Source organism: Canis lupus, unplaced genomic scaffold (genome assembly GCF_011100685.1).
Source record: "Canis lupus familiaris isolate Mischka breed German Shepherd unplaced genomic scaffold, alternate assembly UU_Cfam_GSD_1.0 chrUn_S1700H1894, whole genome shotgun sequence".
Lineage (NCBI taxonomy): Eukaryota > Metazoa > Chordata > Mammalia > Carnivora > Canidae > Canis > Canis lupus.
Window position 1 is genome coordinate 5,779 of NW_023330549.1, and position 72,089 is coordinate 77,867.

General features: G+C 39.6%; 1 protein-coding gene across 5 annotated transcripts; it reads left to right on the forward strand.

Moving 5' to 3' along the window:
- Positions 1-2,150: 2,150 nt before the first annotated feature.
- Positions 2,151-46,305, forward strand: LOC119878535 (ankyrin repeat domain-containing protein 26-like). Of its 5 annotated transcripts, XM_038589155.1 has the most exons (5): positions 2,151-2,308; positions 4,209-4,437; positions 20,185-20,230; positions 32,154-32,270; positions 45,698-46,305. In XM_038589155.1, exons 1-4 carry the CDS (start codon positions 2,277-2,279, stop codon positions 32,249-32,251), a joined length of 405 nt encoding a protein of 134 aa, XP_038445083.1. In that variant the 5' UTR covers positions 2,151-2,276; the 3' UTR covers positions 32,252-32,270; positions 45,698-46,305. The 5 variants fall into 5 exon arrangements, with proteins under 5 accessions (XP_038445083.1, XP_038445087.1, XP_038445085.1 ...); XM_038589159.1 differs by lacking the exons at positions 32,154-32,270; positions 45,698-46,305 and adding an exon at positions 21,409-21,659; XM_038589157.1 differs by lacking the exons at positions 20,185-20,230; positions 45,698-46,305.
- The last annotated feature ends 25,784 nt before the right edge of the window (positions 46,306-72,089 follow it).

A 72,089-nucleotide genomic window follows, 5' to 3' on the forward strand; every position in this document is an offset into this window, starting at 1 on the left:
ATTATGTGTGTTAGGATGGGGAAGGGGCCAGAGACTTTCTTTTCTTTTTTAAAATTTTATTTGAATTCAATTTGCCTATATAAGAGACTTTATACTAAGAGGTGACTTACAGTTATTTTATGGAGGAAAGATCTGAAGCAGTCATAGAAAAATACATAAAATGAAGTACAAATGTTGTGTGGCAAAGACAATGATAGCAGAGATCTTTTTTATAACTCCTAGTGGTTTTAACTGTTCTTAATTTTCTAAGTGCTTCAGGGTTCCACATTCTAAGACTCTACTACAATATAGATTATATTTTATTGCAAATGAATTTATTTTAAAATGGGAGCACCTGGCTGACTCAGTAGAGCATATGACTCTTGATCTTGACGTTATGAATTCGAGCCTACGGTTCAGTACAGAGACTTAAACATAAAATGTTTTTTAAAATGTTGGTTATAGTTTTGAGTTAACTAATTTCATTCCATTTCCGAACTGTATTGTTCTATTCATGCAGATTGGTGATCTTAGAGCAAGATTGGAAACTGAATCTTCAAATGTATAGACCTGGATGCAAAAAATCAAGTTCTTCAACAGGAGTTATTATCTATGAAAGCAACAGAGAGGGAATGTGAAAAACTAAAACAGATTAAAAAGAACTTGGAAGAAAAAGTAGTAAACCTCAGAAGTCATGCAGAAGTCAATGTGGTACAAGGCATTCAAGTAGAAAAGTATTATAAATGGGAGATTGACCAGAGAGCAAGATTGATTGTAAGAAAGATTAAAAGAAGTCAATCTATTTTACAGTTAGTTTATTGATCTGTGATATGCTTTCATTTATTTCATTACAAATTACACTTTGGTTATATGCATTGTGTAGGTTTCCTCTGCTTCCTTTACAGCAATCTGTTTGGTATATTTCTGGAGGCATTCGTTCCTCCCTGTAAAGATTTCAGTTTTCATCATTATTCTCACTAAATTGATCTTTCAGAATGATTTAGATCATTTATTTATGACCAGTATGTATGAAACAAGACTATTTTTTTGAGATTTTATTTATGTTCAGGAGATACATAGAGAGAGGAAGAGAGAAGCAGAGACACAGGCAGAGGAGAAGCAGGTTCCATGCCAGGATCACACCCTGGGCCGCAGGCAGGTGGTAAACCGCTGAGCCACCCAGGGATCCCCTGAAACAAGACTATTAAGAGGAAAAGAAAAAATTGTGATTTAAAACTTTTACCATGGGGAAAAAATAAAATAAAATAAAACTTTTACCATGGAGATTCCTGGGTGGCCCAGTGGTTTTAGCACCTGCATTTGACCCAGGGCGTGATCCTAGAGTCCCAGGATCCCGAGTCCCACATCAGGCTCCCAGCGTGGAGCCTCCTTCTCTGCCCGTGTTCCCTCTGCCTCTCTCTCTCTCTCTCTCTCTCTCTCTCTCTGGCTCTCATGAATAAATAAAGTAAAATCTTTAAAATTAAATAATTAAAAAAATAAAACTTTTACCATGGAGTATCTGGGTGGTCAGTTGGTTAAGCAAGCAGACTCTTGATCTCAGCTCAGGTCTTGTCTCATGTTTGTGAATCAAGCCCTGCATTGGGCTCCATGTTTCCATTCCTAGGTTATTCTTCTTCCTTTTAGAAGATTTCATTTATTTATTTATTTCCTTATTTTAGTTATTGAAGATGAGCAGGGGGGGATTGGCAGAGGGGGAGAGAACAGAGAGACAGAATGAATCCTGGGTAGACTCCATACTGGGTGTGACACAGGGCTTGGCCTCAGGACCTCTGACTGAGAACATACTCCTGAGCAGAAATCAAGAAACGGGTTATTCTCAAGTTGTATTATGCACTTTTTAAAATTTTTAATTGATTCTCTTGTTCTTTGAAGTATCAGATTGCATGAGTACTAATATAAGAATGATTAAACTTTATTTTATCATTCAGATTTAATTCAGGTGACATTGGTGATAAATATTTTACACTTCAGCTTTTTTTAACACATTTAAAATTGCTCTCTGAATCATTGACTTCCCAACTGAAGGAAAGAAATATACTATAATTATTCAAGTTTTAAGCTGTTTTAAAACTGTGCTTTTTAATTTGCTTTAGAGACAAGCAGCATCTCAAGAAAACTTAGAGCAGTTAAGAGCAAGTCATGATGCTTCAATAAGCAGTCAAGTGGCACTCAGAAATTAAAGAGCTGGAATCTGAACTTCAATCCAAATAAGAAATTCTCAGGAACTTAAAATAGAATTGGAAAAGTACAGGCAACTCTACCTAGAAGAATCAGAAATGCGAATGTCATTGACAAAAAAACTGAGCAAGTAAGTTAAAACAGAATCAAGTGAAAATAGATTTAGCTTATTGATTTGCCTCTAAGCATAATTTTTATGGAGATGGGTTCATGAGATTAGTAGGAAGTGAAAGCCAACCTGGATAGTATAATTTTGGAAAATAACGTTTGTAAAATAAACTTACCATTTTATGTTCATACCAGGATAGTTTGCCTCTCTCCTCTTTTTTTTTTTTTTTGTGTGTGGGGGGGGGGTTATATGATTTTACTTTTTCCCGTTAATATTTTTCAGTTTACTCTATCTTGTTGTCTTTACAAACTAATTGTTTAAAACTTTATAATTTAGACAGCATATTATTTTTTAAAGTTGATATATTTTATTTAACACAATACAATCAAAAAATATCCTTTCAACTTGTGATCAATATAAAATTATTACTGAGATATTTCATATTTTTTTCATTCGAAGTCTTAAAAATCTAGCATGTATTTTACAATTATGGTATATTCAATTAGAACACTAAATTTTCATTGGGAATACGTGTCTATATTTAAACTTCATAAAATTTATAGTGGAAAAAGCAGATTCACATACTGCATCTCTACAACCCTACTTAAAAGTTTTTTTAGTTTTTTTATTTTTTTTGGAGTTCAATTTGCCAACATGTTGCATAACAATTTGCCAACATATTGCATAACAACCAGTGCTCATCCCGCCCAAGTGTCCCCCTCAGTACCCATCACCCAGTCCCTACCCCATACCCCCTGCCCACCTCCCTTCCACCATCCCTTGTTTGTTTCCCAGAGTTAGGTGTGTCTCGTGTTTTGTCAATGTCACTGATATTTTCACTCAGTTTCCTCTCCTTTCCCTTTATTCCCTTTCACTAATTTTATATTCCCTAAATGAATGAGACCATATAATGTTTGTCCTTTTCCGATTGATTTATTTCACTCAGCATAATACCCTCCAGTTCCATCCACGTTGAAGCAAATAGTGGGTATTTAGAACCAGCATTACTATAAAATTTTTTGTCAGAATTACCCCTAAATAGAAATATTAATGAGTCATTTTTGGAAGATTAACACCTTTAACCCAAAGATCAAGTGCCAGTACTATACATCCTGGCAGGTTGGTAAATTAACTTTCTTGATTGTCTTTGGTATTATTACTAGAGAGCCTGAGGGTGGGGAAAACCTTTGTAGGTTTTCTGCTTTATATAAAAGTATACATGTGAAACAGAGAAAGATTCACACTGGGGTGAAAGGCAGTATAAATCCCAACGTGGCTAAAATAGCATCAGGTGGGCATGAGGGGGTGTGTGGAAGACAAAAAGGGCATATTCTACTTCCAGGGCCTTGGTAAGTGTGTTATCAGCTAATTGCCTCTGGAGCTGTTTCGGTCCTTCTGATCACTGCTCTGCCATCTACCTGGCCCCTAGAGGTTGTTGGTCTGAGGTATTCCTTGGTGCGAAACCCTCAATTTCTCTGAGGCAATGAGAAAAATGTACAAGAGTGGTGAAAGCACATCCTTGAAAATGTCTTTGAGGGATGGTTTATTTTTATGTTCTGAACTGGTTTACTAAATACAAATATGTGTAACGGCATTCTCCAGATCTTGTATTACAGCCATTCCAGAAGGTAGCAAGTATTACCTGTCAATCCATGTGCATCACTGTCAGCCATTTCTTTCCCTCCCCTAATTTGAATTTCTTGTTAGTTAGTTATCCCTGGAATCATATATACTCCTTTGGAATAATTTTAAACCTATAAATATATATAGTAGCTCTGCTCTGTCACATTTTCAGTGTTAAAAACACTGTTTACTGGCACATTCTGTTTGCTATTATGGAAACTTAAAAAAATGCAGGTCATGCAGGAATGATTTGGGTAGAAATAAAATACTAAGCACTTGTGTTGTGTAATCTTCACAGGACTAATGAGAGGCTGGCAGATATCAGTACCAAATATCTGGTGGAGAGACAGCAGAACAGACCTTTCCACAGCACTCTTACTATGGGACCAGTCTTGGAAGGGCCTTCTGTTGGAAATTTGACTAGTAGTTTACTGCTGGATAGAAATGTTACTCCAAGAGAAAATGTAATGATTCCTACCTCAAGGCCGCAGACTTCAGTTAGCAGCATTGAAACTCACTTGTTCAAGGTTAGTTATATTATCTTTCTTTTCTTGAGTTTCAGATTTCCAATAAAATTTTTGTTTTTAATTTGGTGAAATTCTGAGTTAACTGAATAATACTCATTAAAGTAAAAGTTATACTGGTTTGTGCTAATAAGGAAATGGGACAGAAATTTTATGGTATTTTTTTAAGCTCCTGGAGCTCTTATTGTCAAGAGATACCTATTATTAACTTTATTCAATAAATACCACTAAACTGACACATTTTATCTTCTTATGTATCTGAGAGAGAAGAGAGTGTGCCCATGAGTGGGGAGAGAGGTAGAGGGAGGGGGAGAATCTCAAGCAGGCTCCCCACTGAGTGTGGAGCCTGACTCAGGGCTTGATCCCATGACTCCGAGATGATGATCTGAGCTGGAATCAAGAGTTGGATGCTTAACCAACTGAGTTCCCAAGGCACCCCCAAACAGACCCATTTCCTTGAAAAGCTATGTTAAATTGGATTTTGGAAAGTAAATATTATTACCTACTAACCCAAGTACACTTAGATGCTTTGACTTATTCTCTGATTAGCAATAGTTTATAATATGTTTAAAGTTTGCTGTATCCCAATTTTCCACCCCTATGCATAAGTGAATGATTAGAATCCAAACGCTTAACCATGTAGGGATATTTATTATTTTAACGATTCCACGGTAAGTCCTTTTTATGAATTAAATAAACTTGTAACACTAAATTGATAGTTCTATGTTTTGGGGGCACCCGTATGACTGAGTGGTTTAGCATGTATCTGCCTTTGGCTCAGGTCATGATCCAGGGGTCCTGGGATTGAGTCACGCAACAGGATCCCCATAGGGAGCCTGCTTCTCCCTCTGCCTATGTCTGTGCTTCTCTCTCTGTACTTTTTATGAATAAATAAATAAAACAGTTTAAAAAATGTTGTAAGTTTTGGCATTTTCTTACATGAGAGCACATCCCTAATTGCTTTCTTATAACAACCTTTTTTTTAACTTATATTACTTCTATTTCAATTTTTATAAAATGGCTTGCTGAGCAACTGTAGAGATTTTCTAAATAAGTAGTCAAAGAAATATTTGATTCTTTCTTTTCTTTTTTTTTTTTTGAGAGAGAGAGAGAGAGAAAAAAATGAAGGAAAGCAAGCAGGTGGTAAAGGGCAATGGGAAAGAGAGAAGAGAGACTCTTAGGCAGGCTCCATGCTCAGAGTGGAGCCGGATCTCATGACCCTAAGATCATGACCTGGGCCAAAATCAAGATTCTGACACTTAACTGACTGTAGCCACCCAGGCACCCCACAAATAATTGGATATTTCAAATGAAATTCACATATATTTACCTTGATGCCATCACTTGAATGATTGATGACTAAGATGGCAGTGATAGGGAGCCTTTAATAACAACCCATTTCCATTGTGTATCATTGTTGTTAAAATACCCATTTCAATCAATGCACATAGGCTTATGATTTGATAGTATATTCATGGTTTATTAATGTAGAAAAATGTAGCATAGACTCATGTTAAATGAAGCCTTAGTCTTGTTCTTTCATTCGACTTCCTTGTTTTCTTGCTCTATTCTCTTCTGATTCGATGACTTTTAGTATTATGTTTGGATGCTTTTCTTCCATTTGTGTATCCGTTATAAATATTTGGTTTGTGATTACTATGAAGTTCATATATAACATCCTGTGTATGTATAGCAATCTCTTTTAAGTTGATGGTTACTTCAGTTCAAACAGATTTTAAAAACACTGCATTTTTACACCCTGCCTTGTTTTATAAATTTGATGTCATAGTTTACACCTTTGTATTTGTGTATCCCTTAACTAGTTACTGTAGATATAATTGATATTATTCCTTTTGTCTTGTAACCCTCATACTGGCTTTATAAAAATGATTGGTCTATTACCTTTACTGTATGTTTGTTTTTATGATAAAACTGTCTCGGGGATCCCTGGGTGGCGCAGCAGTTTGGCGCCTGCCTTTGGCCCAGGGCGCGATCCTGGAGACCCGGGATCAAATCCCACATAGGGCTCCCGGTGCATGGAGCCTGCTTCTCCCTCTGCCTGTGTCTCTACCTCTCTCTCTCTCTGTGACTATCATAAATAAATAAAAATTAAAAAAAAAACTTCTCATTTTCTTATTTCTAGTTATGGTCTTTCTTTCTTCTTTCTTTCTTTGAGAGCAAAGTGAGTGAGAACACAAGTGAAGGGGAGGGAGGGGCAGAGGGAGAGTGAGAAGCAGGCTCCTCTCTGAGCAGGGAACAGGGAGTCCCTTGCAGAGCTTGATCCCAGGGTCCTGGGAGACTCTTCACTGACAGCCGTCCAGGTACCCTGGGCTTTTCTGATTAAAGAAGTCCTTTTAACATCTCTTATAAGACCTATTTAGTGGTGATGAACTTCTTTAAGTTTTGTGTGGGAAACTCTTTATCTTTCTTTCAGTTCTGAATTATAAACCTGCCAAAAATATCCTAGGTTTTTTCCTCTTAGCACTTGGAAAATATCATGCGACAATTTCTTTCTTTTTAACTTTCTTTTTATATGATAAATTTATTTTTATTGGTGTTCAATTTGCCAACATACAGAATAACACCCAGTGCTCATCCCGTCAAGTGCCCCCCTCAGTGCCCATCACCCATTCACCCCCATCCCCTGCCCTCCTCCCCTTCCACCACCCCTAGTTCATTTCCCAGAGTTAGGAGTCTTCACGTTCTGTCTCCCTTTCTGATATTTCCTACCCATTTCTTCTCCCTTCCCTTCCATTCCCTTTCACTATTATTTATATTCCCTAAATGAATGAGACCATATAATGTTTGTCCTTCTCCGATTTTTATTGGAGTTCAATTTGCCAACATTTAGCATAACACCCAGTGCTCATCCCAAGTGCCCCGCTCAGTGCCTATCACCCAGTCACCCCAACCCCCCGCCCACCTCCCCTTACACTACACCTTGTTCATTTGCCAGAGTTAGGTGTCTCTCATGTTTTGTCACCCTCAGCGATATTTTCACTCATTTTCTCTCCCTTTATTCCCTTTCACTAAATTTTATATTCCCCAAATGAATGAGACCATTATAATGTCTGTCCTTCTCCGATGGACTTATTTCACTCAGCACAATACCCTTGAGGTCCCTCCACGTTGAAGCAAACGGTGGGTATTTGTCGTTTCTAATGGCTGAGTAATATTCCATTGTATACATAGACCACATCTTCTTTATCCATTCATCTTTCGATGGGCACCGAGGCTCCTTCCACAGTTTGGCTATTGGGGACATTGCCGCTAGAAACATCGGGGTGCAGGTGTCCTGCCGTTTCACTGCATCTGTATCTTTGAGGTAAATCCCCAGCAGTGCAATTGCTGGGTCGTAGGGCAGGTCTATTTTTAACTCTTTGAGGAACCTCCACAAAGTTTTCCAGAGTGCATGCCACAGTTTTGGCTGAAAAATCCACTGATATCCCTGTAGTGGTTCGCTTTGATATAACTAATTGCTTTTCCTTTCCTTTCTTTTCTTTTCTTTTCTTTTCTTTTTTTCTGCTTTTAAGATTCTCCTTTTCTCTTTCATTTTTGACTTGTTATTATGTGTCTTGGTGTGAAACTCTTTGGGTTCCTTTTATTTGGGACTGGCAATGCTTCCTGGGCCTGGAGGCCTGTTTTCTTCCCCAGGTTAGGGAAGTTTTTAGGTATTCTTTCTTCAAATAAGTTCTTCACCCTTTTCTCTCTTCTTTTTCTGGGACCTCTCTAATGTGAGTTTTATTATACTTGATGCTATTCCAGAGGTCCCTGTATCTTAATTTTTCAAATTATTTCTTCTTTTTGCTTTTCAGCTTGGATGATTTTTACTACCCTTTCTTGCAGATTGCTGATCTGTTCTTCACATCTTTTAATCTGCTGTCGATTGTGTCTGGTGTATTTTTCATTTCAGTTATTGTATTCTTCAGCCCTAATTGGTTCTTTTGTATATTTTCTCTTTGTTGAAGTTCTCACTGAATCCGTCCATTCTTCCAAGTTTGCTGAGCATCTCTGTGACCATTACTTTGAACTCTTTATCAGGCTGACTCCTTATCTCTGTTTCATTTCGTTGTTTTTCTGAGGTTCTATCTCGTGGCCTTGTTCTTTCATTTAGAACATACTCCTCTGTCTCCTCGTTTTGTCTGACTTTCTCTGCTTGTTTCTAAAATTGTTCTTTCCAACTTTTCCCTCTTCAAAATATGTTGCTTTGAACAATGAATGTTAGTTATAAAGTCAAGCAAGAAGGAACATTTTTCAAAGTATTGTCTGGTCATTTCTCTCATTGGAGCTGTGGTGGGGTAGGTGGCAGAGGACAGTGCTCTTCTTTTTCTGAGTTCAGAGCACAGGAGTCAGGCAGATGGAGTTAAACTTAGTAGCCTTTGTTACTAATACATGCTAACAGATTGGAGGATGTGGTTTGGGTGGGTATGTAGCCACAGTGGGCTTCCCAATTCTTTATCCCAAATTAGGCACTTCCCCACACAGTTGTAAATGGAGGAAACAAATGTTTGATGCCCATCCCACGAAGATGAGAGCAGACCTGAATTCATGTTACCATGGGTGAGCACATCTTTTCAAAAAAGAGATTTGGAATCTCCTAAGCACTGCCTAGTGCCTTCTCCCCAATTCACTCATTAGGCAAATCTCCCTTCCTGCTGTGAGGGAGGTAGAGATAAATCCACTTGTGGGTAATGATGGTTTACCTCTAATTTCTGACTGGATTTAAATTAAAGTTAGTCCTGTCTTTTGTACATACCAACTCTCATAATGATGAGAGGTTGGACAGAGCATACTAGGTGGTAAAGAGAAGTCTGTTTTGTGTTTAATAATCCACAACATAGATAACTCATTTGTTGATTGATTTTGGTAAACCAAGTTTTATCTGGAGGAAAAGAATAATTCTTTCCAGGAAGAGTTTCCTCCATTTCAGCCTCTTTGGTTCAACTAAAGATTTTCTCCTTCAAGTTCCGTGTCTTGTGGTTTAAAAAATTTGTGCTTATAAATGCAGTCTATTAACTGTTCCCAATAGGAGTAAAGATCATTTCCATTGCTGTATTTTTATTCATAAAACATTAAAATTTATAATTTAAATTACACTTTAGACTTTAAAATTTATAATTTAATTAGAAAGCTGTTTTGTGCCTCATGCCTAGTCGTTATTGAGCCACATGACAAACTTTTATGTGTTCATTTTCAGTCAGTTATAGTTAAAAATGTAGGTATTTTTCCTGAAGATGATGAAGTAACTGGCATAAAAACTCTCAGCTCAGGAGGACCTAAAGCACATTCCTGGCCTGCAACTCTTTGGTCTTTTGACCTGAGGCAAACTGCAATCTTTCTGAGGCCTTCTTGTCTCTTATGTAAAATTAGGGACTTTGGGATCCCTGGGTGGCGCAGCAGTTTGGCGTCTGCCTTTGACCCATGGCGTGATCCTGGAGACCCGGGATCGAATCCCACATCAGGCTCCCAGTGCATGGAGCCTGCTTCTCCCTCTGCCTGTGTCTCTGTCTCTCTCTCTCTGTGACTATCATAAATAAATAAAAATTAAAATAAAAAAATTAGGGACTTTGACTAAATTAGTGACTACCTTTTGGAAAACAATATTTTTTTCAAAGAATGGAACTTAATTTGTTTTTGTTTTGTTTTGTTTTTTTGTTTGTTTCTGTTTTTGCATTAAACTGTATTATACAAAACCGAGACCAGTGGAGCTGTGTAGCTAAAAGAGAGATGAGACTACAGCTGGAGACTTTTGTCCCTCAATCCTACAGTATCCCCAATGGAACCTTAGATTTCTATGATTGGTAGTTTGGAAACAAACTGTTATGAGAAAATCCTTCTAATTAATGAGTCTTCGAATTAAAATTTGCTGATACGTTGTTTTTATGTGTATAATTTTCTTACCCTCTTATGTTTTTGATAAATGGAAAAGTATAAATAAAATTGCAAATATGTTCTCTTTATTAATGGATTGCAAGCTATTTCTACCATCTAACTCAATTCTCACCTGGAAATAAACCAGGGTCACAGAAGCAAGTATTTAGGAAAAGACTTTTGGCGAAAAGATCATTATATTCCTTTGATCGTTCCTTAAGGAAATGAAGGCAGGCACTTAAGTGACTGGGCCACCTAGGCACCACTTAGTACCGTATTTAGACCCTATTTTGGGAATTCAATGAGAGGATGCCTTTTATAAGAAATAAGAGCATTCTAGATGGGAATATTTGTAATGCACATTTGATCCTTGACCAACATGGAATTGAAGCTGCAGGTCTAGTTAGCCTACACATGGACTTTCTTGGCTGTTGTGTTGTACTGTATTTTCTCTTATGTTTTTCTCAATAACCTTTTTTTCTCTAGCTTACTTTATTTTAAGACTATATTATATAACACATGTAATGTACAAACCATGTATTAATGGACTGTGTTATTGGTAAGGCTTCCCATCAACAGTAGGCTATTAGTAATTAAATTTTGGGAGAATCAGAAATTATACAGAGTTTTGACTGCACGGGGGTAAGTGCACCTAACCACTGTGTTGCTCAAAGGTCAACTGTAGTCTGAAATATTCCTAAATATTTCATAATTAAGTAGATAATGATAACTATAGTAAGTCAGGTGCTTCAAAAATTGGTCCTAATTCATAGAAAGGAAACAAAGTTACAGTTAAAATTTCTTTTCCTTGTTTCTAATTCTAGAAACGTATCAATGCGAAACTAAGTTGGAAAACTAGTGCTAGCTTATATTTTTTCCTTTCCTGAAGCAGATTTTCTGAAATCTCTGTGTTCACATGAAAAGAAGTACATCAGTCATCATATAGATAACAAAATAGTTTTACTCAATATTACCGGGAGAAATTCCACATGACTTTATGTAGTCCCACTTCCATTGTTTTATGTATTTAAGAGTCTGTGCTGAAAAATAGAGCATACAACATACCTCAAGATTTTGTTGAGTGCAAAATCAAAAGTGCAAAAGTGCAAAAGTGGAAAGTTCATTCGGAGGAATAATTTATTAAACAAATGATTAATCTCTCATAAAGGGCACTTTTTCTGAAAATCACAAACTATTAAAGTGTAAAATGACTCTTGTTTACAATTTTGTAACAGAAGTTACAAAGATCCTTCAGAAGTTATGTATATTCTTTTATTTCACATTCCTAGCTCCATTGGTTTCTTTACTATTTTTTATTTAAATTCAATTAACTAGCTTATAATGTTATGATATATATATCATGCCCGGAGCCAAAGGCCTACTCTCAGCCACTGAGCCACCCAGGGGTCCCAAGATTTAATTATTTATTGGCTGAGTAATATTCTGTTCTCTCTCTCCCTCCCTCTCTCTCTCTGTCTAATAAATAAATATGATACTTATTTATTTATATCTACATCACATCTTCTTTATGCATACCTCTTTCAAAGAACATCCATATCTCTCAGGTTGGCTATTGAGGATATTACTGGTATAAACATATGGGTGCAGGTGCCCCTTTGGATCCCGACCAAAGTGATCTTCGGGATTCATACCTTCTAGCGCAATTGCTGGGTTTTACATAGGTAGCTCCTTTTTCAACTCTTTGAGGAACCTCCGGTACTGATTTCCAGAGGAGCTGCACCAGGTTGTATTCTCACCAACATCATAAGAGGATCCCCCTTTCTCTGCATTCCCGCCAACATCTGTCATTTCCAGACTTGCTAATTTTGGCCATTATGAAAGGTGTGAGGGGGAAACTCACCGTGGTTTTGATTTGTATTTCTCTAGTGCCAGCTGATGTTGAGCATGTTTTCATGTGTCTGTTGGCCATATGTATGTCTTCTTTGGAGACATGTCCTTTCATTTCTTCTGCCCATTTCTTCATTGGGTTATCTTTCTTTGGGTGTTGACTTTGATCAGCTCTTTATAGACTTTGCATACCAGCCTTTTATCTGATAAGGCATTTGCAAACACCTTCTCCCATTCTGTCAGTTGTCTTTTGGTTTTGTCAACTGTTTCCTTGCTGTGCAAAAGCTTTTTATCTTGATGAATTCCCAGTAGGTCATTTTGGGATCTGGTGACATGTTCTAGCAAGAAGTTGCGGCAGCCGAGGTCACAGAGGTTGCTGGCTGTGTTCTCCTCTAGGATTTTGATGGATTCCTATCTCACATTTGGGTGTTTCATCCATTTTGACTCTATTTTTGTGTATAGCATAAGAAAATGGTCCCGTTTTATTCTTCTACATGTGGTGGTCTGATTTCCCACACCATTTGTTGAAGAGACTGCTTTGTCTCCATTGGATTTTCTTTCCAGTATTGTTGAAGAGGAGTGGACCATAGAGTTGAGGGTCCACTTCTGGGTTTTCTCTTCTGGGCCATTGATCGACATGTCTGCTTTTGTGCCAGTACCATACTGTCTTGTTGATCACAGCTTTAAAATAGAGCTTGAAGTCCGGCTTGTAATGCCACCAGCTATGGCTACCTCTATCAACATATGTTTGGCTATTCGGGGTCTTCTAAGGTTCCAAACAAATCTTACCGTTATTTACTCCAGCTGTATAAAAGGAGTTGGTAGTATTTTGATAGAGATTGCATTGAATATATAGATTGATGGAGCTAGCATAAACATTTTAACAATATTTAATTCTTTCAATCCATGAGCATGGAATGTATTTCCAGTTCTTTACACCTTTCTCAATTTCTTTCCAGAATGTCCTGTCATCTTCAGAGTATAGATCCTTTGTCTCTCTGGGTAGGTTTATTCCTAGGCATCTTATGGTGTTTGCTGCAATGGTCAATGGAATCGACTCCTCAGTTTCTCTTTCTTCCATCTCATTGTTAGTGTATAGAAATGCAACTGATTTCTGTGCATGGATTTCCTATCCTGCTGCTTTGCTGAATTCAGGAAAGGGTCCTAGCAACGTTGGGGTGGAGTCTTTTGGGTTTTCCACATAGGATATCATGTCCTCTGAGAAAAGTGAGAGTTTGAGTTCTTTTCTGATTCAGACGCCTTTTTATTTCTTTTTGTTGTCTAAATGCTGAGGCTATGTCGAACAACACTGGTTGTCCAGAGAGTGGACTTCCCTGTCGTGTTCCTGACCTTAGTGGCAAAGCTCTCAGTTTTTCCCCTTAAGAATGGCATCAGGTGTGGGCTTTTCGTAGATGGCTTTTATGATATTGAGATATGCTCCCCCCCCCTCCCTGCACTGCGAAGAGTATTGATCCGGAAAGGGTGCTGCACTTTGTCAACTGCTTTTTCTGCATCTCTTGAGAGGATCCTATGGTTCTTATCCTTTCTTTTATTTCTGTAGTGTATCACATTGATTCATCTGCAGATGTCGAATCACCCTTGCAGCCCAGGCATAAAACCCACTTGGACATGGTGAATAATCCTTTAATGTACTGTTGAATCCTCCCAGCCAGTGTCTTGGTGAAAATTTTGGCATCCATGTTCATCAGGGATATTGGAGTGTAATTCTCCTTTTGGGTGGGGTCTTGCTCTGGTTTTGCGATCAGAGTAATGCTGGCCTCACAGAGAACGCTGGAAGGTTTCCCTTCCATTTCTAATTTTTATAAACAGCTCCGAAGAATAGATTAATTCTTCCTGGAATGTGTGGTAGAATTCTCCTGGGAAGCCACCTGGTCCTGGACTCTTGGTTGTTGGCAGATATTTGATGACTGCTCCCATTTCCTTGCTGGTTATGGGTCTGTTCAGGTTTCCTGTGTCTTCCTGTTTCAGTTTTGGTAGGAAGGGATCCATTTCTTCCAGATTGCTTAGTTTGTTGGCATATAGTTGCTCAGAATGTGTTCTTATAGTTGTCTGTATTTCTCTGGTGCTGGTCGTGATCTGTCTTCTTTCATTCATGATCTTATTTCCCCAGATGTGGTTTTCTTTTTTAAAATTCCCCTGGCTATTCGGGGTCTTCTGATTCCACACAAATCTTAAAATAATTTGTTGTAGCTCTCTGAAGAAAGTCCATGGTATTTTCATAGGGATTGCATTAAACGTGTAAATTGCCCTGGGTAATATTGACATTTTCACAATATTAATTCTGCCAATCCATGAGCACGGAATATTTTTCCATCTCTTTGTGTCTTCCTCAATTTCTTTCAGAAGTGTTCTATACTTTTTAGGGTATAGGTCCTTTACGTCTCTGGTTAGGTTTATTCCTAGGTATCTTATGCTTTTGGGTGCAATTGTAAATGGGATTGACTCCTTAATTTCTCTTTCTTCAGTCTCATTGTTAGTGTATAGAAATGCCATTGATTTCTGGGCATTGATTTTGTATCCTGCCACGCTGCCAAATTGCTGTATGAGTTCTATCAATCTTGGGGTGGAGGCTTTTAGGTTTTCTATGTAGAGTATCATGTCATCGGCAAAGAGGGAGAGTTTGACTTCTTTGCCAATTTGAATGCCTTTAATGTCTTTTTGTTGTCTGATTGCTGAGGCTAGGACTTCCAGGACTATGTTGAATAGCAGTGGTGAGAGTAGACATCCCTGTCTTGTTCCTGATCTTAGGGGAAAGGCTCCCAGTGATTCCCCATTGAGAATGATATTTGCTGTGGTCTTTTCGTAGATGGCTTTTAAGATGTTGAAGGAATGTTCCCTCTATCCCTACACTCTGAAGAGTTTTGATCAGGAATGGATGCTGTATTTTGTCAAATCCTTTCTCTGCATCTAAAGAGAGGATCATATGGTTCTTGGTTTTTCACTTGCTGATATGATAAATCACATTGATTGTTTTACGAGTGTTGAACCAGCCTTGTGTCCCGGGGATAAATCCTACTCGGTCATGGTGAATAATTTTCTTAATGTACTGTTGGATCCGATTGGCTAGTATCTTGTTGAGAATTTTTGCATCCATGTTCATCAGGGATATTGGTCTGTAATTCTTTTTGGTGGGGTCTTTGTCTGGTTTTGGAATTAAGGTGATGCTGGCCTCATAGAACGAATTTGCAAGTACTCCATCCCTTTCTATCTTTCCAAACAGCTTTAGTAGAATAGGCATTGTTTCTTCTTTAAACGTTTGATAGGATTCCCCTGGGAAGCCATCTGGCCCTGGACCTTTGTGTCTTGGGAGGTTTTTGATGACTGCTTCAATTTCCTCCCTGGTTATTGGCCTGTTCAGGTTTTCTGTTTCTTCCTGTTCCAGTTTTGGTAGTTTGTGGCTTTCCAGGAATGCGTCCATTTCTTCTAGATTGCCTAATTTTTTGGCTCCGTTCTCTTTTTGATATGTCTGGCCAGGGGTTTATCGATCTTATTAATTCTGTCAAAGAACCAGCTCCTGACTTCATTGATGTGTTCTACTGTTCCTTTGGTTTCTATTTCATTGATTTCTGCTCTGATCTTTATGAATTTTCTTCTCCTGCTGGTTTTAGGCTTTAATATTCTGTTCTTTTCCAGCTCGTTTAGGTGTAGGGTTAGGTTGTGTATTTAGGACCTTTCTCATTTCTTGAGAAAGGCTTGCATTGCTATATACTATCCTCTTTCGATGACCTTTGCTGCATCCCAAATGTTTTGAGCAGTTGTGTTTCCATTTTCATTTGTTTCTATGAGGTTTTAAAATGTGCCTTACTGCCCCAGTTGGATTCTTTAACCTCTGTGTATTTGAATTCTTTCCAAATTTCCTGTCAAGATTGAGTTCCAGTTTCAAAGCATTGTGGTCTGAAAGTATGCAGGGAATGATCCCAGTCTTTTGGTACCAGTTGAGAGCTGATTTGTGACTGAGTATGTGATCTGTTGTGCAGAATGTTTGTTCCATGTGCACCCGAGAAGAATGTGTATTCTGTTGTCATAGGATGGAGTGCTCTGAAGTTATCTGTGAAGTCCATTTTGTGCAATGTGTCATTCAGAGCCCTTGCGTCCTAGTGGATCATCTGCTTAGATGATCTGGCCATTACAGTAGTGTTGTGTTAAAGTACCTACTATTATTATATGACTATCCATGTGTTCCTTTATTTTTGTTATTAATTTCTTTATAAGGTGGCCTGGGTGGCTCAGTCGGTTAAGGCTCTGCCTTTGGCTTAGGTCATGTTCTCAAGGTCCTGGGATCAAGCCCTGATCAGGCTGCCTGCTCAGTGGGGAGCCTGCTTCTCTCTTTCTTGCTGCCACTGCCTGTGTTCTCTGTGTGTGTGTGTGTGTGTGTCAAATAAATAAATAAATGAAATCTTAACAGAAAGTTGATTTATATAGTTGGCTGCTCCCACTTTAGACACATTAAAACTTATAATTGTCCAATTTTAGTTTTGGATAGACCCTTTAATTATGGCATAGTGAGTTTCTTCATCTTTTGTTGTTGTTGTTTCTTCTCTTAATGCAGTCTTTGGTTTAAAATCCAATTTGTGGGATGACCAGGTGGCTCAGTGGTTGAGCATCTGCCTTCGGCTCAGGTCATGATCTAGTCCCACATCAGGCTCCCCGCACGGAGCCTGCTTCTCCCGCTGCCTGTGCCTCTGCCTTTCGCTCTCTGTGTGTCTCTCATGAATAAATAAATAAAATCTTAAAAAAATCCAATTTGTTTGATATAAATATTGCCACTCCAGTTTTTTTTCATGTCCTTTAATATGATAAATGGTTTTCCACTCCCTCACCTTCAATGTGAAGTTGTCTTTGTGTCTAAAATGAGTCTCTTTCAGATAGCATATCAATGGGTCTTGCTTTTTTTTTATCTACTGTGATACCCTGTGTGTTTTGGTTGGGGCATTTGACTTGTTTACATTCAGAGAAAGGATTGAAAGATATGAATGTAGTGCCATTGTATTATGTGTAAAGTCCGTGTTCTGGTCTGTGTTACTTTTGGGCTCTCTGTTTGCTTAAAGTTTCCCCTTTACCACTTCTTGCAAAGCTGTTTTAGGGATCACAAATTCTTTTAGTTTCAGTTTGTGCTGGAAGCTTTTTATCTCCCCTTGTATTTTGAATGAGAGCCTTGCTGGATAAGATTCTTGGCTGTAGACTCTTCTCCTTGAGCACCCTGAGTATATCATGCCAGCTCTCTCTGGCCTGCTAGGTCTCTTTGGATAGATCCGCTGCCAGTTGAATATTTCTCTCCTTCTTGGTTCAGGGCCTCGTGTTCCAAGCTGCTTTCAGGATTTTCTCTTTGGGTCTGAAATTTGCAAGCTTTGTTATTATATTGGAGATATTGACCTGTTTTTTATTGATTTTGAGGAAGGTTCTCTGTGCCTCCTGGCACTTGAGCGCCTGTTTCTTTCCCCAGATGAGGGAAGATCTCTGCTATAATTTGCTCAAATATGCCTTCTGCCCCCTCCTTCCCCTCTTTTTCTGGGATCCCCATTATTCTAACATTGTTTTGCTGTGTGGTACGAATCATCTCTCAAATTCTCCTGTCATAGTCCAGTGGTTGTTTCTCTCGCTTTTCCTCAGCTTCTTTATTCTCCATTGTTTTGTCTTCTATATCACTACTTCTCTGTGAAGCCTCATTTATCCTAGCAGTTAGAACCTTCATTTTTGATTGCATCTCACTGAGATTAGCCTTTTTTATCTCAACTTGATTAGATATCAGTTGTTTTATTTCTCCAGAAAGGCATTCTCTAATGTCCTCTGTGTTTCTTTTAAGCCCAGCTATTATCTTGATGGTCATTATTCTGAACTCTCGCTCCAGCCTCTTCCTTCTATCCATGCTGATTAGGTTCCAGGCAGTCAGTACTACCTCTTGTTCTCTTTGTGGCGGTGAGTTTTTCCATCTTGTCATTCTGTCCAGAGAAGAAGAGATGAGTGAGAGAACAGAATAGAAAAATATCAAGAATGACCCCAGATAAATACATGCTAAACAAATCAGAAGAGACCCGAAGCCAATTTAAAGGTTAACAAAGGAGATAATAGAATTAGAGAGATCAAGAGAGCAGAGCAGTACACCGATACTATGTGAATTTTGGTCTTTTTGTTAGGAAATTGCATCCCCAAATGGTTAAGAGGAAACCTTGTATATATACAAAAATAAAATTAAATACAAGGAAAGTCTAGAATGTAAGTGTAAAAATGGAAATTAAAAGTCAAAATAAAAAGGATATTATCAGCCAGTTGAACAGAACAGAGCAATATACTATATCATAAGTTTATTTTGGTCTGTTTGTTAGAAGAAACTACATCCCAAAATTGTAAAGAATGAAAAACTTCATTATATGCAAAAATAAAATTAAATGCAATGAAAGGATAGAATGTAACTGTAAATATGAAAATTAAGATAGATTTTAAAAATATTATAATCAGACAGATGAAGAGAATAGAGCAGTATAGTAGATTCTGGTTGTATTTTAGTCTATTTCTTAGAAGGAACTACTTCCCGAAATGGTACAGAAAGAAAAACTTCAATATATACAGGAATAATATTAAGAGCAGTGAAAGGATTGAATGCAAGTGTAAAAAGGTAAATTGTAAGAGTTGATAAATGAAGAAAATGGTTGAAAGCAAAAAGAAAATTAAAATAGAAAGACTAAGGAGTCATGAGAAATAGCCATGAGTTCTGTATACTGTTTGCCCCTAGCACTGGAGTTCTGCAGCTCTGTATGATGAGTAAAGTTGGTCTTAGCAGGAAGTTGTTGCTGACCTCCTGAGGGAGAGGCCTGTTGCACTGATTCTTAGGTGTCTTTGCTTAGGGTGGGATTGCACCACCCTTGCCAGGGGGCCAGGCCAGGTAAGCAGCTCCAGATTGCTCTCTGTGGCTTTTGTTCCCTGAAGGCTTTCTGGGCAGCTTTAGAGGATGAGAATGAAAATGGTGGCCTCCTAATTTCCAGCCCTGGAATTGAAAGATCTCACTCCCTACTGTGTCTCCCTGGTTTCTGTCTGCACTCTGTATTCACCCAGCCTGTGACCAAGCATTTTTATCTCAAGCACAGACCCCCTTTCGATTTTCCAAACTTTGCAGACCCCTGTAGCTCCCATTCACACTGTGCCTCTGGGGGGAAGGAGGAGGTCTTGCCCAGTTTTTCCTGCTTGGAAAGTGGTCACCTGACTGTTCCTCGGTTTGGGGTTTATGGCAACACTGAGCTGAATGCCCACTCCTGGGCTCACTGATTGCAACTGGCTTCCCCGCTCAAACGCCTTGGCAACTGCCATACTCAGGCGCCGCCCCCATTCCTTCTGTGACCCCGCCCCCCCGGGATCCTGAGACCACACTGTCCGTCCCACTTAGGATGCTGCCCCCCGTTGCCACCTGAGCATCTTTCAGACAGGGATGTCCTCACTGGAACAGACCTCTTAAAAGTTCTGGTTGTGCACTCTGCTGCTATATCACTTTCCAGGACTTGCCTTCTGGCTTCCAGAGGTTCCCTGCCGCCCTGGTTTAATCTTCTGATATATGCCTCTGATTCATTTCTCCACACCTCCTACCTTGCAGAAAGCGGTCGCTGTTCTATTTGTAGAATTGCAACAATTCTTTTCTTGGATCTCTGTCTGAGTCCACAGGTGTTCAGAATGATTTGATACCTATGTAGCTGAATCCCAGACACCAGACAAAACTAGGGTCTCCTACTCCTCCACCATCGTCCTCTTCTTCCAGAAATTCTGTATATTCGATTGATCAATATTAATTGTACTTTTTATTAGAATCCTCTAAACAGCATTATAGGTTTCTTCTCAGTTATCCAGATTAAAATAAGTAGGGATTTATTTTATTTATGTGATTAGCTTTCTATTTAAGCAAATTGTAGCTTTTACTTTCTAAAAGTATCATTTCCAGACCACGTTTCATAAGCAAACTAAAATTCCTACAATAATGTCTCTTGTTTAACTTGAACATTGTAAGTAACGTTTAACTTATTTCAGATGCAGCAGATGTTGGAAGACAGTATACTCAGAGAACTAAAAGAAGGTATGTTGCCAAATTCACAAATTTAGATGGTCATTAATTTCTGAAATAAACCACAAATAGTAACTGGCATCCCTTCCCCTTGTTAAAATTTTGTCTAGATATATCTAATAAAAAATGTAAAACATAAACATAGTGAATAAGAGACTTAATCCTCATTTGGTCATCGTGTTTCATACCTTTTTTATTTTTATTTTTTAAGATTTTATTTATTTATTCATGATAGCCACACAGAGAGAGACAGAGAGGCAGAGACACAGGCAGAGGGAGAAGCAGGCTCCATGCAGGGAGCCCGACGTGGGATTCGATCCCGGGTCTCCAGGATCGTGCCCTGGGCCAAAGACAGGCGCCAAACCGCTGTGCCACCCAGGGATCCCTCATACCTTTTTTAAAAACCTGCAGCCTGTATGCCTGTTAGCACTTTTGGCTGTAATCTTCCTTCACTTGTGCCATCGCTATGGAACTGTCAATCTGAAAATGTGGGCGTTCTCAAATTCTTGTTTCTGCTAGTGGTAGAAGACCAAACAGACCAGACTTGTCTTAGTAATACTTAGTTAAGCAATTATGTAGTTCATATAGCTGTCCCTTGACAGGTGACATTTCAATCTCCAGCCACTGGTTTTGCCATTGGGTAAAATTCCAGGTTTCTTAGCATGGAATATAAGCACCCAAATCAATTTGGTTCTTGCCACATTGGTGAGCCTTCTCTGTCGCCATTACCCTACTCTGCTGCTTTGCAGAGAGTAATCTTTCAGGTATCAGCCTTCCTATTCCCTCCACAGAAAAGCAGACAATATTGATAGAAAACCAGGATGTCCCTTCTGTGTGTTCTTATAATGTCTTGTTTTAAACCTGCCATGATATATTTGACTCTAGATATTGCCTGTTAGATTTTTCAGTTGATAGTATATGATTGTTCAGGGGTGGACTGTGCCATCAGCTTGCAATCTCATCTTGTAATGAGAAAACCAGAAGCGCTAGTGTTTATCCACAGTAGTAATTAATTCAATGGGCAATCGTGAGCAAACTTGATTTAATAGTAATCTTGTATTTTATATTGTAGTTATATGTAGATATTTTTCATCCTTTTAACACTCAGAAGATTCCAACTTTTTTTTTACTAACTTCTAGTTAACTACAAAGTATTTCAGATAAAGAATATTATTCTTTCTCTTTTTCAGTTGCTCATGATTGAGAATCAGGATTCTGTAGATCTTCTCCTTTAGGACCTACTGATGAATCAAATGTAAATCAAGATCTAGTACTGCAAGCATCACGAGAATATGTAGAGATTTTGAATAGAAAGTATATGATCTGAAAGCTATATAGTAAAAGTTTATTACCTAGATGTTTAATATAACATTTTAATTGTTTCCCAGTAAATATCTGATGTACAAAAAATCTTTATTAAAGGAAATGTTGTTATATCGTGTGTAATGAAAGTTTATATATTATTTTAAGCTATGTTTCTTGGCATCTGATTAAATTTAAGCATATTTTCTACATGGAAACCAGCATTATTGAGTTTTACAGGCTCCAATCTGCCCAAGTAGATCGGACCAAGTTGTTGATAATGTTTTGGGGCTGGTAATTGGTAGTTGTTTTTTTTTTTTTTTTGTATTTTCTATGTTTTATTACTAGACATATGGATTTAGACACACATCATTTTGATATACTGCTGCTAAAGCTATCACCAATGTTTGTATGTATTTCAATTTTTATAGTGCCATAAACCCTGTGTATAATTTCAATTTTAAATACTTATTATTCATAGTTCTTTCCTCATGGTGAAAAAGATTTGCCTAAGGCTTTTTATCTTTTCTTTTTTTTTTTAATTTACTTTTTGAGAAGAGTCTTAAAATTAGAGAAAAGAAAAAATAGAGAAAACGACCTTTTCCCTCCAGAATGGTTTGAAAGTAAATTGTTAATTTATGCCCAATTCCTGTGGCCCCTATATCCTGCAAGTCAGTACATTCCACATAGCTACCGTACAACCCTGCCAATCAGAAAATCAACACTAATACAATTGTCCCTTGAATAATGTGGAGCTTAGGGGGGCACTGATCCTCTGTGTAAAAATCTGTGAACTTTTGACTCCCCAGGCACTTAACTACTACTAATCTACTGTTGACCAGAATATTGTACCAAAACAGTCAATTAACCTATTTTTTGTGTGTTATATGTATTCCATTCTATATTCTCCTTATAAAGTAAGCTAGAGAAAAATGTTATTAAGAAAAATCAGAAGAGGGTAGCCCGGGTGGCTCAGCGGTTTAGTGCCGCCTTCAGCCCGGGTGTGATGCTGGAGACCCGGGATCAAGTCCCACATCAGGCTCCCTGCATGGAGCCTGCTTCTCCCTCTGCCTGTGTCTCTGCCTCTCTCTCTCTCTCTCTCTCTCTCTGCCTCTTATGAATAAATAAAATCTTTTAAAAAAAGATAAGAAGGAAGAGAAAATACATTTACAGTACTGTGTTTTTTAAAAATTGGCATATAAGTACACCCATTCAAACTATGTTAGGTATACATTATGTTTTTAAATTTAAATTCAATTTCCCAACATTTAGAAGGGTCATCGTTTTCAGATAAAGTTTTCGATAATTCATCAGTTGCATGTAACACCAAGTGCTCGTCACGTCACATGCCCTCCTTCATGACCATCACTGATTTACCCCATCCCCCCATTCACTTCCCTTTCAGCAACCTTCAGTATGTTTTCTGGAGTTGAGTCTCTCATGGTTTGTCTTCCTCTCTGATTTTTCCCCATTCAGTTTCCCCTCCTTGCACTATTTCTTATATTCCACCTATGAGGGAGACTATATGATCATTGTCTTTCTCCAGTTGACTTGTTTCACTCAGCCTGATACCCTCTAGTTCCATGCCCATTGATGTAAGTGGTAGGTTTTCATCCTTTCTGACGTCTGAGTAATATTCCATTTTGTATGTATATCACATCTTTTTTTTAAAAGAATTCATCTATTTACTCATGAGAGAGAGAGAGAGGCAGAGACACAGGCAGGGGGAGAAGCAAACTCCATGCAGGGAGCCGGACATGGGACTCTTCCCGGATCCCAGGATCATGCCCTGAGCCAAAGGCAGACACTCAACCGCTGAGCCACCCAGGGGTCCCATACCACATCTTCTTTATCCATTCCTCTGTTGAAGGACATCTTGGCTCCTTCCACAGTTTGGGTATTGTGGATATTGCTACCATAAACATTGAGGTGCAGGTGCCCCTTCATTTCACTACATTTGTATCTATGGGGTAAATACCCAGTTGTGCAATTGCTACGTCAACTATCCCCTCTATCATCTAAACCTCATATTCTGGGCAGCCCCGGTGGCGCAGTGGTTTAGCACCGCCTGCAGCTCAAGGTGTGATCCTGGAGACCGGGGATCGAGTCCCACATCAGGCTCCTTTCATAGCATGGAGCCTGCTTCTCCCTCTGTCTGTGTCTCTGCATCTCTCTCTCTCTCTCTCTGTGTGTGTGTGTGTCTCATGAATAAATAAAATCTTCTAAAAAAATAAAATAAACCTCATATTCTTTTAAAGCTCTGACATTTGTCTGTAGTATCCTTTATAGCAAGGAAGGTCCTATTCAAAACCATGTACTGAACTAAGATGTTGTGTTTCTTAGTCTCTTTCAGTTTAGAACAGTTCCTTAGTCTTTCCATTGATTTTTGTGACTTTTAATCCTTTGAAGAGTTCATTCCAGTAACGTAGAATGTCTTTTCAGTGTGGGTTTTTCTTACGTATCTTATGTTTCCTTATGATAAAATTAAGATTATATTTATATACATATACATATATGTATTTTAGCAAGAGCACAACTGAACTGGTCCTCTACTCTTCTCATTGCATCATATCACGTGACCTACAGTTTTGATTTGTCCCATGGTTGGTGACGTTGATCGCTGGAGTAGTATCTTCAGTTTTCTTCCCCAGAATGTTAACTTTGCACTTTACAATTAGTATTTTATGGAGAAGTACTTTGAGATATATAAAAACCTCCTTTCTGAGATACCCTGTACCAGGCCACTTCTGCAGATGATGTGCCTCACTTACAGGCTCTGAAAACCCATGCTGGGCTGTTCTTTCCCTGTGTGGATGCCTCCTGAACCTTTGAAGTCTGTGATACCTCATCCTAAGTTACTCACCTTTCAGAGATGCTATGTCTTGAACTCTAAGACTGTTCAGGTGGCACTCCTACATTTATGCCTTCCCAATTCTGTGCCAGGCTCCAATACCTCCCTCTGGGACACCACCGCTCCTTGTTTCTGTTCCTGTGCTTTTGGACTGAAATCTTTGGGAACGGAAAGGATAAAGGGGGAAAGGGCTCCATAGGTCTTTTATAATCAACTTATGAAGCTTTACAATGCAAAGATTTGGATTGGGATTGCATTGAATCTATAAATATTTTGAAGGGAAGAGACATTTATAATACTGAGTTTTCCAAACAATATTTTAATTGCTCTACTCTCAGTGTTTAAAAAAATTTCTTATAAAGATCCTGCAAGATATATTTTAGATTTATTTTCAGTTATTTGATACTTTTGATCCTATTTTAAATTATTTTTAAAAATCAACTTCATTTCCTGTTTATAGCTTATAGAAATAAAAATACTTTGCATATTGAGCTTCTATCAGCTCAGCTATCTTTTTTTAAGATTTATTTATTTATGATAGATGGAGAGAGAGAGAGAAAGAGAGAGGCAGAGACACAAGAGGAGGGAGAAGCAGGCTCCATGCCGGGAGCCCAATGCAAGACTTGGGCTTGCAAGATGCTGGGACTCCAGGATCATGCCCTGGGACAAAGGCTGGTGCCAAACCGCTGAGCCACCCAGGGATCCCCAGGATCAGCTATCTTGATAAACTATCTTACTATTTCTCATAGTTCTGGAGTCTAGGAAGTCCAAAATCAAGGCACTGACAGATTAGTGTCCAGTGAGGGTCTGCTTCCTGGTTCATGAGTGCCTGTCTTCCTCCTATGTCTTCATAAGGGACAGGGTCAAGGGAGCTCACTCCAGCCTCCTTTAGAAGGGCACTAATCTCAAATCAGGAGGACTACACCTTCATGACTTAATCACTTACCAAAGGCATCACCTCCAAATATCATCACATTGAACACTAAGACTTAAAACCTGAGTTTGGAGGAGTGGGTATAGAAATATTCAGTGTAGAGCAAGGCTGTTCCTTGTTCTTGGCCATATAGACTTCACAATATGGGTGCTTGCAATATGGTTCACAATAATCTCTTGTGATACTTGTATATCTGTGGCATCAGTTCTTTTATCTCCTATTTTATTTTATTTTATTTTATTTTATTTTATGGAGTTAAAAGTTTTTTCTACTTGAGTATAGTTAACCCGTTACAGTAGTTTCAGGTGTACAGCATAGGCATTCGGTTTCTGTATGCATTATACTATGCTCACCACAAATGTAGCATCCATGGATTTTTTTAAGCCACTTTTAAAATAAAAAGGATTTTACTTACTTAAGAGAGCACAAGGAATTCGGCCTGAGATTTAAAGAGAAAACAGCTGGAATGCTACAGTGAAAAGAGTTTTCACTTCTATCAAAGTAGGAAGACGGAAAAAATAAAAAGCATCCAAGGGGGAGGAGGCCCCGCAAAGAGCCTGGCTCAGACCTGGCGGCAAGTGACCCCAGTACAGGAAAGGCCAGTCCCAGAGATGCAGGTTTACCAATCTTCCCGGAAGGAAAGGCACTTGCAGGGAGTTCGGGCAGGATCCCAGGATGGGCAGGGATGCCCTCAGGCTCCCAGGGGCACTAACAGAGGAACTGCGCCCCAAGGGAGAGGGCGCCACATACTATGGGCCGAGCTCCCTAAAGGGCTGCAGCATGCGCCCGGAGGGGCCAGGAGCGGCTCAGGCGGCGGCTCCGCTTCGAGGGGGCTGCATGGCCCAGGAGCGTGATTCCAGCGGCACAGGCCCCAGATCCCAGGGCACCAGGGGAAGCAGCCCAGGATCTGGCACTCCCCCCAGGACAGGCGGAAGCCGAGAGAACACAGGGCAGTAAGGAGGCTCCTGCTCTGGGTGCAGCCCGCCTGTGGAGCACCCAGGCCCCTTCGGACTGGGAGCTGTGGTAATTACTGCGGGAGCTGACTCCAGGGCTGGAGACCTGGCCGCCGCCACTGTTGTTCCTCCTACTGTCACTTTTTACCAGGGACTCAGCAGGGGCCTCATAGGATAAACAGCTCCCACTGAGCCCTGCACCTGGCAGGGGGCTGGGCAGCTCCCCCAGGTGCACACACCTCTGAGAATCAGCATTGCTTGTAGAAGCAGGCCCATGCCCCAGAAGACCAGCTGGAAGGACAGGGAAAGCAAGTTCTTGACCAAAGCAGTGCTGGAAACTAACAGGGGAAGTCGAGGGATTTACAATATATAGAATCAGAGGATACTCCCTCTTGTTTTTTGTTTTCTGTTTCCGCCTCCCCCCCCCCTTTTTTTTCTCTCTCTTTCTCCTTTTTCCAGTACAACTTGTTTCTGGCCACTCTGCACTGAGAAAAATGACTAGAAGGAAAAATTCACCACAAAGGAAAGAATCAGAAACATCCTCTCTCCCATAGAGTTACAAAGTTTGGAATACAATTCAAATTCAGAAAGCCAATTCAGAAACACAATTCTAAACCTACTGGTGGCTCTAGAAATAAGGATAAGGGATTTAAGATACTTCATGACTGCAGAATTGAGATCTCATCAGCCTGAAATTAAAAATCAATTAAATGAGATGCAATCCAAACTGGAGGTCCTAACAATGAGGGTTAACGAGGTAGAAGAACCAGTGAGTGACATACAAGACAAGTTGATGGCAAGGAAGGAAGCTGAGGAAAAAAGAAAAAAAAAAAAGATCACGAGGAAAGGTTAAGGGAAATAAATGACAGCCTCAGCAGGAAAAAATCTACGTTTAATTGGGGTTCCAGAGGGCACCGACAGAGACAGAGGACCAGAAGGTGTATTTGGACAAATCATAGCTGAGAACTTCCCTTACTTGGGAAGGGAAACAGGCATTCAGATACAGGAGATAGATTCCCCCCCACCCCTGCCCTGGGGAAATGAATAAAAACCACTCAACACCTCGACCTTTAATAGTAAAACTTACAAATTCCAAAGATAAAGAGAAGATCCTTAAAGCAGCAAGAGACAAGAAATCCCTAACGCTTATGAGCAGAAGTATTAGAATAACAGCAGAGCTCGCCACAGAGGCCTGGCAGGCCAGAAAGTGCTGGCAGGATATAGTCAGGGTCCTAAATGAGAAGAACCTGCAGCCAAGAATACTCTATCGAGCAGGAGCTCATTCAGAATAGGAGAGATAAAGAGCTTCCAAGATAGGCAGAAACTGAAAGAATATGATGAGCACCAAACCAGCTCTGCAAGAAATATTAAGGGGGACTCAGTAAAAGAAAGAGGTAGTCCAAGGAAACAATCCACAAAAACAGGAACTGAATAGGTATCATGATGACACTAAATTCATATCTTTCAATAGTAATTCTGAACGTGAATGGGCTTAATGACCCCATCAAAAGGTGCAGGGTTTCTGACTGGATAAAAAAGCAGGCCCCATCTACTTGCTGTCTACAAGAGACTCATTTTAGACGTAAGGTCACCTACAACCTGAAAATAAAAGGTTGTGGAACAATTTGCCATTCAAATGGTCCTCAAACGACAGCAGGGGTAGCCATCCTTATATGAGATGAATTAGTTTATCCCAAAGACTGTAGTAAGAGATGAACAGTGACACTATATCATACTTAAAGGATCTATACTAGAAAGGACCTAACAATCATAAATATATATGCACCTAATGTGGGTGCTGCCAAGTATATCAATCAGGTAGTAACCAATGTTAAGACATACTTAGATAATAATACACTTATACTTGGTGAGTTGAACACAGCGCTTTCTATAATCAACAGATCTTCGAAGCACAACATCTCCAAAGAAACGAGTGTTAAATGATACACTGGACCAGATGGATTTCACAGATATTTATAGAATCCTACATCCAAACACAACTGAATACACATTCTTCCCAAATGCACATGGAACTTTCTCCAGAATAGGCCACATACTGGGTCACCAATCAAGTCTTAACCGATACCAAAACATTGGGATTGTCCCCTGCATATTTTCAGACCATAATACTTTGAAATTAGAACGAAATCACAAGAAGTAGTTTGGATGGATTTCAAACAGGTGGAGGTTAAGGACCATCTACTAAAATATGAAAGGGTCAATTACCAGGAAATTAGAGAAGAATTAAAAAGATTTGTGGAAACTAGTGAGAATGAAGATACAACCATTCAAAATCTTTGGGATAGAGCAAAAGGAGTCATGAGGGGGAAATACATCACAATACAAGCATCCGTCTCAAAACTGGAAAAAACTCAAATACAAAAGCTAACCTTACACCTAAAGGAGCTGGAGAGAAACAGCAAATGAAACCTTCACCCAGCAGAAGATGACAACAAAGATTCGAGCAGAACTCAATGAAATAGAGACCAGAAGAACTGTGGAGCAGATCAACAAAACCAGGAGTTGGTTCTTTGAAAGAATTAATAAGATAGATAAACCATTAGCCAGCCTTATTAAAAAGAAGAGAGAGAAGACTCAAATTAATAAAATAATGAACGAGAAAGGAGAGATCACCATCAATACCAAGGAAATACAAACGATGTTAAAAACTTACGCCAATGAATTAGGCAATCTAGAAGAAATGGACGCATTTCTGGAAAACCACAAACTACCAAAACTAGAACTGGAAGAAATAGACAACCTGAACAGGCCAATAACCAGGGAGGAAACTGAAGCAGTCATCAAAACCCTCCCAAGACACAAAAGTCCAGGGCCAGATGGCCTCCCAGGGGAATTCTATCAATACTTTAAGAAGAAACCATACCTATCCTACCAAAGCTGTTCGGAAAGATAGAAAGAGATGGAGTACTTCCAAACTCATTTTATGAGGCCTGCATCACCTTAATTCCAAAACCAGACAAAGACCCCACAAAAAGGAGAATTATAGATCAATATCCCTGATGAACACAGATGCAAAAATTCTCAACAAGACAGTAACCAATAGGCTCCAACAATACATTAAAAAGATTATTCACCATGACCCAGTGGGATTTATCCCCGGGATACAAGAATAATGTCATGAAAATACTTTGTATGATACTATATTGACAAATAGATTTTACCACACATTCTTCCAAACCCACAGAATGTATAACACCAAGAGTGGATCATAATATAAACTATGGACCTTGAGTAATAATGATGTATCAGTGTCGATTCATCAGTTGTGACAAGTGCCCCCCTCCCCTGCCCGCTGGAAAATCTTGACGTAAGAGAGGCTCTCTCTCTGTCTCTCTGTCTCTCTCTCTGTGTGTGTGTGTGTGTGTGTGTGTGTGTGTGTGTGTGTGTGTTTTGGGTGAGACAGGTATGTGGGAAATCTCTACTTTTTCCTCAACTTTTCTGTGACTCAAAAACTGCTCTGGAAAAAAAAAAGCCCTAATAATTAATTAGTTGAGCTGCAGAAGAAAAGTCTGAGCTAGCAGAGGTTAGTTCATGAGGTTTAAGGAAAGAAACTATCTCTATGACATAAAAGTGCAAGGTGAAGCAGCAAGTGCTGATGCAGAAGCTGCAGCAAGGTATCCAGAAGTTGTAGCAAAGAGAATTAATGAAGGCAGCCACACTGAACCTGCAGATTTTCAATGTAGATTAAACAGCCTCATAGTGGACTGTTAGGACTTTCATAGCTAGAGAGAAGTCAATGTCTGGCTTTAAAGCATCAAAGGACAGGCTGACTCTCTAAGTTAGGGGCTAATGCAGCTGGTGACTTTAAGCCAAAGCCAATGCTCATTTACTATTATGAAATTCCTAGGGCCCTTTAGAATTATGCTAAATCCCTTCTATCTGTGCTCTATAAATGGAACTGCAAAGCCTAGATGACCGTACATATATTTATGACATGGTTTCTTGAATGTTTTAAGTCCACTGTTGAACTGACTGCTCAGAAAAAAAAAAGATTCGTTTCAAAATATGACTGCTCACTAACAACGCACCTGGGCACCCAAGGGCTTTGACAGAGAGGTACAGTGAGATTAATGCTGTTTTTCTACCTCTAATACAACATCCATTCTGCAGCCCATGGATCAAGTGGTCATTTTCAACTTTCAAGGCTTAATATTTAAGAAACACATTTCATACAGCTATAGATGCCATAGATACTGATTTCTCTGATGGATGTGGGAAAAGTCCATTGAAAGCCTTCTGGAAAGGACTGACCACGCTAAATGCTATTAAGAACATTTGTGATTCGTGAGAAGCATTCAAAATATCAACAGAAATAGGAATTTGGAAGAAGTTGACTCTAAACCCCAGGGATGACTTTGAGGGGCTCAAGACTTCAGTGGAGGAAATAACTGCAAATGGGGTGGAAACAGCAGGAGAACTAGAATTAGAGGTAGAACCTGAAGATGTGACTGAACTGCTGCAATCTCATAATAGAACTTGGATGAAATAAGTCAGTTAGATAAAGATCAATACCATATCATTTCACTTATATGTGGAATTTAAGAAATAAGACAGATGAACATAGGGGAAGGGAAGACAAAAAAGAGAAGCAAACCACAGGAGACTCTTATCTACAGAGAACAAACTAATGGTTTCTGGAGGGGAGATGGGCGAACAGGGTGATGAGCATTAAGGGGTGCATTTGTGATGAGCACATGATGTTATACATTAGTAAGGAATCACTGTACTCTACTCCTGAAACCAATATTGCACCACATACTAACCAACTAGAATTTAAGCAAAAACTTAAAAATTTTTAAAAGTACTAATGCCAAAAATGATGGCTTTAAAAGTGGGGGGAAAAAAACCTCAACCGATAGTGAGTTGCTTCTTATGGATGAAAAAAGAATATGATTTCTTGAGACGCAACCTATTCCTACTCCTGGGAAAGAATCTGTAAAGACTGTTGAAATGGCAATAAGGGATTCAGAATATTACATAAACTTAGTTGATAAAGCAGCAGCAAGGTTTGAGAAGACTGACTCCAATTTTGAAAGAGGTTGTACTGCGGGTAAGATGCTATCAAATAGCACCATATCCTACAGAGAACTGTTCATGAAAGGAAGAGCCAATTGATGTAGCAAATTTCATTGCTGTCTGATTTTAGCAAATTGGCACAGCTACTCCAACCTTCAGTGACTACCAGATGCGGACTTTAAAATAACTGTGATTGGGCAGCCCCGGTGATGCAGCGGTTTGGTGCCGCCTGCAGCCTGGGGTGTGATCCTGGAGACCTGGGATCAAGTCCCACATCGGGCTCCCTGCGGGGAGCCTGCTTCTACCTCTGCCTGTGTCTCTGCCTCTCTCTCCCTCTGTGTTTCTCATGAATAAATAAATGAATTCTATTAAAAAAAGTCTCTTTTCTTACTTCTCTCTTTTTATTTTCTCTTCAAATATATTCATCTCTTTTGTTTCTTAAATTCCACATAAGTGAGATCATACAGTATTTGTCTTTCTCAGACTGACTTATTTCCCTTAGCATTATATTCTCCAACTCTGTCCATAGCATGACAGATGGCAACATTTCATTCTTTTTCATGGCTGAGTAATATTTCTCGCTCTGTGTGTGTGTGTGTGTGTGTGCACGCGCACGCACACATACACACACACACACACCCCCAACACCTTCTTTATCCATTAATCCGTTGATGGACGTTCGGGCTTTGTCCATAGTTTGGCTTTTGTTGATAATACTGCAACAAACATTGGGGAGCATGTGCCCTTTGTGATCACTGCATCTGTATCTTTGGGGCAAAAACTCAGTAGTGCAGTTTCTGGGTCATAGGGTAGCTCTATTTTTAACTTCTTGAGGACCCTCTGCATTGTTTTCCACAGTGGCTGCACAAGCCTGCGTTACCACCTACAGTGGAAAAAGACTCCCCTTTCTCCACATCCTCACCAACATCTGCCATTTCCTGATTTGTTCATTTTAGCCATTTTGACAGGTATGAGGTAAGTAGCTCATTGTGGTTTTGATTTGCGTTTCCTTGATGCTGGGTGATGTTGAGTGTCTTAACATGGCTGTTAATTAGCATATTTACACCACTGATATTTAACATGATCCTGAGTATAGTTAGATCAATATCTACCATATTGGTTACTGTTGTCTGTTATTGCCCTTGTTCTTTGTTTATTTTTATGTCTTCCAGTGTTTTCCTGCTTCCTTTGGTTTTAATTCAACATTTTGTGATTGCATTTTCTCTCCCTCCTTAGTATCTAGATTATGCTTCTTTTCTTATTTTTTAAAGAGTTTGCAGGATGCATTTATAAAGAATCCGAGTGCCCTCACAGGCTTCACACACAATACACATTCCTCAGAACAGAGTATTCTCAATTCCTCCTTCTCATGCCGTAGGGCCCTCATCTCACTTACTCATAAGCTGTGATCGCTGAGTACTTGGTTGCTGGTTTTTGAGCAAACCATTGTCTGTTGGGTCAATTAGGAATTCAAAAATTGTTTTATTTCACTTTTCTTTACTCATTTTCTTTTTTTAATAATAAATTTATTTTTTATTGGTGTTCAATTTGCCAACATACAGAATAACACCCAATGCTCATCCCATCGAGTGCCCCCCTCAGTGCCCATCACCCATTCACCCCCACTCTGGATAGTACATGTATTTTAGAGTAACTTTATTATAGATTCCAATGGTAAATTGGAACATATTAACGTTGAGAATTGAGAATTAATTTTGAGACTTGAATTTGAGAATTTGAACTATTGAAATTTAGGGAGCCTTTCTGAATCTTAATTACATGTATGAAGAAACAACCTGAGGATTAATTGTGAGAACAGGTGCGAGAATATCCAGTGTACCGTTTTGTGTAAATATTTGCATATGACTTTTCTTTTATGGAATTAGCCCGTGGCACTTATTTCAAGCAAAGGATTGGCATTATGCATGGAGGAACCCACTTTCTGTGATCATTTATTATTTATTTATTTTTAAAGATTTTATTCATTTATTCATGAGAGACACACAGAGAGGCAGAGACACAGGCAGAGAGAGAGAGAAGCGGGCTCCCCACGGATGTGGGACTTGATCCCAAAATTCCGGGATCATGCTCTGAGCCAAAGGCAGAAGCTCAACTACTGAGCTGCCAAGGTGTCCCTCTGTGATCATTTAAATTTAGATCTGCACATCACTTTCCATTCATGTCATGCTATGTTCTAACTCTTCTCCAAAGAGTTATTTATAATAGAAACTACCTATGGCTGCTTGTTTAAGACAGGTGACACACATACAGTCTTCTTTCACTATTGTTGTTACCGGTTTCCCTATATTTCCAGAGAGAGCTATCCACCTTCAAGGGAGTGGACATTTTTATGAACATTCTGTGCAGTGACTGTTGTTATGTTTTGAAATAGCAAAGAGATATTTCTCTAATTTCATGAGTTGGTTGAAGGCTATTAAGATTCTATTGATTAAAACTAAAAAGCCACCATCTTAACCAAGTGATCAAACTTATCTGACCCATAATTGGATCCAAGTAATAGCATGCACCTCCTGGCTGATCACTAAGAAGGGCACAATATCATCTCTGTAGTAATCCACCAAATAAAGTTTGTCTTTAATTCAATCTTGAAGAAACAAGCAGAAAAATTTCCATTGAGGAACATCGTAGCTGGCTTAGACTCTTCAAAAAAAGTCAAGATCATGAAATGACCAAAAAAAAAAAAAAGACTGGTCTATTTTAGATTAAGGAGACAACAGTGATATGAAAAATGAATGATTCTTTATTGGATAGCAGATTTTGAGGGGAAAGGAGGTTCTATAAGGGCTGTAAGAAACAATTTTGTGGGAAACAGAAATATGAAGAGGGCTTATATGATAGATAATAATTTCACATTAAGGTAAAAATTCTTGGGAGTGAAAATAGAACAGCTTTATGGGAGAATGTCCTGTTCTTTGAAGATATGTGCTGAATAATCAAGAGGGGAAGTGTCATGTCTGCCACTTCCTTTTAAGTGTTTTAGTGAAACTGTGTGTGTGTGTGTGTGGGTGATATATAGAGGGAAAATGATATAAGCAGATGTAGCAAAATATTGACACTGGTGAATATAGGAAAAGGAACCTGTGGGTGTTTACAGTAATGTCCTTGTAATATTTTCAAAGACTTGAAAGTTTTCAAAATAAAATGCTGGGTAATGAAACAAATACCAGGTTTACATTTATGTATGAATACTTCTCAAGAGAAGAATGTTAACTCTAGTAAGATGACAGAAATATGATCGAAAATGATTTTTGGTTTACGTATCCATCTAGTTGGTCAACCAAAAAAATCTCAATTATCCTTCATTATTCTTTCCTGATCTTACTCTGACATTCTATTTATCAGCAATCCCATCCACTCTCCCTTGACAGCAGTTACATCGCCTCCCTCTCTACTGCTACCACCTTAGCCCAACCTCCACCATCATAGGTACCCTGGTAATAGAGGTGACTCACCTGGAAGCTTCCCCTCCTGCCCTCCCTCGATCCACTCTCCCAAAAGCAGTTAGAGTAAATTTTTAAAATTATAAATTAAATCATGCTCCCTACCTCTGCTTATAACTCTCTGATGGCTTCTAATCCCACTTAGAAAAATAAAGTTCAAATTCCTATCTCCATGACCAGTCTTCTACCTCCATCCCTGACCTCTGCTCAGGAGGAGCTTTTCCTTTCTGGCCTCGCTGTCCCTCCACTATTCTAAACTTCTTCCTGCGCAAGTTTCCCTGTCTCTACCTGGAGTGCTCCATCTCTTCTTTGTGACATAGCTGGTCCTTTCTTGTCCTTCATAGCTCAGTTCAAATGGCACCTCCTCTGTGAGGCTTCCTGTAACTCTCCAAACTGAAGTAGTGCTCAGTCTCTCATCCGCACATTGCCTAGCCTTCTTCCTCTGAATTTTACATATTATTATCTGTCATTTTATATTTTTGTTTATTGTCCGTCTTCATGAAACTTATGGAGCTTCACAAGAACAGGCATACTGTTGGCCTTGTTTGCTGCTGTACTTTTAGCCACTCAAGCAGTACCTGCTACATTTAGATGCTCTAGAATTGTTGAATGAACTAAAGAAAAGGTAACAGTCTATAAATTACTGTGGAGGTATATCAGGAAGAGGCTAGCCAGAAACACAGAATCCATGCTAGTTATTAAAACAAAAAGGAATGTGTTTCAGGGGATCGTGTCCAGGGGTGACGAACTGAGAAGCCAAGCAAGCTCCGTGAGATTATTAGCCACCATCACCCCTAGACTGGGGGCAAATGGAAGAAGTTATGCAGCTGAAGCTCCAGAAAGGTGTCGACTGAAACTGAAACTACAGAGAAGCATATTACTGATAGAGAAGCCTCCGAAGGCAGGGAAGAAGGAGGGGATAACCTATATATTCCTTTTCTTTGCTGTCTAGTCTCTGCTCAGTTGGAACCCAGGCAGAAGCTAGCAGACCCAAGAACTTGGGAAGCATAATCTGTGTACCAGGTCCCCTCCCTAACAGGCGGCAGGATGGGGGGCAAGGTTGGAATGAGGGCAGACTGAGCAGATCCCTCCTGGAGCAGGAACCTCTCATTGGGATGCCTGGGTGGCCCAGCGGTTGAGTGTCAGCCTTTGGCTCAGGTCGTGATCCTGGGGTCCCAGGATCGAGTCCTGCATCAGGCTCCCTTCAGGGAGCCTGTTTCTCTCTGTGCCTGTGTCTCTGCCTCTCTCTGTGTCTCTCATGAATAGATAAATAAAATCTTTAAAAAAAAGGAACCTGTCATTGAATGAGAAAAATAAAAACACATCCCAAAGCATTTATTCTTTTTTTTTCGCCTTTTTTTTAAAGATTTCATTTATTTATTCATGATACAGAGAGAGAGGGAGAGAGGCAGACACACAGGCAGAGGGAGAAGCAGGCACCATGCCGGGAGCCCAACGCGGGACTTGATCCCCGGTTTCCAGGATCACGCCCTGGGCCAAAGGCAGGCGCTGAACCACTGTGCAACCCAGGGATCCCCTAAAGCATTTATTCCTTATCAGTGAAGGACGAGTTATATTTAGGGGATCGGGATTGCTTGAGAATATCCAAAACATCTGGTAACAGAAAAAAAATAGACTATTTATTGTGGTCTTTTTCTGGGTGAACTGTTGACCCCTTGTTTTAATTTTTTAGCTATTTCAACTGTCTGGAGGTTAGCAAAAATTGTGTTACCTTACTATTAAAACATAAATAATATATTTTAAATCCTGTGTTTCCTGACTTGAAAGATACTGAGTAGTGTTCTGGCCCACATCTTTCTGGATTTTTAAGTATACACATTATTAGAAAGTAAAAATCACCAAAACATGCTTAATCATAAATTGCATTGATCCCAATCCACTTAAACTCTAGAATTCCTTAAAATTTGCAAAGATAGGAATCAGCAATTGAAGGAGGCCATGTCTATCTGGTCAATTGTGTCCTTGAAGCCACTGGCCCAACTGTGAGGTTGTGAAAGCAAGCCAGCTTGTGGACCTGCAGCTCCTTCTAGCAGGGTCAACCAGTTCTCCTCTTCCCACTCTTCCTCTACATGCCTGTCGTTTTATTTATCTTCCTGTTCCCTTCAGATGCAATAGGGATAGGAAGTACAATATCTCAGTACCTCCTCATGCCTCTGTCCTTCTCAAAATATCATGAAAGAAAACACAAAACAGAAAATATCCCAGATAACAGCTGTCCTAAGGGAAGCTACACTTCTACAAAATGAAAGTAAATGACTTTATATTTTGGTATATAAATATACCTGTGATGTTATATGGAACAGGCAAAGATTCTACTTAGGGTTCTAATCCCCCCAAGCTCATTAAGTAAGGGAAGAGGGAGGTTAAAGGAGGCACTGTTCAAAGGGTATGTCAATGTTCTTTTAAAAGTAATGGGTTGGACATATAAATCATAGGAGTAATGTTGTACAAAATAGTGAATGAAATATTTATACATTCCATTGAAGCTTAGCATGTGTTCCAGAGGGAGATGTCCTAGAGAGATGGGTCTTCCCCTTTGTTCTGAATCTATTTTTCCAATTGCTCTGACACAGCTGTTGGCTTCACAATCATTCTGAAGTTGATTAGATCAGAAAGCAAAGGCTTGCCTGCTCAGCATGACCAATGATAAACATCAAGGTTGTGGGTATTCCAGGCTTGTAGTCTATATATTGAAGTTGTTTTTGGTGTTTTGTGGGTCTTCGAGTGGTTCTCTAAATTTTCATCCTCCTGTATTTATATATCATTTGTAACTGAAAGAGTACAGCATAATGTGCATTGCATACACTTGCATAAACTCTACCAATCAAGTTTGAAAATGGCTGTCAGATTTATGGAGCACAACTACAATTACATTCATACACATGTTCAGCTACAAAGCAGAAATAGAACCTTGTTACCTTTGTTTTGCTTGTTTTAATAAAACAAAACATTTGAATTTAACTTCAAGGAAGTAAATTGCTACCTGCTGAGAAATTCTTTTGACTTGCTGTTGGAATGATTTAATGTTTCCAAAGCATGGTGTAGGTGAGCCTGAGTGAAGATTCTTTTATGTCCAAAGGTCAGAGAGGTTTATAAAAATTCCTAAGAATAATCAGAGATGGGGATCCCTGGGTGGCTTCAGCGGTTTGGTGCCTGCCTTTGGCCCAGGGCGTGATCCTGGAGTCCTGGGATCGAGTCCTGCATCGGGCTCCCAGCATGGAGCCTGCTTCTCCCTCCTCCTGTGTCTCTGCCTCTCTCTCTCTCCCTCCCTCCTTCCATGTCTATCATGAATAAATAAATAAATAAATAAATAAATAAATAAATAAATAAATAAAAATCTTTAAGAAAAAGAATAATAAGAGATACTATACTAAGTGCTTTGCAATCACTATTTTATTTAATCTTCACAAAAACTCAAAGAGGGAAATACGGTTTTTATTTTCTGTTTTATAGATGTGGAGATTGAGGCTCTTAGATGTCTTCCTGAGATCTGGGTTAGCCTTTAGCACAGGTTCTGACCTCAGGTCCATCTGAGAACAAAGCTGCAGGTAGGGTAGTATTTTAGTGAAGTGCTTTTCTTCTTTTTAAAGAATTCTCCCAAGTGAGTATTGGTCTCTGGGTCTCTGTGACTATGAGCTTGGTCTGGAATGATTTGAGGTGGCATGGAGAACCAAACCTGGGTCTTTGCCAGCAACAGCATTGCTTCCACTTGCCTTTCTCAAGTCCCATTGCCAGCTTGGCTCCTTGAATGCTTTATCTTGCCATAGGTACCCAGTCTCGAAATGTAGGCTCTAAAGTCAATGTCATTTTAACTATGTCATCGGGAATAGCCAGCTGAGTTATTGAGTCATACAATTGTAGGGTTGGACATGACCTTATAGACCATCTGATGTAACCTCTCTTTCTCCAGGTGATCAGGCTGGTGGTCTCTAGGGAATGAAGAATTTGTCTAAGTCAAACTAGTGGGGTGGGGGCAGTCTGAATGAGAAACCACATATATTCACTCTTTCAACCATAAGGTATTAGTACACGCCATGTACTTTACCTTGGCAATAGATATTTTCCTCTTGACACTATAGTATACTATGTTGAAACGCCATTAAAGAAATAAATATTGAATAAGATTTTTTTTTACTTTTTAAAAATATTTTATTTTTTTATTCATGAGAGACAGAGAGAGAGAAAGAGGGGGGAGGGAGAAGCAGGCTCCAGGCAGGGAGCCTGACATGGGACTTGATTCCGGGTCTCCAGGATCATGCCCTGGGCTAAAGGCGGCACTAAACCGCTGAGCCACCTGGGCTGCTCAAGATTTTGTTTTTTAATTTTTAGAGAAAGGAGCTGTTTTTCATTTATTTTAAAATCCTTACTTGAAAAACCATTGATCATTCCTCATCAAAAAGAGAAACAGAAAATGAAATCGTTGTCTTAGAATATCCAGCAATAAAGATAAGCTCACAGGAGACCAAGACAACTCTTAAGGGTTTTTTTTTTTTTCTACTGATTCAAATATTACTACTTTGTAGGAATTTGGGTAAGAATCTGGAGGCTAAATCTCGATACACAGTTCCTTTAAGCTAATATAATTGCAACAACAAAAAAAATGAGGAGTGGGCACGGAGGAGGATATCATATCCTAGATACTGACATTTCAAATAGCAGTAGTTGTGTGTTTCAGATGGGTACAGGCCGATGGGACACATGCCCTATAATAACCAGTACATTGCGGGTGTGTTTTGATGTCCTCTGCTCTTCTCACAAAATTTAAATCTGTTTATATAGTTCTTTGGCACAGTCATAGGACAAGAAGGCTACCTCCCCTGAAAGACCCTTCCTAATCACCAAAACTAAATTTAACCATCCTGTCACTACCAAATGGTTCCCTCTCAATCAACTCACCTTCCTTATTTTCTGCCTAGTGCTTATGGCTATCTGGAATTGTCTAGTTAGTCTACTTATTTACCTGCTTCTTGCCCATCCCAGCCACTCACATCCAAATGTGAAAGTGGGGATTTCATCGGTTCTGTTCACCACTGTTTTTCTGAGTCCAGCTGGGAGCCTGACACATTACCACCAAGCAATAAATGTCTGTTCAATAGATGCATGAGTTTGCAATGGCACAGACTTGACCTGAAGTATTTTCTCTGAGGGAGATAGAGTAACATAGGGACTGGGGAGGAGAACTTGGAGCTCTAAGTGGCTAAACAGCAAAGTGCGCTGTCCTGAGAATGTCGCGGCACCTCGGGAACCTGCACTTGATCTCCAGAATACCATGGGCTTACATTTCCCTGGACCAGGAGCTGCCCTGCTGAGAGTTCCATAGAGACTCTGGTCTCTTTGCCTACCGAGTCTAAGCATACTTGCATGTAGGTTAGCAGTGGGACAGCAATATGGTAATAATATGTGTGGGATGGATAGAAGGTATGTCTAGAAGGGATACTCCCCTGAGCTGTGAGAATCATCCTGGTGTGACTCAGGATCTGGGATACCCTATTAATTCCCCTTTGACAGATAAATAATAGATACCAGAACATACTCTATGGGATAGTACATTGTTAATTTTATAGTGATTCATCTGTAATCAGAAGTTCTGGGATACTCTCCTATTCTACCATAATTTAGTTATGATTTGATAATATCATTAGTACTTACGGAATACTGAATCTGCTAATATATTAGTAGGGATATTATAATCTGCTATTGTATTAATTTTTAGTTTGAGAAGGGGCATATGTTTTAAAACACAAGTGAAACATGAAAGTGGCATCGGGTTATCTGAAATTTATCATCATGTGTAATATATTTCTAATGTAAAACATATTTAATTAAGATATATCATCCATTGGTGTCAGAACTGGCAAATGATCCTATATATAAAACATATATATTTATGAATAACCGCGATATTGATCCCTTCAAATAAAATTGAGAATGTTCTTTTCTCTTCCTCCTCCTCCTCCTCCTCCTCCTCCTCCTCCTCCTCCTTCTTCTTCTTCTTCTTCTTCTTCTTCTTCTTCTTCTTCTTCTTTGCTTTAAAGCATTCCACTTTAGAATGTAAAGTCCTAAGTCCATCTTTAAAGATTTATTTGAAATTCTTGAATTTTTTTTTTTTAATTTAAGCATCACTGTTTATAGGGCTCATTTGGTGGCAGGCAACAGAGACTATCTTTGGCTAACAGCAGTAGAAGCCATTTATTGAAATGATAAGTAGATTGTGAAATCAAAGGCCTCTCAGAGAAGAGCTGAATTTGAGAGATCAAGGAGCAGGAACTAATGAGGATTCTGTTCAGAGCATCACTGTGATGAGGAAGAAATGTCAACCATTTTGCATCCTGTGGTCACTCAAGACAAACAGTTTTGGGAAATACATCTGATTGGTTCAGCTGAGTCAGATGCCCAGCCCTCCTATGGGTGGGAGACCATCTTTAATAAAAATTTAGAAATACAGAGGGACTTCCCCAGGGAAAAATTAGCATGCTGCCAGCACTAAATAAACATGAGAGAGAGAGAGAGAGAGAGAGAGAGAGAGAGAGATATGCTGGGCAAGCAAAAACACAAATATCCACTATAGTAAATGAGTTAATCCTGTCAGTTTCCCATAATTTGTTCTCAGAAGCATGGGAAATAATCTCTCATACTGATCACATCACCTTGAACAATGATAAAAGAATAAACTTAGATTAAATCTTAGTGTTGATTACGGTACAATACAGCCAGTGCGTTAAAAAGAAATATTAATTGATGGTGACATGGTAGGAAAGTGGAAGGAAATTAATATTTGGAGAGAGCCAAGTGTTATGCTAATTGCTTTGCTGGAGCCTCTCATTTAATATTCATGATGATTACAGGAAGAAGACATTTTAAACTTATCTTGCTGATAGGGAAACTGAGGATCAGAAAGATTAAGCAACTTCTTTTCAAGGTCACATACTTAATGGCATACAAATAGAACGATGTGGTACAAGTGTTGTATTACTGTCAATACAATTCCAAAGGAAAACAACATGTAATTGTTAGTCTGCCTTGCTGATGTGATGTTGCTGTTGTCACGGATAATTACTACATAACTCCTCTTTGTTGGACCATCATGTTATCTTGAAACCTAATGAAATATAAGCATCTCTTCTCTTTTGCCAGTATTGTTAGGATTATGAATATTACCACCAAATAGTGTTCTCCCTCTCTTATTTTGCTAAAAATCTCAGTTGCCAATTTTTTATTTTAGGCCAGCCATATTATTGGTAAGCCTTTTATTTTAGGTCACGTTTCCTAAAAGCAGGCCTTGGGGGAGACATTTGGGTCTCAGTGATTTACTGTAAGAGTGATTTTCAGGAAGCAAATGGGAAAAAAATAAATAAATCAGGGAAGTGAGGGAAGCAGAATAGGAAAGAGAAAAGAGTCAAGCAAGGATGTGCTCTCAGGGGAAAACAATCAGCTCTGTCCTGATCTTTGGGGGTCCTGGAACCTAAGTCATATTAGAAAGTATTTCTCTCTGGAAAGTGGGGACTCTGGGTAATTATCTGGAGGCAGGGCAGCTGTGAGCTCTTATGCACAGGAGCTGGGGGATGGGTGTACCGGCTCTATAAAGGGGATCTGGGTTGTTTTGTTTTGTTTTGTTTTGTTGTTTTGTTTTTTAAGATTTTATGTACTTATTCATGAGAGACCTAGAGAGAGAGGCAGAGACACGGGCAGAGGGAGAAGCAGGCTCCATGCAGGGAGCCCGACTTGGGACTGGATCCAAGAATACTGGGGTCATGCCCTGAGCCAAAGGCGGGCACTCAACCACTGAGCCACCCAGACATCCCATATAAAGGGGATCTGTCTACACTCATGTGCATTCAGGAGAAGAAGCATTGCCAGGCACTTCCCTTGGTCAAAGGGGGAGTATCTTTGCTTCCTTTTCCCTCCCTCCTAGTAAGATAAGTCACTAACAAACTTGCTTACAGGAGGATACAACTCACAGCTGAGCCTGTGAATTTTTGGCAGGAGGGCATGGGTCATTGGATGCCTAAGACAATGTTTAGACAATGTTGGCTGGGCTCAGACCTGCTGTCATAACACAATGGCATAGTGGCCTCTCCCAGAGGAGACTAGAGTAGCGTAGCATCAGTGCCATGTAGCTATGATTCATGGCCATAGTTAGCAAACCCAGAGTTTAATGATGAAATTTTACAAGAGAAAAATGACACCTTTTTTGTTGTTTTCCTAGCTTTCAGACCTAGCTAAATGTTCATATCTTACTTTTATGATTTAGGAAGATAGCTTTTGTTTATGTCTCTCTCTATTTCCCTTTTCCTTATCTGCCTCTCTCGAATTGAGTTTTGCAAACTGATACACTTTTGTGGTTTAACAAACAAGAAGCTATTTAATATTATTTTAGTGTGCTAACACTGTGGCATTTCTGAGCATGAAGATTTTTAAGGTGGCATAAATAGGTATTTTCTACTTTAGCCTATCTTACTTCCAAAGGATAGCCAGTTTGCATTTATTTTATTTTTACCAAATAAATCCTTCAGTGCCCCATCGTGATCCTCCCATCCCTTTCTCCTTCCCTAGATCATTGTCTTAGTTTAACCCTTATCACTTCTTCCCTGGGATATTGTAATGGGTTGCTGTGTGCCTGTCAAAAGCATAATGGTGATTTACAGAGAAATCAAAGAATACAAGTCCCTTTAATATAAAGAAAAGATGGAAGATATCAACTGCGTGGGAATGGTTTCACAGAGCTGGAGATTCAGAAACATTCACCCCATTGGAGAGACAAATGTCTTTTTTTTCACAGAGGGATCCTGTTGCTGATAATAGGACCTGACGGATGACTGAGAATTTTTCTTTGCCCTTCTCACGTGGAGTCCCATACTCTCTGACCTATCCTGAAAGATGTAGGGGGTCTGGCTTTCCGCCTACTTACCTACTAAGTGCAAGAAATAGAATGACCCCAACACATCTGAGTGTATAAGTAGATTTAATTACAGACCAGTTCCTCTAGAGCCTGCATCCTCCCAGCCTGCAGAGTTTCTGGCACCTTTACTCCCATCGTTCAAATGGTTTTTCCTCCTGCAGATCCACTCCATTCCCTTACATTCTCTATATTGTTGCTAGAATCTTCTTTAACTAAATGTTTATATCATGTTATACATTTTGAGTTTTTTTTCTCATCCATATTTCACCTAAACTAAAATAATTAATTTAAAAATTTTTTAAAGAAATCTATGTCATTTTCCTACTTATCTTTCTCCGGTTCTCCATCACGTAATTGATCGAAAATTCTATGTAATTCTATGTATGTGCATATGCACAGACACACATTCATCTTGTACCAATTTGCAACTTATTCCCTCTTAGCACATTACGTGCAGATTTGTGAACACAACATGTTTCTCAAACCTCTTTTAACTAAACATGACATTTTCTCTCTGGTTCAGCCTTACCCCTTGTCTACCTGAGCAAATCTCAGCCACTTTCATGTCTTCATGATTGAACCCAAATTTAACTCTCTCAACAGAGCTTTCAGTGACTTCCCAGCATCATTATTCACTCTTCTCTCCGGTATTTCTTAGCACCCTTCATCTATGTGCATTTTACTAATTTGTGATTGTTCATTTACGTATCTGTTTCCCCCTGAGGCCGTGAGGGCAGCCGTTAAATCCCTAGGTCTGGTTCCCTAAGGCTCAACTGGTTGTTTTCAGACGATGATGCTGGCCAAACCTCTTGTAGACACCAGTAGAAAACCTCACCCAGCCGAAACCTGCGCAAACATGCTCTTAGGCAGGGCTGTCTAGAAGCTCTTGTGATTCGTGTAGAAGTGACTCACTGAAGGTGTGCTCTCACGGAAAAGCTTTGAGTCAGGGAAGCTGAGTAGGACGGGGAGGCGTTAGGCAAGGGCCTGCTTTCAGAAGTCCAGTTTAGCTTTCTCCCTGGGGAAGAAGCTCTGAAGCAGTTGCATCGCCTGCCTGTAGGCAAAAGAGCTGGGATTGTCTACTCTGGTCACGTGCGCGCGCCCACCCCCCACCCAGGGGGCCAGATAGTTGCAACCTCCCAGGCTACTCTGGGTAAAGGGGGTTTTTTAGACCAAAGCACGCCTCCAGAAAAGAGAAGGGCCTGGGGACAGGAATTTAATAAAGGAGATTAGCAGAGTCAGGATCGGCATCTGCGCCACATACTCAGATATTTCATGCCAAAGAAGGCAGTTGTTCTCATTGGTTGAAAGCTTGCTTTTTGCCAGGCGAAGTGCTAAGTACCCTCGCGTGTGGGACCGGGGACCCATCTGTCCTGGAATATAGTTAACCAACTTTCGGCCAGGTATAATATCATACGACAAACCTAGTTAGTGAGCCAGGGAAACAGTGTCTGTTCCTATAGTTCATTGAATTCAAGAAGCAACGATTACAAGAAACATCATCATTTTATGTTTTATCGCTCCAACTGGGAAGGAGAACAAAAGGCATCCTATTAAGCTAGTGTGCGGTACTTTCATATCATCCATTATGTGACACAACCTGCTCTCAGAGATGCGGAAATGAAAATTAGGGATCCCTGGGTGGCGCAGCGGTTTGGCGCCTGCCTTTGGCCCAGGGCGCGATCCGGGAGACCCGGGATCGAATCCCACGTCGGGCTCCCGGTGCATGGAGCCTGCTTCTCCCTCTGCCTGTGTCTCTGCCTCTCTCTCTCTCTCACTGTGTGCCTATCATAAATAAATTTTAAAAAAAAAGAAAATTAAAAAAAAGTGCGCATGAAATTTGGAAATTTATGAATATGGATGACCAAATGACAAGTAGAAAGATGTTTTTATTTAGAATTTCACAATATTAGATTATTAATAAGTTTAATCTCTTAGAAATAATTTCTATAATGGGTTATTTAAAATGATTATTACTAACTTTATTTTATTTTATTTTCAGATTTTATTTATTTATTCATTAGAGATGCAGAGACATAGGCAGAGAGAGAAGCAGACTCCACACGAGGAGCCCGACGTGGGACTCGATCCTGGAACTCCAGGATCACTCCTGGGGTCAAAGGCAGGTGCTCAACTGCTGAGCCACCCAGGGATCCCAATTATTACTAATTTTAAAATAATATAGTACATGCAAGTGTTTGTAAGAATTATATGTACTTGTGAGTTGATCAGAGGGATGGACTTTTGATAGAATTTACAAATAATTTTTGAAACTTATATCTAATTGAGGGCAATTATATGATGTTCTCATACACAATCATTATGTGTCCTAAGAAAAGATTAATTATATTTATCAATTGTTACTCAATGACTACTATGATTTGCAAGAATGATATATATGGTATTGAAAATAGTGTTATCACCTGTATACTTAAAAAATCTGCAGCCATAACATACAACCAGTGAGACTATTGATAATTTCAAGATTTTTAAATAAATGGGACCACTCATGTGTACTTTTGTATGACACACCATCTTTCATTCCTACCCATTGCTTGCCTGGCACCTGCCACATTTCTAGAGGTAAAAAGCCAAGGACAACACCATTAATTCAATAAAAACAAGAGTTTTAGTTGGTGTGATGGCCCTTCTATCTCAGATTTGTGTTTTTCTAATTTTCCAATATTAGTATGAACATTATAGTATTAGTTATAATGTTTATGTTAGTGTGAACATTATAAATATTAACAATGAAACTTTTTTGAGTGAACATTCTTTGAGCAACAGCCAAATGAAATGAAACAGTCATGCTCTTTATGATTTGGTTCAGTTAGTTAATTGAAATATGAGAGATTTCTTTATTTAGTCTTTGTTAAAAAGGGCTTATTGCCTTAGCCAGCTAGTTGCTATTACCAAAATTAAAAACTATATAAATTATATAAAGCTATCCACCGAGGCTAGAGTAAAAGTGATTCTCCCTCCTAAGGACGGAATGATGTCTTTGGTTGAACTGCCAGATACAAAATAACAGCACGAGATAAATTATTTTCTGGACCATTATTAAAGGATTAAAGGTAGGTCCCATATTTCTGCTGACCAGACTCATTTTCTCCTCCATGGTTGGTATGTCTTTGCTCGATTTTGAGTTGTTTATTACAGAGGAAATTGCTGCAATATTAAATAAAGCAAAGAGTGGCAAAGGATGAATCTCATATATGGTTTTTGTTTGTTGGCTTGGTTTTATTTACCATTGTCAGAGAGTCAGGTCAGGAGATATTTTGCAAATTATCAAAATTTTCAGTGGGTTAATACCTTAACTGACTTTAAAAATACTTAAAAGCAGATTTAAAGATGGGTTCAAATGCACTTGGTCATTAACATTTTTAGAGCTGAAAGTCTGAGTCTTCAGAATGTTTTCTGCCATGTGTGAGGGTAGGAGGACTCGTAACAGAGAAAAAGTTTCATCGTATAGTATGTCCTTAGATATAAGCTTCAATTTTTCTCCTAAGAAACACTATCTTAAAAGAAAACCCAAAGGATAACCTTTTAAGAGAATGTGAGAGCATCTCTCTGCTGGACCATTCGACTTGGCCCATGATGGAATCATATCATAGAAAAATTGAATAGCTTCAGATGTTATGAAATTGGGTCATCTCCTACCATCATGACTGATCAGAAACTACACCAAAATCAGTGGGAGTGAGGAAAACCCATGGAAATAACTGAAGAGCTTAGAGATGCTTTACTGGGTATTTGATTCAATGATAGTTTAAACAGATAATCTTCTTTAGTTGTTCTTTAGTGTGAGTCCAGAAGAAATTTACTTTCCAGGCTAAGAGCAAGAGAAATGAAATGAGTAGTAGTATACATTTTTCTTTTTACTAATTATTTTCTAGTTTTTATAAATAATAGGGGAAACAGAGATCATTTACAGAAGAAAATAAAAATCACTTTTATTCCTACTATCCTGTGATTCATTCATCCAGTAGCAGGTGCTACATGCCAGCATTATTCTAGAAACTGTGGTGAAAGCCATAACTGCTAAAGACATTTCTGCCCTCATGCAGCTGACAGTCTCACAGGGGGAGGGAGAGAGTAAAATAAAGTGGGGTCTTTACATTGCTCACAATGTCAGTGGGCATGGTTCACATTCTACTTTATGAGAATCTCACTCCCTGTAACTTTGCAACATGGCCCCAAGAAAGTAAGTTGTGGAATCTTGCTTACAGGAGGGAGGAAGAGGGTGTTTGGGGCGATGGCTAGGCTGCTAGGAAAGGAGGCATTAAAGACTTGAAGATGGTGCTATTGAAAGGAAGGGTGTTCTAGGCAGCAGGAACAGCCTGTGCAAATAGAAGGGGATGTTTGGCAAGTCTGAAGACTGGAAAGAAGACCCATCTTATCTTACTAGATTCTGTACAAGGATGATAGCAGGAGAAATATGTAAAGTAATAAAGAGGTTTATGAAATGAGCATGATATGCAGCCACCGGAGAGTTTTGAGCAGAGGAATCTGACTCACATTTTTAAAAGCTTACTCTAGCTGCTGTGTAGTGGATAGACTATGAGAATGGAAGCCAGGAGGCCTATTAGGAGGCTAATGCACTAATCCAGGTGAAAAATGATGGTGCTTCTGACCGGGGTATTTGCAGTGGTGAATAGAGTATAGGTTCTGGAAATATTTGGAATGAAGGGCCAATTAAATTTCTTTTCTCATAACATGTAAAATAGAAAGAAAAATAAAGATAACTTTAGAATTTTTTTTGGTTATTATTACCATAATGGAGTATATCTTTCTACTACTTTTGTATGGATTTATGTGTGTGCTGTATGTATAAAATATTGTGAAGTTGTAATCCAATACCCCTGACTCATGTATGCACTTTTTCATTCACTTAATACAACATATATCATGACATGAGGATATTCTGTATCATATTCTGCATCCTTGAATATTTAGTTGAGAATATGGTATTTAAAATGAAAGTTCTATAGCATTCCACAAATAGAATATATTACCCAATACATGGAACTGAGAACTGGGTTGGGTGCCATCAGAGATTGAGGGGTGACCTACAGAAGTCTTTCAGAGAAGGGACCAGCTTATGCATGCTATGCTCCTATCTTGCCACTCTAGAGCCCCTTTGCCTGGAGATTTGCTGAGCAGTGTACTCCTCAAGTTTGTGAGGAAGCCAAGAGTTAGCTGATCAGAGCTCTGTTCTTTGACAGGCAAGGATACCCTTGTTCTGAGGTCAAAGTCTGAGGTCAGGGTACCCCGATCTCCCTTCAGCACTGACTGGGCTATGCTAGCATAACACAAGCCTAGGAAGGCTGCTCACGAAGGTGTCTGCTACCTTAGTCTTCCCAGAGATGCTGCTAGAGTCCAGACATACACTACCATCACTGTCTCCACACAGGCAGTGAGTGTGATGTAGGTTCTGCTGGAACCTCATTCTTATTTATCTTAGTTTTTTTCCCTCTCACTTGCCTGTCACGGTGGTGTGGTTGCCTTTCTTTTAATCTGGCATATTTACACCAAAATGACCAGAAATCATGCCTGCTCTCTGGTACATCTATATGGTTCCTAGCGTGTCCTTTTCCCAAGTCAAATATAGGCTTTTTCATAGTTTCATGTGGGTGATTATGTCCACATATTCATATCACCATTTTGCCTGAAAGTCTCTAAAACAGTGTGGGGAGGGGATCCCTGGGTGGTGCAGCGGTTTGGTGCCTGCCTTTGGCCCAGGGCGCAATCCTGGAGACCCGGGATCAAATCCCACGTTGGGCTCCCGGTGCATGGAGCCTGCTTCTCCCTCTGCCTATGTCTCTGCCTCTCTCTCTCTCTCTCTCTGTGTGACTATCATAAATAAATTTTTAAAAAATTAAAAATAAATAAAAAATAAAACTCTGTGTGTGTGTGTGTGTGTGTGTGTGTGTATCTGTCTCAACCAGAGCATTAGATGGGAGCTCCAAGTCACATGGTAATGTACTTCTTAAGTTATTGTTGAATAATTACATTACCTTATTTCCTTGTAGCTTTTAGATATGCTTTTATGAGTATTTCTGGCACTCAAGATAAATTTTAATCAGAATTGAAACACATTTTATTAATTAGATAGTATTACAAGTTATAGGATGTGTCTTAAGTTGGGACTTGCCTTTTATTTCATAGTAGAGAGATAGATACTGTTCAGATTTCAAGACATACACAGCTACACAGTGCATCCTGGAAAATGAAGGTCTTGCCTACAGGGAAATAGGTGAAAAAGAAAATATGACCTCCTTAGACTTACTGTGGGCATCAGAGTTATGACAGAAAGATGACTACACAGGATTAGGTCCCATTGGCTTCTATTCTTTTTTTTTTAATTTATTTTTTATTGGTGTTCAATTTACTAACATACAGAATAACCCCCAGTGCCCGTCACCCATTCACTCCCACCCCCCGCCCTCCTCCCCTTCTACCACCCCTAGTTCGTTTCCCAGAGTTAGCAGTCTTTACGTTCTGTCTCCCTTTCTGATATTTCCCACACATTTCTTCTCCCTTCCCTTATATTCCCTTTCACTATTATTTATATTCCCCAAATGAATGAGAACATATAATGTTTGTCCTTCTCTGATTGACTTACTTCACTCAGCATAATACCCTCCAGTTCCATCCACGTTGAAGCAAATGGTGGGTATTTGTCATCTCTAATGGCTGAGTAATATTCCATTGTATACATAAACCACATCTTCTTTATCCATTCATCTTTCGTTGGACACCAAGGCTCCTTCCACAGTTTGGCTATCGTGGCCATTGCTGCTAGAAACATCGGGGTGCAGGTGTCCCGGCGTTTCATTGCATTTGTATCTTTGGGGTAAATCCCCAACAGTGCAATTGCTGGGTCGTAGGGCAGGTATATTTTTAACTGTTTGAGGAACCTCCACACAGTTTTCCACAGTGGCTGCACCAGTTCACATTCCCACCAACAGTGTAAGAGGGTTCCCTTTTCTCCGCATCCTCTCCAACATTTGTTGTTTCCTGCCTTGTTAATTTTCCCCAATCTCACTGGTGTGAGGTGGTCTCTCAAGATAAGAAGCTTTTGCACAGCAAAGGATACAGTCAACAAAACTCAGAGACAACCTACAGAATGGGAGAAGATATTTGCAAATGACATATCAGATAAAGGGCTAGTTTCCAAGATGTATAAAGAACTTATTAAACTCAACACCAAAGAAAGAAACAATCCAATCATGAAATGGGCAAAAGACATGAACAGAAATCTCACAGAGGAAGACATAGACATGGCCAACATGCACATGAGAAAATGCTCTGCATCACTTGCCATCAGGCTTCTATTCTGATGCAGCTCAATCAATGTTTAGCAATGGAATGCCTGCTTTTTAGGCACTGTGTCTAGGCTCAGAGGAACGAACAATGAATATACATAAACTCGGGGATCCCTGGGTGGCGCAGCGGTTTAGCGCCTGCCTTTGGCCCAGGGCGCGATCCCGGAGACCCGGGATCGAGTCCCACGTCGGGCTCTCTGCATGGAGCCTGCTTCTCCCTCTGCCTGTGTCTCTGCATCTCTCTCTCTCTCTCTCTCTCTGTGTGTGTGTGACTATCATAAATAAATTAAAAAAAAGAAATCAATCTAAAAAAACATAAACTCTAGTCTCATAGGATTTACTCTCTATTTAGGAGAAAGATAGTAAACACCTACATACCATGTCAGGTGGTTATAAGTGCCAAATATGTGGAAAGTAGGGTAATAGGCTACAGAGTGAAGTGAAGGTACTATGTTATGTAAGAGGATCAAGGAAAGCCTCTTTAATAAGGTGGCATATGGGTAAGAAAACTATAAGAAGCAAGGAATTAAGCCCTGAGGCTATCTAGAGAAAGCTTGTTTCAGGCAGCGGGAAGTCAAGTGCAAAGGCTCCCAGGTGTAAGTATCCTGGCTTCCTGGAGAGACAGCAGGGAGGCCAGTGTGAGTGTAACAGAGTGAGGAAGGTGAGCAAGGTAGGAGGGTCACAGTGGGTCTTGAATCCTTTCTTGCCTGCCATACTACCATTACTACTTTGGTCTTATAGATCGTGAAGATGATTATATCTTTCAGAACTGCCTTTTAGAACAGAAATGCCCCCAAGGAGAGCAAGACCTTAAACTCATTATCATTATGATGTTAATTTTTCAGTTAACTTTTTAGAGATTCATGGATAACCAGCACACATTTGATTAAAAAGGAGTGTCTAGCTGGTAAATTAAGGAAGGACAATGTTATCGGGGAAGAGAGCGTGATAATGTAGGTGAGAAGATAACGAAACAAGTTTAATTTATATTGGAGACAATTGCTTCTTGCCTCCCTGAATATAGTTCCTCTTTAAGTCCCCCTTTCTTTTCAGGAGGACTCCACTTCTTGTCCACAGCACATGTTCCATTCTCCAGCCATATGCCGCTGTTTGCTTGGAGCCAATGATCTTTTGCCTAGGCTCAGAGGGAGGTGTGTCTTACGTAGTCTAAACCAATCATTACCCTTCCATCTGCATCAGTGAATGAGTTGGGAAATTGCACGTGACCCGTTTTGTCCAATGAACTGTGAGGAGCAGACTGTTGGGGGCAGGAGCCTTTAGTAAGATTTCTTACATTTTTAAAAGATACCAGAGGAAGAAGAAACCACTTGAGGTGGGCGATTATAACGTGGCCAACACTGCTGTGGTCATCTTGTGACCATGAGGCTAGATATCAACACACAGAAGGTGGCTTGTCATGGTCATGTGGATGACCCAGACACTGCCCACTGATGGATATCTGGCCCTTGTTGCAGAAAGGAATCCCAGAATCCACACTGAGGGGGGGGGGCGGATTTCAAAACATGTATATATGAAATATATATAAATATAAGGTTATACATAACAAACATTAAAAAACCTTATACATCCCTAACAGAGAATTACAAAATATTATGATTATATATTATGCCCCCATTAAGTGCTGTGTTCAAAGAAAATGTTCATGGTATGTTGTCAGAAGAAGGAAGTGCACAGAAATACAATATTTTTTCTAGATCTCACATATATGGACAGAGGGACAACACAGAGAAAGAGAGAAATATATATTCATTATTCATAGGAAAAACTAGAAACAAATAGAGCAAATATTAATAGCTGTTACCTCTGTGTGATAGGATCAGATAGGATCAGAGATGTATTTTTTTAAGTGCAGCTTTTATTTATTTATTTTTAATTTTTTTCATTTTTATTTATTTATGATAGTCACACACACACAGAGAGAGAGGCAGAGACACAGACAGAGGGAGAAGCAGGCTCCATGAACTGGGAGCCCGATGTGGGATTCGATCCCGGGTCTCCAGGATCGCGCCCTGGGCCAAAGGCAGGCGCTAAACTGCTGCGCCACCCAGGGATCCCAAGAGATGTATGTTTAATGTAATTTTTATACAATTGTTTTAATGCAATTTTGCATTTTATAGTGAGAAAGTAGAGCTTTTACAGTCTTATAAAAAATCATCAATTTTATGAAAATCAAAGGATGATCCATATCCCTCATGGGTCTTCTCTAATACTACTTTTAAGGTACTACAGTCCTTTCCATGAACTGAAAGACTGGGCCCTCAGCTCACCTTAGGCCCACTCTGGCTACTATACTAGGCACTGGCCTCAATTTGCCCTTAAAGAAGCCAGAGGTCTAAACACCGGTGTCTTCAAAACTGCTGAGAATTCCCTGCATTTCTCTATCTAGTGTGGCCAACAGGGTAGCCCTCCAGTGAGTATGAGGCAGTCAACTCAAAGATGGCTTGGCCCTCTTCTGTGGCAGCCCGTCCCTTGGCTTCATGACGTGCATAGTCATTACATGGTGGACCCAAGTCTTCATCAGGCTGTATTCTTAGGTTAGGACACTACCCATTGATGATCTACACTAAACAGGGATGGCAGAGACAGGTGCTACTGCAAATATGTTTTTTTCCAAGGGCCAAGAGAGCAAAAGACTTAAGCATGCAAGTGGCATTGCTAAGGTTGCTGCATAGTACAAATTAGGATTCAAGTCAGCTTGAGTCATACAGAGGCTTGGGGCCTCTAAGCTAATTTATGATGACCTGCAGAGGCTAAAATGAGGCAGAATCTGGACTGTCCTACTAATTATGAGACTCTGGGAATGCCTCTTGAGCCATTGGTAAGGTAAGATATTTAGAGCTAAACTAATATGGTTAGAATACATCAAGGCACAATCTTAGTTCTCCTCCTTTTTCCTGGCATAAATATAGCATATAATCTGTCAGCCTATATATATATCAGAGTGGTCTTGGTGTATGGCTTATCTGTCCTATGATAGGGAAAGAAAATGAATGGTGGGGGAATAGGTACTCTATGTGTTCATATGTGGATAGTCTGCTGGTGTGACTGTCAGCATGGTGATGTCCTAAGTCATTAGAGTCTGGGTTCCCCCAAATTCGGAGCCTGAGGCAAGGGGGCAGATAGTCCATTTGAGAGGTGATTCCCTGAAGCAGGAGCAAGGGAGTGGGAAGATGGGAAGGAGAAATGTCCAATACAATGGTGTGTTATCAAGGTCACAGAGAAAAAGATTACAGAAAAAGAAAAAAAAAACTGAGGTTGGTCAGTGGGATTCAGTTTTATGGAGATATGCAGAGAAGGTATGGAAGGACTTCCAGGATTGTCTGCCTGAAGTCTGGAAGGCAGGAGCATTTCTCTACTAGCCCCTATCTTCCACTGGTTTACTGCTGGTTTGGTGCACTCACCTTGAATCTGCAGACCAGCATCTCTGGCAGTCACCTCTGAGAGATGGTATTGGTCGTTTGCAAGGTGAGCCTATGCTTGCACGTAACTGTTCCTAGAGCTCAGGTAGCCAAGGGATGTGACTTTGGGGCCACCAATGTTCCCGGAGTTTTAAGGTGTACCTTAAAAAACTATACCTTGACCTGCAGTCCTTAAATTGCATTTTGGGTCTTAGAGCTAAAGATTAAATAGGTTTGTCTACGTAGTCTATATTTTAATCCATTAGTTAAGTACCTACTATGTTCTAGGTGCCAGGGAAACAGAAACGGATAGGATACCTTCTAAGATTCCAGTTTGTTACAGGAGATAAGCTCTTTACAGTTAAATGTATTACCTACTCAAATAAGATATGCATAGAATGCCTAACATGGTATTTTTGTGGGGAAAGCTGTTTTTATTCCCAACTAAAAGGACCCTCCAGAGGGAGGTAAGAGTTGGTATACCCAAACACACACACCCCTATACGTGCATGGAAGGATGTGTGCACATACCCATGTGCCCCCGTGTGTACATGTATTTGTGTGTAAAATTCTTTGAGAAAAGGAATGATTGCTTTATGTGAATTATTTATCCTTATTGTCAACATTCAAATCTAGAAGCATTGTAAGATTCACGGAATGCAAAATGATCACACAATAGATTGGTTTTAGTGAACATGTATTTTCTTTTCCATTCATATTGATGCTTTGGATGCTTTTATATTTTTGGTTCTGCGAAAGTTATGTTCATTGAGAAAAATAAAAATAAAAAGCATCCAAGAGGCTCATTCCTATGTTAGAATTTGTATTCAGCTGAAGAAAACCTTTGCACCTGCCACTAAAATGTATCCACTTCTGGGGTGGAATGCACCAGCTGTTCCCCAGCCTCCATCGGCACGCCAGGCAGTTCAGGACCGAGAAGGAGGCACCATATCCCAGGCAGATTAAACTGGTGGGGAAATTTCAAGTCGACGGAATGCAATTACCCAAATTGAAATTAGGCCAGGGGCATATCAGGAGGCCCTTCCCATCTGTTGGGTAAAAGGATCACCAGATATTTAACAAGGGCAAGTGGTCAGGATCTCAGTTCTAGGAGTCACTTAAAAGGCAGGCACTTAAAAATGCTAAAGGAAAACTGTACCTGGCATAAAAATCATATCCCTTCACTGGAAAATAAATAACATTAGGCCTTGAGAAGATCAGCCTTTTTCTGCTCTGGGAGGAAAGAAATGTTTATGGATGGGGTGGTTAAATATTTCTACATCAGCTTCTCTTAGCAAGGACATGGTATAATGGACAATTGGTTATCCTGGGTTTGACAAAAAGAGATTTCCCAAACCAAACATATTGAATCGAATACATTTATCCCTGGTCAAAATGGATAGATCCTCCCATTAAGACCTTACAGAATAACACTGTTTGATTTTTCCAGGGACCTTGACACAACATTGTTTCTTTACCAGGAAACTAATTTTTAAAGTTTTCAGCAAAAATAAGTAAGCTGGATCTGGACACCAGATCCCATTTCAGAACCACCTTTGGTTTCCCATTGTCAAAACCTTTCCCATTGTCAAAACCACCAGATCCACAGGTCCACATTAGCACAGTGGTCCCTGACTGTTTCCCTCTCTCTGGACACCTGTGTACCTTTCTCTCAGGAGGGGAGAGAAGACTCTGTCTTAATCTTAAAATCAGAATGAACCCAAGCATTGGCATGAGCCTCCCACCCCCTAGTCAGAGAGAGATGAAGAATGGGCATCTGACCCCAGATGGTTGGATGGCATTCTAGGACATTGAGAAATAGACGGGCTTGCCCTATGGCCCTTTTAATAATATGTCCTCCTTTATAGACCAAGAGAACTCAATGTTTTCAGCCTAAGGTCTGGGAGGGGAGGAAGAAAGAGGCATCTCTGGGCGAGATGTCTCCTTTTCCAGATGCTGCTTTTTTGGAGACTTGCTGACACTGGGTTCCTATGGGCCACTCCCCAAAGCAAGGTACCAGGGAGTCTCTTCTCTGTGCCTTCCCTGGGAGGGACTGTTTAATGCCATGCAGCTAATCCTGACAAGCTCTCAATTCTCTTTCCTACTGAATTTGGAGAGGAAGGAAAAGAGATGAGCTGGTAAGGGGTCTTATTCAGCATTGTTATTTTTTCCTTTGTTGGAGTGGTTCACTTTTAACTCTCTTTGCTAGCCAAGAGGTGACATCCTGGGGACCCTGACAGTACGGCCACTCCTGGAAGGGGTAAGGCAAGGTTAACTGACAAATTTAGCAAAGCTGCCCATTGGGGGGTTGGGGGAGAGCTACAGGCAGGCCATGTACACACTGAGTTACTTGCAGCGTCTCTGTCCCTCCTCCCCTGCACACACATATGTACCTGTCATTGCAGCAGTTAAGTAGGAGAGCAGTAATCCAAAAGTCTAGGGATTTCACACTGGTTTCTCCCATTCTGCAATGCCAAGCCTTCCTGGACGGTCTCCTAAAAATGAGCTCAGTGGACCTAATGGGTCCATCCGTAGGCATAAGTGACCATTGTTCTTAACTCGGAACAGGTTGTGTAAACATCTTGCTTGCACTTGTGAAGAGATATACTGTTCCAATGAGAGCGATGAGGCCAATTTTGGTGGGTGTGGAGGGAGGGCGAGGAGAGAGAGGATGGAGGCGTTGGAAGGAGGCGGAGGGCGGCTAGGTAGGAGGAGGAGGAGGAGTAGGAGGAGGCGGGAGCGGAGGTAGAGGAGGCAGTATTCTCTTCTCCTTCAATCCCCTCTCCTCCTAAGCCTCCTTCCTACTTCCTCCTCCCTCCTCCTCCTCCTCTCATCCTCCTTCTTCTTCTTCTTCTTCTTCTTCTTCTTCCTCTTTCTTGTTTTTTTTTCTAATTAGCCAGAACCAATTTTCTTTGTTTTGTTTCTATCTGATAATTTGTGAATAACAAAGTTTTTTTTCTCACAGAGGAAAACAGAGAGAGAAGTATTAGTTAATGTTGATCAGAACTCTGCAAATGTTAAAACTTGACATTATTATTTAGAGGTTTGGTCTGTACTAATTACCCTCTTAGTTTTATAGCCCTATCTAACAAGCTACCTTCTGCAAATTTTATGGGAAAGCCAGTTTTCTGAAAGGATGAAAGTTGTTGGAGCAGGGAATGAAATAGGCGCTAAGTTTTATTTTCCCACTAAATAATTCTCCTCAAGGTGGGTAAACTTTCAGTAGTTAAATTGCTAAAAATGAAGATTCTACACTACAAGAGCAGATCTTCAGGAGACAATTATATGTCTGTGTTCATAGCATTTATGAGTGTCAGTAAACAGTCAGTACATTTATGTCCCCCCATTACCTTTCGGTCATAAACTTCCTTAAAGAAAAACGAATAATTATGTTTCCTGACTGCAGAATGAGCATCAACATTCAAATACTGAAAGCCCTGGGTGGGATGGATGGTACACCTAGACTTCCAGGGATTGAGCTGTTTCGAGGCATTGGCTAGAGTGTCAGGCTAACTGCTTGGCCTTGATTTAGTGCCATTCACAGAGATGTCATCTCTAGAAGGGAAATCATAATTTGTGGGGCTATTTTTGGACTTGGGGCCTCCCAGCCTACAGCTGTTGGGAATGGCTGGGCGTCACATAAAGCCCCTGGCTGAAGCGTGTCAAGCTTGTGCTATTGGCCTGAAGCTCGCCATCCACCCCAGGGGCCAGCCAGTGTATCCCTGGAGCTAAAATGATGCGGTGTCATCGGAGTTTAACAAGCACATCCCGGCATCATGGACTATTGGAGTTAGGAAACGACCTTAGATGACCTCATTACAACCTGCATTTTACACAAGAGGCTTTGGCTGGGGAATCATTCTATCCAGGGTCCCAAGCAACAAGTCTCACATCTCCTGGCTTTGGGTTTGGTACTCTTAAATATTGTCCTTGGGGTCAGGAAGGTGACATAGGTTAGAGGGTAAGGAATAGATTTTTAAAAAGTGAGTTAGGAAGACAAGAAAAGTAAATTTGAGAGAATTGCATTTTTCCTTTGTAGTTCATATGAGTTTCATTATTCCTTGTATCTCAATCAGAAAACACATCGATGCAACTTCTCCACCACTAGAAATGTGCAAATGGAAATGAAAGGAAATAAGACAATTGAATATTTTCTAGATCAGCACTTTTCAAACTGTCATGAAAGACAGGTTTTTGTTTATTTCTAATTGACCTCAGCTGATATCTCTGTAATGTGCGATAGAAATTACTAGAAAAAATGAAGTGTAGACTTTCAAAATACAAGTCCAAACTTTTATTTCTTGGAGACAAGAGACATAAACTTCTGCTGACAAATTACTATACAGTTGCTAGACACTTATTCTTGATCGCAGTACACACTGATCATGGACACAGGAGAACTGCCTTGGTCTCCTTTTCTCTATTATTTTGTGCTTTTGTCTGGTTCTCTAGGTTGCAACTTTCTGATATCAGGGATAGGATCTAGGCATCTGTCATTTTTGATAGGTACTTTATTGCGTTGAATAACAACTTAAGAAAAAATTTAAATGTTTCCTCGTGTAAAAGGAAAAAAAAAAAAACAAGTTTACAATCATAAAAAAAAAACAAAAAACCCAGAGATCAGTGTATGGATTCTTCTTAAGAGACTTAAAATGGGGACATTTTTGGTTTACGTGGTTTGAGTGTAAAGAGGATTGAATATATTAAGCATTTCCGTTGTCATTAAGTTTGAACTTTCTACCAATTCTTATATCCTCTAAAAGACCTGTAGACCTTCTAAGTGCATCAATTAGGATTAAGTTTGTTAGCTTTAGGAAATAAAAAGTATGTAACACCCAGGTACATTTAAGTCTCAGATAAGCATTGAGTGCTTTTTAAAAGTATGGCCCAGATATTTCATGAGAAGTGCCATGTGCAATATTTGGGCGGGACATAATTTGTATTAAAAATGTATTAATCGGATCCCTGGGTGGCTCAGCGGTTGGCACCTGCCTTCGGCCCAGGGTGTGATCCTGGAGACCTGGGATCGAGTCTCACATCGGGCTCCCTGCATGGAGCCTGCTTCTCCCTCTGCCTGTGTCTCTGCCTCTCTCTCTCTGTCTGTGTCTCTCATGAATAAATAAATAAATAAATAAATAATAAATAAACAAATAAATAAAAATCTTTTTAAAAAATGTATTCATCGTTTGTCTGAAATTCAAGTTTAACTGGATATCTTGTATTTTATCCAGTAATTCTTCTTTTTTAATTTCTTTTTAAAATTTTTTAATTGAAATATAGTTGACATACAATATTATGTTAGTTTTAGGTGTACAGCATGGTGATTCTAATTAGTAGTGAACTTTTAGCCTGGACTTCTGCAGATGTTTCTAGAGAGAAGGCTCAGCCCAGCCAATCAAATGTGGTCATATTGACCTACCTTGCTTAGCTTTTGGCAGCTGGAAGCTGAATAGTGAATACAAAGTAATGATATTCCTTTTAGGAAAATGTGTTTCTCATGTGACAAAGCAGCTACTCATCTGTCCTGACTTTGAGGCTGTTAGTTGGTGTTTCTAAAGCTCTGGTTCACTGCTGGCAAAAGTCATGGCGGAAGGTATGTTTGTAAGAAGGCCACAAGAATCTGCCAGCTACATGAAGACAAAGTTGGCTCAGTGGTCTGCAAATAGTGGAATTCTTTGCACGGAAATATACAAGGAGACAGTGATAGCCACCCCCCCAAAAAGAAAGAAAGAAAGAAAGAAAGAAGAAAGAAAGAAAGAAAGAAGAAAGAAAGAAAGAAAGAAATTCCCTGTTTTCTACAGCATATTGTAAGCAAACTGATGTTTACAAATAAACTTATGAGAAAGAAATGCAAAGGCAGAATTAGTGGATATTTAAAAAATTAATGTTTTAGATACTTATGTAGGTTTACTGTAGTGTCTGCAAAGATATGTCCTTTGCCGTTGGTAGCTGTTTTTCTTTCTTTAAATGAGAATATTTGGTTATAGGCCTTAAATCAGAGTTTTGTCATTGTTAAATTATAGAATTTATGCTCCCAGTCTTTAAAGAAAGGTAAACTTTTCTTAAAGTGATGTCTGATTCAGGTAAGAAGGAAATGGCTATTTCAAGTGCACACACAATTTATTTTAATGTTCATATCTGGGGTGTTTACAAATGTCCTGTCAGCTAACAACAACAACAACACAACAACAACAAAATCTTAAGAATATACTTACCTAAGAGAATTCTTTAAAATAATATTTATTTTAAATAATGAAATATATGCTCATTTTAAGACAAATTTGAAAAATGCTGGGATTTCTGGAGGGATAAGGAAAAAAAGTAAAATCACCAATAACACTATCATAGAGGAAACATTTCCACTATTGTTACTTCGATGTAGTTGTTCTATTGTCTTGTCTATGTGTTTTTAGTTCATAGTTGGAAACCTACTGTATATACAAGGTTGTATTCTGATTTTTTCTTTTTTAAAAAATATTTTATGTATTTATTCATGAGAGATAGAGAGAGAGACATAGGCAGAGGGAGAAGCAGGCTCCATGCAGGAAGCCCTATGTGGGACTTGATCCCAGGACCACAGGATCACCCCCTGAGTCAAAGACAGGCGCTCAACTGCTGAGCCACTCAGGTGTCCCTGTATTCTGATTTTTTCATTAGCTATTTGACTTAAGCATTTCCCATATGTTAAAGTATTTCTTAAGTATCATTTTAATGGTTGAATCATACTCTGTACTGTGATTTACTTAACCAAACTAGAGTTGGATACTCAGAGTTCTCCAATTACCTATTCCTAAATGTCTAGTGATGATCTGTTTGGATTCCTAGAACCGAAATTACTGGGACTGACAAGGATGAAAAGTTTTAAGGCTATACATTTTGTTAAGCTCTATTAGAACCATTATAGATATTTACTAGGAATGTGTAAGAGTGCCTATATCACTGACCTTCATTGCTGTCATTTATTTCATTTTATTAACCTAGTGTATTTGTCTGGGTTTTCCAGAAAAACATAACCTGTAAGATGTGTTTGTATGCAAAGAGAATCTTAAAGGAATTGGCTCATGTGATTCTGGGGGGTGGGAGTGGATCCCCAAACTTCAGGTCAGGTTGTCAGGCTGAAGACTCAGGAAGAGCTGACTGTTGAATCTAGAAGCCAAAGGCAGTCTGGAGACAGAATTTCTTCCTTCTAAAAGGATCTCAGTCTTCATTCTTAAGCCTTTACGTTTTTGGATGAAGTTCAGTCCCATTGTGAAGAATAAGGTGCTTTACTCAGAGTCTACTCATGTAAATGTAAACCACATCGAAAAATACCTCACAGCAACATCTAGACTGGTATTTGACCAAATGACTGGGCACTATAGCCTAGCCAAGTTGACACATACAATTAACCATCACATCTGTGGTCCAAATAGTGTTTATACTATTTGATAGAAGGCCATGTTCTTTCTTTCCAGTTTTTTCTCTGTTCAGTACCATCTGTTTCTATGAAACACACTGACTTATTTAGGACTTTTATGTATACTGTGAGTTTTCTGTTGTAAACACAAAGATTATCTTAATCTAGTTTTGGAATAAAACATTTAAGATCTCCATCAAGTGATGCTGAGAAAAAAATCTGGGTTTGGGCTTTATGCAGATGTGAGTTAGGAATATTCCCCTACCACGTTACAACTGTATTAATTTGGTTTGGATAGCTAAACCCTTTCCTTCTTAATTGCTCAACTAAAAAGTAGGGAGAATCATACCCATTTTCCAGTAACTTGTTAAGTTCTAACTGGGGAAACATTTATGAAATTCTAGTACAGCATCTAGTATATGAAAGGCCATCTATATGATCAGTACAGAAAAACCTTCCCTGTCTCTGAACATTTAGTAGTTCCACTCGTAGCAATTTTCCTCCTAGAAGACTTAAACATTTTTTCCATTTTAAGTATAAGCCTCATTTCCCTTCTATTTCATGAAGTATTGCATTTTAACCACTGATAGATAAATTAGATGATTTTAAATTAATATTTTACTCATTTATCTAACAAATATTTATTAAATGTCTATTAAATCCCAAGGATTGTTCTGGGTGCTGGAGATTTAACAGTGAAGACGATAGATAAATTCCTTGCCCTTTTAGCTTGGATATTAGTGGGAGAGACTCTCAAGAAAGAAATCAATAAGCATAAAATCACACTACAAGTAATATCATATTAGTCAGGGTAGGCTAAGTGATGCTGTGGTAAGTCACTAAATCTCATTAGCATAATTACAACAAAAGTTTATTTCTTGCTCGTGACAAGTCAGTGGCTGGTTCAGGGCTATTGAACAGCTATGCCTTCCATTCCTCCATCTAAGCACATGCTTCCATCAGGGAAGAGTGGACCAGTGAATCAAACAGCAATAGTTAAAAGCTTCTACATGTATCACTTTTGCTTCATATTTTATTGGCCATAGCAAGTCACATTGTCATGCCTAATTTCAATGAAGAGGAGAAATGTGACTCTTGGTAATCCTAGTGGTAAAGGAGAAACATATATGACTACCACAGTATTAAGTATATAAAAAACAAGAGAATAAATAAGTATTTTAAAAAGATAATAAAACAAAATAAACATAAGTTTTCAAGTATATCATTGTTTAAATTTATAATAAAATATGTATTTAAAAAATTGGGTCAACTTAAAGTTATTTAATAACAATTATTAAAATTTAGTATTTAGATAAGAGGAAAGCATTTAGGTCATTTATGAATGACTGATGTTTAATAGATATGGAGATGTTAAGTCTACTTGAGGACAAGGGTGATGGTTTTTATATTGCTATTCTTGGTTATTTAGGCACATACAAGATGCTCAGTAAAACTTCGTTGAAGTTAATAATGTTCATTGTTTTAAATTATTCTTCTCCATTTGGTTGACTGTCTTAAAATATAGTCCATTATAATTTTGCTCAGAAGCAAGGCCAATTTTCATTGTTTTTATCTACATTAAAATTTTACATTTAATTATAGTTTAAATTTGGACCACAAATGCTTGAATCACTAGTGGTCTCTTTCTCCTAGTTTGTCTCGGGTATGTTCCTAAACCATGGGTATGTCCAGTAGGACAAAAGACTACTACTTTACTGTTGGAGTTTGTGATCTACCATCTTGTCTTCTAAAAACAACAACAACAACAACAACACACATTTACCTTTAATATCTGTTTGGCAACTGCTGTGTTGAAGAGATTTCACAAATTTGAATAAAGAGGGCAACAAATACCGAGTGGCAGTTTTGTTTGTTTTAATTTATTCATGATCATGAATGTAAGAATAGTATACTTGCTTTCAAAGATAGCATATGATGATGATGGTGATGATGATGGTGATGATGATGATGATGATGATGCCTCTCTCTCTATTGTTCTTTCCTTTTGCTTTTGACTAAGTCTTTGTCATTTAAAAAATAAATCAGCCAAAGAGAGGACCCAGTTATTCTTTGACTGGATAGATCAAGAGCAAACCAGAAGAGAATCTCTGTCTCTACCCAACTGAACCTCGTTTCTGGTACCATCACTTCTCTATTTATGGATGGTATGTCTGAGATGTTGTCTCTATCCTAGAAACCAAGAACTTGTCTTAAATCAGTGCCTCTCCAGTCTGTGCCATGAATCCCGTGAATCTCTAAGAGTCCATGCCCTTTGATGAGTTTGCTGCTCTTGGATTTGTACAAAATTTGTTTGTTACTTGGCAAATGGGACACAGCTGGCTTCTGATTTAGAGAGTGTTTTAAATTAGTTACCTCCTACCTTAACTTGATCATTTAAATGGAAAGCACTATGGCTCCAACAGAGTAGACATGATATAAAAACCATTTCCGACATGAGTATCTTGCCTCCTCAGTTGTGATGGCTACTGGTATCTCTGAAGGAAAATAAATAATAAACAAACAAACAAATAAATAATAACTAAATAATAAATAAAAATAAAACACGGTTTCTGCGATTCTCACAAGTGGTAAACTGTCTTTGCATTATTTAAGAAAAGCTTTAAGTGTTCAATGAATGTGCTTAGACTAATGACAGTTGATGCCAAGAATATAGCAATAATCCAATACCATTTTGTAAAGTGGCAATTTGTGTAGAAATTGCAGAAAGCATCAACACATGCTGGGAACTTTACATATAAGTGAGCTATAGCGTGGGTGAAGGAGTTATTTATTTGGTCTTTCATTTGTAAATAAGACACTAATCTTTTCCTTCCAAGGAGTAGCTAGGCCAGTTATTAGTAAAAGAATATTGATACGCCTTTGCTCATCATGGCAAATTGAGGATCATGACCTTAAAGTCTTAGTATTTGGAGGAGCCTTAATAAGTCATTTAGGAGAACAGCATTCTATAGTTGAAGATGGCTAGATCTAATAATCAAAATATTTGGGTAGAGGTCCAGGCTATACTCTTACCTGTCAGTAATTTAGCTTTCCTCATCAAGGCTTATATGATCTGTCTAGGGAACCCTCTAGTCTTGTTTGATAGTCTTTACTTCTTACTTGCTCCATTCAGTCCCTATGCCATTTCTCGCACATTTCAAAAGAAGTTTCTTGCTGCCAGGCCTTCTGTTCTTCCTGTTCTCTCTGCCTGGGATGATCTTTCCCAGAGACAATGCTGACATTATTGGGCAGATCAGTATGTTCCAAGGCATTATAAATGCTTTGCATGTTTGTGTGGTGAAATTTTCATGATAACCGTATGAAGTGTGTAGTGACACTGGATGGATGAGAAAGGAGGCAGAGTGATCTGGCAAAGGCAGGATTGGAATGAAGGCCTTGGCTCTCACAAGAAGTGCTCTCATAGTACACAACACCCAGGGTGTGGTTCCCACTCTTCCTTTAACCTCAGAGCTCTTTCTTGGTGAGCATTTCCTGACTATCTTATTTAAAGTGGAATTCCCGTGACTCTTTCTGTTTACTTAGCTTTATATTATGAACAGTACTACATATTACCTGATTGATAATGCCTGTTTACTTGCTTACTTCTTTGCTTATCTCCCTCACTAGAATATATATTCTATGAGGGATGGACATTGTTCTGATCCGTGTTACCACTCTATCCCCTGCATCCAGACGTGTACTGAAATGTACTGAGAGAGGATACGAATTGACGTTAGAATTTTATCGGGTTTAAGGTATCTTACTCTTCAAACACTTGCAGAGCACCAGTTTGTGTCAGATTCCATGACAGTTTGTGGAAATAGGAACGTGAATGAGAATGATGGGGACTCCTACTTTTCTGCTTTTTCCTGATGCTTTTCCGCATCCTAGAAGAAACAAACATGCAATTAACAGACAGTTGCCCAGGATAAAGCATCCTTTTAGGGCAAATATAAGGTGCAGCAGGGAAGGGAGGCTTTAGGGAAAGCTATTCCGAGGGGTGATATCCATGTTGAGAGCTGAAGGATGGGCCTGAATGGGGATGCAAGACCATTTGGGGCAGAGCAGATGACAGAAGTCCCTGAGAGGGCACATTCAGTTTATTATTTTTTTAAAGATTTTATTTATAGAGACAGAGAGAGAGGGGCAGAGAGACACAGGCAGAGGGAGAAGCAGGCTCCCATGCAGGGAGCCCGGCGTGAGACTCGATCCCGGAACTCCAGATTCAGGCCCTGGGCTGAAGGCAGGCGCCAAACCGCTGAGCCACCCAGGGATTCCTCCGCACATTCCACTTTAAAAGCAGTTCACTGTGACTCAGATATAGACTACGAGGGCCAGAGTTTACTGTCTGAGGCTGGAGAATAAAGTTGGGTTTTCAAGGGTCTTGAAAACTATTCCAAGAAGCCAAGACTTTATTGTCTGAGCATTGAGATGCCACTGAATGATTTTTAAATCAATGTAGTTTTGATTTAGTATCTGATTCCGTTTACCACCTTCAGCCACATAAGTTGGCAGCATTTCCACTTTCTGGATGGGACGAATAAGGCCCAGAAGAACACATTTCAATGTTGGTGGAATTGATTTAATTCTCTTAATGACAGTGATATCAGGGCTTCTAACTCCTACCTTCCCACCCTCTCTCCTTCCTTCTTTCTGGTTGTTATTCTTGTCAAACATAAAGCTATTTATCCACCATCCTTAACTTTTTCCAAGGAATATCCATGCACTCACACAGCTTCTAATAACCAGACCCCTGAGTGAAAGCCAGTGACCTCACGGGCGGCAGGGCTTGTTTGTGGCTGGATACCATATTGTGCACTGGGCTGGAATTCTCTGTTCTTCCTCACTAGGAGAGCTGGATTTGTACCAGGAACCTCTTTATTCTGAAAAGGCAGCTCTAGGCTGGGGGAGAACAGAGCTGGTTTGACGAAGTGGAGAGGCGCTCAATGTTGGTCTGGCCACGCTTTGGGCATGCGTGAGCGGCTCACAGCAAAACACAGCTGGCATGTCTAATTTTAGCCTTGACTGCCTTGAAAAGGGACCCCTTAAAGGAAATATATTTTCGCTGAAACCATTTGTATTATAATGTAACAGCTGAATAGACATGTCAGAATATTACTTATTATTGGTGGGGAAAAACTCTGTCAGGTAATTTGCTTTTTTTTGTGATGACATCGGGGAAAGTGATTTAAAGCATCCCTGAATCAAAATCATCATAGATAGACAGTGAGAGAACCAGAGCTTTTATTTATGACGACGCCTGTAAACCTAATGGGATACCTCCTTTGATGCTTACAAACTGGAATGTAAGGGTAAGAATGATCATTTCGGCTATGGCAGTTGGTCCTTGTGATCTGACGAGTGCAGGGCTTGCTAATAGTATCCTGGCATAGACTCTCAAATTTCTTCAATACTTAGCATCCTCCGTGTCCTCCGAGAAGTAAAAGGTTAGTTTCTGGACCGGGTCTTGGATTCATCTGGCTTTCGTATGTAACAGGTTCTGAAAGCATCTGGGACACACTTGTTCCATTTTAAGCCAGCACGGGTCGTCCGTCTGCTTTTATTTTTGTCTTTCTCTTCCTTCCTCCCTTCGTCCTCTCTTCCCTCCCGTGTCTTCTGTGTTTGCTTTAGCAGTGTGGCTTACCTTGCCACTTGGCAAGAAAAAAAAGGCAGCTCTTGTGTGGGGTAGATGGAGGGAAGGATAAGAAATATCCACCGCCCGAATTTGAGTTCCCTGGGTTCAGTTCCAGCGGCAGCAGCTTTGCTGCAAAAATTGCTTTGCTGTTCGAGATAGCCAGCAGAGGGAATCAGGACTTGCTTGCAGCAGGGGTTGAAGCAGGCTTTTTTTTTTTTCTTGGAGGAAATACTGCAGCTTTCTGGACTGCATACCCTGCTCCCTGGAGAGGTTCCACCCACCAGGCTGGAAGGAGAGGAAGTGAATGAAAGGACAGGAGGAGCGCCGAACACCATGTCACTCTGGAAGGGAGACAGCAGCAACCAGGACTGTGCAAGGTTGTTTTTTTTCTTTTCTTTTCCCCTTTCTCTTTCTTTTTTTTCTTTTTCATTTTTTGTGTTTTCTTCTTTCTTCTTTCTTTCTTTTTTCCCTTTTTCTTTAAGGTGGGGAAAGAGACAAACAGGAGACAGGAAGCTGATCTGCAAGGATTCGGAGTTGTGCTAAAAAGACTTTGATTTTTTTCTTCTCTCCCTCTTTACAAACGCTGGCAATTGACATCACTACAGACAGCCTGGGTAGAGACAAAAGTGCCTCATCCCAAGTGGACCCTGGCAGCTGGGGGAAGGAAGGCAGGATCTGGGAAGGCTGTGTGTGTGTGTGTGTGTGTGCTGTGTGTGTGCTGCGTGTGTGTGGTGCGTGTGTTGTTCTACACAATACCTTTCCTTTTTTTCTTTCTTTCTTTCTTTTTCTTTCTTTCTTCTTCTTTCTTTCTTTCTTTTCTTTCTTTCTTTTCTATTTTTTTTGGTGTGTTCTCTTTTTTAAATTCCTGCCGTGTTGGAACTTAGTGAGTGGTGGAAGACGAAGGATCTCTGAAGCCTCATCAGTCATCGGGACCATCAGGAATAGTGGTTTTAAGAGGACGCTCGGGCCTGGGGCACCATACCGTGTCATCGAGTTCCCTGCCTCGGAGATAAAGATTCCAGCTACATGGGTAAACGCCTGGATCAGCCACAAATGTACCCCCAGTACACTTACTACTATCTCACTGTCTCTAAACCAAGGTATGGCTCGACCCACAGTCTGGCAAGCAGTGTGTATCCTGCACTTGGGATGGGAAACAGGCATGTGGATTATTATTTACCTCCCCTTTCCCATCACCTCTTCCTGCTTCTTTGAAATTAGTAACATAGCAATGGAGTTAATGAGGCAGGCAGAGGAGAATATGAGAAGAAAGCAAGCCCTGGGACTGTGGTTTTTCTCTTCTAGCAGAGATAATAGTTTCGCTCGTGTTCCTTTGTTGTTATTTGGCAACATAAAGATGTTCCTGATATCCGTAGTAAAGTGCTTTGCAGATGGACAGGGTTGTTAGAAAGGAGATTGTGACAGTGATTATCAGGAACAACAACGATTTCAGAGGCTTTTCTGGTGAGCTGTTCTTTGTGGCTCTGAAAGGGTTTTTCTCACTGGATAGGATGCACCAGGGTGGGGGCAACTCAGACTTTCAATCACAGAGTATAGAATGAAAGAAGGGTGTGGGAAGGTATAGTACGACTAACTGACGTCCCGTAGAGTTTGTTTGGGTGTGCTTTTGTTTTTGTGTATTTGCCTTACATATTTTATTTTATATGGAGGGTGATCAAGACTCTAGAGACTGAAGTTTGGAGCTTTACAATAGATGTTCTTTACTTTTCGAAGCTCTGTTTTTCTGTGCTGGCTGCCATCAGGAGGCCTGTGGGTCTTGAAACGGGATGAAATATAACTGATGATAATTGGACACGAATTGGTTAAATACTTTAGTCTTGGGATCCCTGGGTGGCGCAGTGGTTTGGCGCCTGCCTTTGGCCCAGGGCGTGATCCTGGAGACCTGGGATCGAATCCCACGTCGGGCTCCCGGTGCATGGAGCCTGCTTTCCCTCTGCCTATGTCTCTGCCTCTCTCTCTGTGTGTGACTATCATAAATAAAAAAAAAAATTAAAAAAAATTTTTTAATACTTTAGTCTTTATGTGTGTGCGTAAATGACCATTACGGGGCCAGTGGAAAGCCCACGTAACTAAGCAGTGGGCAGTGCCAACCATGAACTTGATCCTGCAGTTCAGACCTGAAAGGCTCTCAGGTGTGAAATCACTGCTCCAATTTGTCAGTTAAATTGGACTTGATGAGTTGGGGGGGAGGGTGTCGGTAGAGTTATCGCTTTGAATGTATGGGTTATGTTTCTTTACAGGTGATATTAATTTTGTATCGCATTAGCCAGACTCCACTGTCTTCTTAATAAATAAATATGCGGAGAGTGACCAAGGCGTGCCTGAGTGATCTGTGCTGCCACCGGGACTCGTTGATGGGATTAGTGTTCGGTAATTCATGCTGTAGTTAGCTCTTATTTATTCTGTCTCCTCCAACAATGCCTATTTGTAAACCAGACGAGGCAGCAGACTTTCCGAATTCTATTAAAAATTGTTGCTTTTTTTTCTTTCTTTTTCAATCGCTCCATGACTCGCCCTGCCCCTGCAAGGTCTCCTCACATTGCTTTTTGCCCTTGTGAGCATTTAGTTTGTGGGGCTGCTGCTTTAGTAGACCAGCCCTCCTGCTCCCGTGCAGTGCAGTGTGTTTTAACTCTTTGGGGGATTGGGTGGAGAATGCTGTCTGCCTTCCTCAAGGAAATGGCAAAGCAAGGGCTAGTCTAAAAGAGGAAATTTATAGTCATTCCTCATCCCCCCCCAAGAAATAAAAACAACAAACCCAAGGGTTCCATGAAAAATATCGGACATTCCATCCCTTTTACTCATTTGGCTAAATTTTTCCAAATGTTTCAAAATTCATGCTTTCTTTTTGGTTCTTTTTTTGACTATGAAGCATATTCAGAAAGGAAACTTTAGATAAAAATGAATGGAATAATTGCTTTCCTGCCTGAGATTTCTTTTAACTTATTGCTAGCAGGAAATAATGTCTTGCACATTATATTAAGGACAGGATGTTGGATGAGCTACACTGATGGGAAGTGTGTGTGTGTGTGTGTGTGTGTGTGTGTGTGTGTGTGTGAGAGAGAGACTGGGAGAGGGAGAGAGAGAGGGATTGAGGTAAAGAAAGAAAGTGCAGTGGTGAGGGAAAAGAGGAGAGCCTGAAAAACATAGAGGGAATTTAAAAAAAATCTGTTTTGGGGTCCTGTGTAGTTTAGTGTGTAGACAGGCAGCATCTGGATCTTGTTACTTTCAAGCTAGTCAAAGCCATCAACTTCTGGAACATTTTTAAAGAAGGTAGATCCATTAGGTGACCTAAACTGATATTCGGGCAATCAGATCAGGGTGGTGGGGAATATAGGATCAGCTACTTTGGCTATCATGGTAGTTCATATTGATTATTATGTTGCAAACTTTCACAGAGCTGTGAAGTTGTCGAATACTGTTTCGGTGGCTCTGAAATGATAGACATTAATAACATTCCTGGAAGCTGAAGATGTGAAAACGTGCCCTGCTTTGAAACTTGGGCACACAGGGAATGAGAATAAGGATCAATCATACTTTAAAATGTGGGGACTTTCTGGCAGCATGAATACTATGTAAGAAAGTACTATCATGACCCAGTATAGCATGAAAACAACTGGGTTATTTCAGTGTTGTCTTTTTGCTCCTTTTATATTTTTATCTTAAAATATTACCTATAATAATTCTGAGGGGAATACATGCTGCTCATGTTTATTTGGTAAGCAAGCCTTGGTGGAATTCACAAAATCTACAGTCCTAGCCTTGGCTTATAGTTATAATCTATTTTAAAAATCAGAGCTATTTAAAATGATACTGATACATAAAGAATACTTATGGTTGATAAAAATAGAGTTCTGTGGTTGACTATAAAAGTCATATTCTGGTGACATCATAACTTAAGCTGTCCTGTAAAACCAGGTGTTCTTAACTAATCAACAAAAGCCATTTACTGACATTAGTTTGGGGTGAAGAATCTTTATGGGGTTCTTAAAGCTCAAGGTGTATCATTGCATTTATTCAGACAGTACAAAATACTGAACCTTTTCTTTCTACTTAAATGTGTGTGTTAGATACAGCTGCTCTTTTCTTATGATAAAACAAAATGAGAGTAGGGTGTCTAAATAAATGGAAAGGTTTCCCTTTCCTCAAATGCAATTAAAGTTTTAGAAAAACTTGGGGCACTTCCCTGCTTTCTCTGATCCTCTTATTTTCCCATCACATTAGAACTAATTCACTACCTTTGTTGCTTAAAAAGAAAAAGAAATTAGAAATAAGTTACTATATCTCTCCCTTTGAATAATTTTCCAAATGCTTAAATTATTATATTAGATAAATGTACATAGAAGTAAAATGAAAACCCAATGACTAGCTGATAGCTATCTTGTAGCGGTATTGTTCTAGGATGCATGTTTTCCAAGACCTTGCATTAAAAGCTGTCATTTGTCAATTTTCTTTTGGCCATTTTTCCCCCTATTAAAAGAAGCAATTTAAAAAAGAAACATTGTGATTGAGCAGAAAAGAAGCAATCTTGATGACATGTTTTAATACTTACATAAGAGCCATAGCCAGATTTAAAAAAAAAAAATCTTCATCAAAACGAATTTGCTCTTTGAAGGCCAC

Excerpts from the sequence above, each read along its gene's own strand:
- LOC119878535 (XM_038589155.1), top strand. The coding sequence starts at position 2,277 with ATGCGAATGTCATTGACAAAAAAACTGAGCAA. Across the intron at positions 2,309-4,208 it reads TTGACAAAAAAACTGAGCAA|GACTAATGAGAGGCTGGCAG; the intron begins GTAAGTTAAAAC and ends TAATCTTCACAG. Across the intron at positions 4,438-20,184 it reads TTGAAACTCACTTGTTCAAG|ATGCAGCAGATGTTGGAAGA; the intron begins GTTAGTTATATT and ends AACTTATTTCAG.